General features: G+C 43.9%; 2 long non-coding RNA genes across 3 annotated transcripts; both read left to right on the forward strand.

The window, feature by feature from the left end:
• The first annotated feature begins 5,351 nt into the window (after positions 1-5,351).
• LOC128135317 (uncharacterized) lies at positions 5,352-32,261 on the forward strand. Of its 2 annotated transcripts, none has more exons than XR_008233048.1 (4): positions 5,352-5,540; positions 26,540-26,701; positions 27,478-30,444; positions 30,793-32,261. It is a non-coding gene; the product is annotated as an uncharacterized LOC128135317 (long non-coding RNA). The 2 variants fall into 2 exon arrangements; XR_008233049.1 differs by lacking the exon at positions 5,352-5,540 and adding an exon at positions 23,764-23,850.
• A 24,723-nt stretch (positions 32,262-56,984) lies between these two features.
• Positions 56,985-60,028, forward strand: LOC128135224 (uncharacterized). Its single transcript, XR_008233010.1, has 3 exons — positions 56,985-57,401; positions 57,660-57,716; positions 58,446-60,028. It is a non-coding gene; the product is annotated as an uncharacterized LOC128135224 (long non-coding RNA).
• The last annotated feature ends 12,061 nt before the right edge of the window (positions 60,029-72,089 follow it).

Consider the following 72,089-nt stretch of genomic DNA (forward strand, 5'->3'; position numbering starts at 1 on the left):
ATCTACAATAAAGGCCGGTCTCTTTTCATTGCAACTCATTGCTATGATGACTCATACAGATTCGCTCGCAGGACAGACCAGATGCGTACGACGGAGCGTACTTAAAGCAGAAATACAGAAACCTGCGCCGTGGTGAGCTTCGCTGCGTGCCGCTGCCTGGCCCGTGACTGCAGCGGGCTGGTTTCAGTGCTCAGTACCTACAGGAGGCAGGGACCGGCCAAAACTACACCTTGATCAAATGTCCTCTGTTGTTTTCCTGAAATATGAATCTCAAAAGCATCAAACAATGTTGCAAAATCATCTCTCTCGTTCTTCAGAAGCAATGGCTTTCATTTGACTAAGGCCTTTGGAAATGACACTGTCGAAGTAAATGAGCTGATACCCTAAATTGTGAATCATCATGTGAATACTGCTTCATCGTAACTCCACTTGCATTTATTGATTTGGTTGTGCAGAGTTACCATGACTTGAAGACCAGGATGAGAAGTCCAGCTGCATTCCTGGATAAAGACAGCTGTAATATACAGAGGAGGATGCTGAAGATATTATCCAAGTTTAAAATAACCTTAATAAATTCAGTACACAAACACTCCTGGAAGGATCATATTTGCAGCTAGTAACTGCCGTTGCCAAGTTTTAAAAAGTATTCCTCCTCCACGTAAAACATCTACAAAGGTGATGACCATGTTAGATACTTGGATTGATTTTATAAGAGGCAGTGCAGGTGAGTCAGACTGTTCCCATTACAGCTCAAACTTAAAATAGCTTGCTGTAAATAATCTTTTATGCTTAACAAAAGATCGTACAATTCCTGATAATTAATTCATCACCCACACTGACATTCAAAAGGCTGAGATCGTTTCTGGTGTTGTCTGGTTCACTGTGAGGACATGTCCAGAGAAAATACTGAAGACTGACATTTTTGAGATAACTGTTTATGTTCTTAGGGCCAAATTCATCACTTGTATAAACTGGCCTATTTCCTTCAAAGTCAGCTGAGAATTTCTGAGCACAAAAAGTTAATTAAAAGTGTTACAACAGGCCTGTGGGTTCCCTTTTGAAGAGGCAAAATCAGCTGGTCCATAAAGGTCATGTTCCACGTCCCAGCCCCGCGGGCACAGCGTGGGATGGTTCCCTCGCTCTCGGACCACGGCGCAGCTGATGAACCGGGCTGTGAAGTGTTAGGACAAGCCCAACGGCAGCTCCCAATGTAGCAGGGGAAACCACCCTGCTGTTGCCTCTTTCGTATTTTAAGTACAATTGTCTGTCATTAAAAGCTAATTCCATCAGCCATGGCCTTTCAGAAAAGAGCGGAGGATGTGATCCTTCAGCATCTCTGCGCTCCCAAACGCCCTGGCAGGAGCCTGCACCTCCTTTGCACTTTACAGATGTCAGGGAGACCAGCAAAGACATGGAAATTCCTGGAGATTTCTTGCTTTGGCAAGTATTAATGATTTGCACCACAGTGGTGACACAGGCTCTTCTCTGCTGAGCTTGCACGCCAAACAGATGAGACAGGCGTGAGGAGGGAAAGAGGATGAACGTAACCGAGGTTATTTGGCAGGACCGAAGTGACGGCAAGACCAGAGCGCAACGTTCATGTTTACCTTAAGTTTTCCCCAGGGAAATCTTAAAACCTGCCCTGTTGTATGCCTGCATTTTCTCTTGCAGGGGCAGGTACGTGGTGGAGGAGAAGGCAGCTGCAGCTCCTTCTGCAGCCTCCACCCTGCCCAGCCACCACTTCTGCTTACATACCAGGAGCGCGGTGGAGATGCCCCGTGCTGCCTTCTCCATCGCTCTGACTGTACCCGGCCCCAGCCTGCCACCAAAAGCAGGTAAACAGGCACAAATAAAGAGGCACCCCCAACCCCCCAAACTCAAGCCATGAACACTTCCTCTCCTTTCTGCAGATTTTAATTTTTTTTTATAACCTCATTGAGAAACGTGTTTAATTAGAAATGGAGATGCAGGTAAGCCACGAGCTGCAGCCAGCCAGCACAGCAGCTTTAGCCACTTTGTAGTTGTTTTCTCACCGGGGGAAAAACAGACATGAGTACTATAGTATCTGACTGCCAAATCTAAGGGAAAAGAACTCGTTTCTTCACAGCTATTGTGCCCTTCTGGGGGAGTGTGAAGCGTATTTACTTTGTAGGGAGAGTAAAAGCTGGGGAGGTGGCAGACACGAGAAAGTTATCTTCCTGAAGGTGTGAGGAAGACACTTTTTTCTTTGTAGAAAAAAAGTAAGAAATGCTATAGTGGGAAAGGCAGATACTAAGGCTGTGGCAGAAGAGGATCAGTCACACAGATGGACCACAAATGGGACGCGGGGGCGTGGAGGAGGAAGAAGAAGGACGTTTGCGCTCGTAGTGGCAGTGGATTAACAGGTACAGTAAATTTATGTCCTGCGGTCACCTTCGGGGGAGGAAATGAATTGCCAACAGCAGCAGCAACAACAACAAAGAGTCATGACAAACCCATCCGGAGGACCACAGCAGCGACCTCGCGTTTAGCTGCGGCTGTGTTTTCAACTGGTGGAGAGTGTTGGTGAAGCGAGGCAGCAGCACTGCCACAGCATCTACACCCAGCAAGTCCTTTCAAGGCTTCGGGATGGAGTTAATGCGCATGTTGTTGCTGTTGGATGAGAATTCGTCCCTCGGCTGCCTATGGGGACCCAGAAAATGCCCTTGTGAGAGCTGGGAGATGGGAAACCTGGCTGTGGCAAAAAGTCCTCCGGCTTCAGAAAACGGCAAGAAGGGCTTTTCCTAGAGCCTCAACCCATCGCAGCGGTGGGCAGCTGAGAGGCTTGTGACTGCCAGGATAGACAACGGGAGACATCTATTAAGTTCTTGTTTCACACGGAGGAGCTTCTGGTGACTCTCCCCTTGCCGTGGAACTGTGCTCTGCCTCCCTCGCTGTGGATTACGTGGGAATTGAGCAAAACCAATATAGTAACGTCTTACCGAATTTGCAGAAGGCATGAAGCCGCAGCTTTGGGGAGTGAACCATCTCATGCATCTCAATGGGATTATTACCCCTTGGGTTTAGAGCGAGCAATTGAAGTAGAACCATGATGAGCTATTTTACTTTTGATCACTTAGAAGATGCATCGATCTTATTTCATGGTATCCAACTGCCTCTTGTGTCTGCATGTGCTCTCAAGCCCAGCTGCACAAACTCACATCTTTTCACCAGACAATTTAGATGTAATTGTATCTCATCAAGGAGAAAATCAGTGGCACTCTGCAAACTTAGAATGTGGGCAGTATTAAAGATATCGCAGTTAATATCAGGATAAACAACATACAGGCTGCTGAAAAACTTTGATTTTCCCCAAGGGGTTCTCTCTCACTCCTCTGGTTTTTTCTTTAATCAGCATTTTCAGTGAATACAGCAGAGAAATTCTGTGTCATCTTTGCTAAATCTAGGCTTTTGCTGCAGGAGACATACAAGATTCTGTCAGATAAATTTGCAACAAGCTCATTCCTCCTTCTAAGGGAGGGGTAATGGAAGTTTCTTGACAGTAAGAAAGGGCCTAATGTGGGCATACAGTGCTATTTTAGGTGCCATAACCTATCTTCTCTCACTCCAAAAGAGCCCGGATCTTCTGTAGATTCCTTGTTGTATTTGCCATTCGATTGTCTCAGACCACAAACAGCATTTACAGTGTCACTGGCTGCTAATGTTTAAGTGTCTGAATTGCTTCCTAACTAGGAGGTGGCTAGGCAGAGTTGGGTGATGGTTAGTTGGCATGTGCTGTGGTCACGGGTGGCCCTTGGTACCTGGAGGCCAGCCCTTTCCTCGTCTGCACAGCAGCAATACTAGGAGCTGGTGCTTGGTCTCACGGCTAATGTTATCTAAGGGGAAAATAGTATTGGGGAAACGGAGCACTTTTTTCCACCTGTTTGTGTGAGGGCAGAACGGGATGCTGCTGGCCCAGATACCTGGTGGGGCAGGTGAGGGTATAGGCTGGGAATCTGTATGGACAGCTTCGGCGGTGACTCCCAAGTACGGATCTGTGAAAACGTCTGGAGTCAAAAAAGTGAATGTGCAAGTAAACAAATGTAGATGTGGTTATAGATTTCATGAGTGCTCTAGTCAAATGTGTCATTTTCTTTGAAGAATGTGGAAAACATCAAACAGAAAGGTGGTGACTGATTTCAGAAACTTGAGTCTCACCTGGATATTCTGCTTCTTCACATCCTTTTTCCTTCTGCTCACTACCATTGTCTTCAACTACAATTAAGGGACCTCTGGGGGCATCCTTTGATTTTTTTTTTTTTTTTTTTGCATGTCACAATAACAGCTCTTCCCTTTCCTCTGGAGTAGCCTCTGGCTTCTTACTCTGGAGTGGCCTTTCTGCCTTGCGTAGTGGTTCTTCATCAGCTGGGAGGGTCACACACAATTCCTGGATGCAATCGCATGTGCTGACCACTGCAATCTGCTTGCCTGGCTCTGCTCTCCGTCATACTCTAAGGGTCCTGAAATGATTCCTGAACACTTCACATGTGACTGTCCACAAATCAGACCTCTGTGGTTTTCTGAAATTGTTTTTCAACAGGTGAGTCACAATGGAAATAGTCGGTTTTCTCCCTTAACGTACCTTATTGCAGCACCTCTTTCCAGAACTGAAGTTCATCATGTCCCAGTGCACACATAGCAAATATGTGGATGTGAATGCATTGCACTGGTGGGCTGTGCTCCTGGGACGATATCTCAGGTCAGTGTACAGCCTGAGACGCACCAGGAACTCCAGCCAGACTGGTTTTCCAAGCCTGTAGGTGAGGATGAAATGAAAAAGATTGGAGTGTTCTTTAACTGTGTGTCTTAAATGGGGATGTAGGGGTTGATGTTATTTGAATAGGCCTGTTATTTTGCTACAATTAATTACTGACTGTGGATAGACTAGTGAAGCTAGCTCTTTGGGGTTGGGATTCTACACTTTCCCTCCACCACCTAGAAGACCAGCTCTGACCTTGACTCAGGTAACAGTGATGGAAACCCTTTATCGGAGAGGATATGCTAAGTGTTTCTCTCACACAAATGCTTTTTCAGTGGCTTCACAAGATCCTGCATGTGATTTACAAGGGACAGCAAAGAGCCTGACCTGCCCAAGACTGCCGTTTGGATGTCTGTCTTTAGTTAGGGGAAAAATCTTTAACCTGGAGCCTGTCCCAGCGAATCCCCGTCGCCCAGCCGTGGTACGTGCGCAGTGTCTTTGCCGGGCACGGACGTGTTCAGCAGTGCTGCCTGCGCGGCACCACTACTGATCCTTCCCCAGGACATTAATTCTGGATCTGTTCCCCAAAGTCCCGTGGTTTCCGTAAGGGCTCACAGTTCACTGAGATCACTGACAGCAATGTATTTTAGCGCGCGCTTGAAATTAAGGCTATTTTGAAAGGGTTTTCTGAATTAGGATTTAGGAACTCCGTCACTCCCACGTTCCTCATTAGAGATGCTGTGATTTTACCTCCAGTTGCCGACATATTGATTTACACTCAGAAGAGAAAAGGAAAATCGATGAGGAGTGGAACGTCCGCAGGGTGAGCTGCATGCGGGCGAGAGTCTGCGGGAGGGAGGCTGGAGGAAAGCTGCAGCCATTTTAAGACACTCAGAGTCTCTTTTCCCCTGAACTCAGTCTTGAAAAAAAATAAACATTCTTATTTTAATCAAGAGGTTTAGTGATCCTCCGTTATAAGCCTCACAGCCTACATCACATTTCTGAGAGCAGGATGGCAAAGATTGATGACTAGCCATTTCTGCAAAAGCAGCCTCTGCTGGGGTGCGCTGTGTTTTCATATTCCACTGGTGAGACACCTGTCATGTTATATATTGATTTTTCTTTTGTTTGTCAAAGGCACAGTTTATGTATGGGATCTAATCCTCTGATCCCTACAGGAAAAAGAACAAAGATCATTTGTTTCCAATGAGCTTTAAATGAAAATCCAGAGTGCCTAATTAGGTAACTTCTTAGCTCCCTAACGGCCGCAGCCCATGCAGCATTGTTTCTTGCCTTGCCTGAGTGCTGGACACTGTCTGTTTGTCTGTCTGCCTGTGACCCTTTCGCAGAAATAGGACGTTAGGGTGCATCTGCCTCCTGCCTGCTAACATCCCGGTTTCTCTTGCAAGAGCTTGTGATTTCTGCAGTGCTGGTGTACAAGCCACCCCCCTCAGACAGTGTGCTAGCCCAAGCAGATAGGCGCACCAACTCCGAAAAATTGCCAAGGCTCTGATCATCCTTTATGTAGTTAACACAGGAGATGTGGATATCTTGACAAAACCTGCACAGATTTCCTTGTTTCAGTTTCCTCAGTAGGCCAGGCCTTTTCTCACGGTGAGGGCAAAGCCCTATGCAGTGCCCTATTCCTCCCCCCTTTTGCGGCTCACTTCTCCTTTGTGCCTTGCTGACTCCTGCAAGACAAGTCCTTGCTGCTGGCTTTTTTTTCTTTTTTTTCAATTTCTTTTTTCCTCTCTCTCTTTCCAAAATGCTTAATTTCCCTTCTAATTTCGTCAGGTGAATTCCTAATCAGCCTCATTGAGCGAGCCTTCTGCCCAGCCAAGCGTTGCCTGGCTACAATCTGTCTGGCGCTTGGAGCTGAAAAACTGCCTTCCCCCAAGACCAAAACGTAGCTTTGTCCGAAGGTGTGCCACGTAAATGGATAGTCATCAAAGTTTAATGACCTCATTAGTATTCGTTTGCAGAGTGCAAAAGCAAGCACTTTCACTTTCTGTGAGATATAGATCAAATCAAAAGAAAAAGGGAAAGGAAAAGGCAAAGGAGACTCATTTTCAAGACAATTTGCAGCCCAATCTGAGCATAGGTGAACCGCCCTTAGCAGACAGCAGCAGATACTGCTAATCATAGTTTTCTGCATCACCATACCATTAGTCCTGTGAGTTCGTATACACATCCCTGTATATATGGGAGGTCAGTGAGAATACACAACCCAATGAAGAATATGTATTTCTCCAGTTTCAGACAACAGCAAAATGACTGCAGGTCTTCTGAAAACTCATGGATGTTTGACCTTTGTATTAGACTCATGGAGGAAGAGTCTACTCCAAGAATGACTCCCACATTGAGAAAACTGTCCTTAGGCTGGACCATGAAACATAAACATCAAACACATTGCTATCGTTATTAATACTAACTGTATATTTTTATGCTACTGTAACACCTATTCCACCGGTGTGGAACAGAGTGGACTAAATCCTTGAGGGCTAAGTGTGGAATAATTAAAAGTCATGTCTGGTGCAACGTGTGGTCTCAGGGAAAGCTCCTATAGGTCCTAGGGTTCACCGGTAAGGTTCATCTCACCTAACTTGAAGGACCTGAAATGTAGGTGCCTCTCATGCCTCAGTCACTAAGGTCTTCTTTTCAGTCAGAGAAGAGAAACAGGCAAAGGCTGAACGGGCACATCATCCATGTTCATCCAGGTCTCCATTTCACCATGATGACTGAGACTAGCTACCTAACTTAGAAACAGATAAAATTTAGTGTGGTGAATCTTATCCTCAGAGATTAGGTAACTTGCTTATAGAATGAACCCTTCTCATAATGTTTACATAGGGTTGTAGCCATGCTGCAAAAGTCATAACCAGCAAGAAGACTGGTTAGAGTAGAAGAAATGTGCTAGTTCAGGCACAGCATAGCAGTGGAAAGGCAGAGAAAGTCCTAGGGGAGAGGAAAATAAGCTGTGTTTTGCTTTCACTGTTAGTATTTCAGAAATGAATCTCTGAGAAAGTGGGAGGAGAAAACTGAGAGTTGCCACAGCTGTATTTAGTATAAGGAACTGTGGTTTAGCTAGAGGAAAGCCATGAGAGCGTTTTGAGAGGGGACTGTGGAGAGCTCAAAATGCTACACAGATGGAGGGGAGAGGGCAGCTGGCCCACCCGCCAGGTCAGCTGAGACCCTGAGCATTTAGGAGAAACCTACTGTAATGTTTAAGTGTAACTGGTAACTCCATTTCACTGGTATATATTTTTCCTGCTTTGTAGCTTTTGCCTCTTGTTTTTCAAATGTCCGTTGCTTTATTAGAGTAAGCTTCTTTTCTTAGGTTTCGCTGATGTTAGAAATGGTCTTTAAGAGGCATAAAGTGCTTTACTACTCCAGGACTGACTAATCAAAAAATAAAATGGTGTCTGCTGGTGAAACAGATGCAAATCTCTGAGCCTTAAAGAGCAGAGCACGCAGGTCAGCGTGGGGCCCAGTACTGCCAAGGCTCAGTATGCAAAATGAGGTTAAACAGCATCCTTCTGGCATGACACAGGCCACAGAAAGGCATCCGCTGCTGTTATCTCCTCCTCTGAGCATTTTTGAGACTTCAGAAATTTTCCTATCTCATACAAAGACAACGCAAGTCTTTCAAAGGCTGTCATGACACATGGGAGAGATCCTTTAGCTGGTATCACTGTATTGAGAGTACTGAGAGAGGATATTGAGTGGCGAAGCTCAAGGCTTGCTCAGGAAGAGCAAGGGCTTGACTCACCATCATCCTCCTCTCTGGTCGATGCCCCAAACTCCAGGTGCTGGCTCTCCTCGGGTGGGATCTGTCTCTCACCCAGCAGAGTCTGCAAAGACTTGCTAAAGAAAAATGATCCAAGATGCAAGTTCTTATGAAGATTTTGGGGTGTTTGTTGTTGTTGTTGGATTTGTACCTCTTGAAGGAAAAGTGCTGTATTGAAAAGTTAGTGACCTGACCAAGTAATGCTTTTGTTGTGATGGCCATGGACTGCTCCTCTGCATGACCTTGGGAGGTAACTCAAGAAAGCGAATTGGTTTCCAGTCACTCTGCATGGAACCACAGCTCCAAGGGAAAATCCTTAGCGATCCACACCATGAAAAATAGTTGACATTATTATGTTAGCTGCTATCCTAAAAGGAGAAAGGACAGTCCCTATCCCATAGAGTTTTCTCCAGTTGCCTCTGAATTAAGATTTTAGAGGAAAGGATCATCACATACATCTTTCTGTAAGGCAGGTATTATGGTCTCCACAATCTAGCAGGCTCAGTAATGCTCTTTAGTGTACAAAGGAAGAAGACTGCCTTCTGCAGAAAAAAACAAATGAAAACAAAACAGTGAATTTCTATAGGATGGGTTGTATGGGAACTCAGACTAAATGATCCTAGTGGTTTCTTGCAATCTGACTTGGTTATGTACTAAGTGAACCTCAAGTGATTTCTGAATGTGGCACTGGAGGGAGAAACCAGGATGGTCTCTCAGAAAGGACATTGAAATGTTTGAAGAAATCCAGCCTGCCAGCTGCACCTCGAAATCCTTTGAGGTTTATGCTTCAGCTATTACTTGCAGTATCAGTTACTAAGCATGTACGCACATGCCAAATAACTGGCTTAACAAGGTACACATGGGCACTCACTCTCCTTCACCCATATAACAGACAAAGGATGCTCCCTAAATCAGCCCGTGTGCCATTTCTTTTCTAAATATAGAATTTTTGCCAGCAGTGAGAAAGAAGCTAGACAACAGCTTCCCTCATAAGAAAACCTTAAACAGCTAAGCAGCTTGATTAATTACTTAGGGATTTCCCTTGGGCTGTTACTAAGGTAACAACAGGAGCAGAAGTGTTTAAAGATGGCTGTATATGCTGTATGCACTGGAGAATACGTGGTAGCTTTTCAGCAGCACCCTGCATTGTGAGTTTTATACAGTATTAATGTAGAAAATGAAAGGTGTGTGCATATGTGCATGTACCCATGAAAGTGCAGAGCCCACACAGCCCTATGAATCCTCAGCTGCATCTGCTGAACACAGAAGAAAAATCTGCTTTGGCTTTCAGGAGGACACAACAGGAAAAGAATATTGACACCCATTTAAAGGGTGCAGTGCACACATCTCTTCCCAGCTCTACAATGCCTTCATTTTGCTGGCTGATTTAAAATATTTTCTCCCTCTCCCTCAACACATCTGGGGAGAGAACAGTGGCCCAAGGCTCGCTGCTGCCTGGCCCCCGCTGCCGTACCCACCATGGCTTGCTCTGACCCGTGGTGTGGCACAGCGCAATGTCCCTGTGCCGAGTGATGGTGCTGCATAAGTTCTTGTGGTTTCATGCTCCATAGCAGTGATGCCTTCTCTAGTCAAAACTGGTGAGAGACAAAGCAAGAGGCGATTATGGTAAAGAATATGCCCCTTGCTAAGACAACATTGCTCTGTGGGTAATTTGGGAGCATTTGATTGCGTGGAAGAACAATTGTCTTAAGTGCTGTTCATGCCAGGATTTTATCGATGTTAATGTCCAAGTTAGTTAACACAGGACATGGAGGTAATTAGAAATTTTTGCCTCTTATCAGTCAGAGAAACTGCCTCCTCACTAACTGATCAACTTGCATCCTTAGGAGAGGAGAAGGAGAGTGCAAGACAAAACTAAGCAAACCTACAGCTCGCAAGACTCATGGGTTAAAACTTGTTCTGAGTTTAATGACTAACCTGTAGCGGTCTGAGTTCCTCCACTACCCACAGAGGTTATTTTTTCTCTTTATCTGACATCCCTCTTCTCCCCAGAGCTTTTGCACGTACCTCACAGCCTCCTCCCTGTCTCTCACTTCTGACAAATGGCTCTGCCCAGCTCCTCCAACCCTACTCAACTCTACAGCTGAGCCAACCCAAAGCCCTGAAAGGACCCGTGCTGACTTGGTAATTTTTTATTTCTAGACATTCGTTTGCCTTTTATCATGTTCCCAGCAGTAACCAGAAGGAGAACCTCTCAAGTTTCCCAAAGGAACCACTCAGAAACATGACACTTGCAGCGCTTTGTGCTATGAGATGCTGAATACCCATAGCTCTCACTTGGCACCTCACAGGATGCTTATGGCTCAAACTGTGCGAGAAATTTTAATTCTTCTGGTTTACTGACGCTGCCTAAAAAATAAATAAGAAACATTCTGGAGGAACTGAAATCAATTCTGTGAACATGTTTTGGACAAATTGGGAAAAACTTCAGGCTGAGCAAAACAATGTCTGAAACAAAAGGCTCCAGTGTGATTTGGAGAGTGTTCGGTATTTGTCAATACTCTTTGAAAATGTAGTAGTCACAACATTGCTTTGTGTTACTGCATCTGTATTGTCCTCCCAAAACTGTTTCATTTAAATTGTTGTTGAGTTCTGCGTATCATCTTGCAACGTATGTCTACTGTTGGTCTGCTAAGCCATTGAATACCTTTAAACTATCTTTTGGATAGCGCTGCTATCATATAGCTATTCACATAGCCCAGATAGCTCATTATGGTACAGCAGATAAAAAGTTCTTTGGCTCCCTGTTCTGTACCTTCATAAATTACCCACTTCAGGGATATTTAGGAGGTATGAGCCTTATTAACAAGACGTTATCGCTATTGTTTTGAAGCATCTGTCCACCCATGTGTGGTGGGCGATCAAGATGGAGAAGTGTAACTGTTCTACATCCTTTTTCCCAGAGCAGGCATTTCTCTTTTATAATCTTTAAAATTTGACAGGACAGAGCTCTGCAGGAAGGATAGAGCATTGACAGGGTTTCGTCCTCTCTTCCAGTTCCACTTCCCCTGGGTGCAATTTTTTTCCCATTGAGCAATCCTTGCTCTAGTGATCTTGTTTCTCTCTCCTGAGAATCGACAAAGGCGTTTCAACAAGTGAATCACAGGGAACAGGCATTGGATGATTTTTTAATCTCTTGGGAAAAGAAGGGAAGCGGGATGTTGCCTGCTGCAGTCTCTTCTACTGCAGCAGCGAATTTCAGCCTCTAATCCAGCAGGACCTCAGGCGCTGGTGCCAGTCCTGCCTCCCGCTGCATCCCAGTTGGGATGTGCAAGTGCTGCCAGGGGCAGCAGCGTCCTGGAGGGTGCTGCCATGCAGGAAGGGGTGAACTGGTCCCCCGCGCCGTGACGGCTGTCCTCGCTGGGGCTCTCTGCACACAGAGGCAGGACAGCCCTGCCCACTCATCTCACAGCCCGCAGCTTGGCAAGAGGCCACGTGGACATCTCCGGCCAGCTGAATTCCCGCATGGGGATTGTCATGAGAGCATGGTAAAAAACAACCCATGTTTGTGCGACCTTCCTGTATTTACTTTCTTGGAAGGCAACTACGCTGAGTTTTTGCCCTAAATTAACCAAGTCCGTGGTGAGAGGAGGCTGTAAAATACATACAGCGTCAGGCAGGGAGGCAGTTATATCGGTGTAAGACCAGGATGGCCAGGTTGGGACATGCTGTTGGGCAAGGTGAAACAGTCCCAACCCTCTGCTCTGGATCTTCCAGCTGTGCTACCAACATGAAGAATGATTTCCAGCAACTTTTTCCGGGGTGTTTTCCAGCATTATGGTTCCCAGTTTCCCAGCACACACCTGCAGAGCCAGTGGAGACCACCCAGCAGGTGCAGCAATTCACATTCAGGTGGATTAGTTTAACCTGCTGATGAAAGCAGACCAGACTGTGAAATGGAGTATCTGAGCTGCACTTGCAGCAAGGGTATGTGTCCAGTACTGTTGACTCTTCTGTGGAGATGTTGCCTTAACTCAATAGGCAATAATAAGAAGTGTGAAGCGTCAGACTTTTTAAGCGTCTCAACTGTTTACTCCATGAACTTGAGCCAGATAAAGAGAGAAACACCCCCTCGATGAACCCAAAATAGTCGTCAAAGGAGCTTTGAGTAAAACACTATGAGAAACTCCCTGCTTCAGCATCGTAATGAAACTGTGAGTGCATTTTTAAATGATAAAAACCAAGTTCATGAGGAACTGCAGTAACACAAGGATGAAAAGCAGCAGTGATTTCCCACTGTTTAAGAAACAGTTGCAGGAGCTGTTAGGCTCCATGTTTACAGCTCAGATTTGAGTTTTTTCAGAACAACCTGCACAGTTCTGGGTTCATATGGGACAGAGGACGAGAACTGATGATGGTTTTTGTGTCGGTGTAACAGAAACAGAAAATAAAAGCAAAATGACATGCCCCTTGGCATTTATTACTTTGTTTACTTTCATTTACTTAAGGCTTATTTTTGTATTCTGTGAGCTAATTTCCTTGGGAATTGATAAATAACAACTTCCTGGAATATTTTTACCCCTGTAAAATCTTGGCATGCTGTAACAATCTCTCAGTGAACACAAGGCATTCAGACAGACTTTCCCACCCTCCCTACCCCCACAGAAAACCAGAGGAGAATCATGATAAAAGAAAATCTAAGACATGTTATGAAGCTTTTCCTTGGACAGATATCTTTTCGTGAATCATGAATACAGAGTTGCCAAACACCATAGGTCACTCAGAAACATGGAAAAAAAAGGAACGCATTATTAACAGTTTTACTGCTACTGGACTGCTGGGGTAGGTCTAGGCGCATGCAGCTCCCTGGATACACTCTGATAGCCCATGGATGGAAAATAAATTAACAGAGGCAAGGAGCAGTGGAAAACCACCAGCAAGTTAAGCGAGAATCCATTTGTGATGCTGCTCCTCAGGGCTCCTCTGCTATAAATAATTCTTTCTTTTTTCCCCCCATGTTTTTAATTTTATTCTTTTTTAGTCAATATGATAACTAACATGTGTGAACTACCATGGTATAAAAGCACAGTGAAGACAATTATCACAACAAGATCAGCTCTATTCTCCTGCCTGAGGCCTACCTCGGCAAGTTTGCCTCATGCTAGAACTAAAATTGCCTTGACTTCACTGCATTTCTATCTCATGATAGCTGTGTTAGTTACCTTTTTAATGGTGAAGATAAACTTTTGCACTGTGGTTTTCAGCAATCTTTAAAGTGAAAATCAGATTTATAGCTTTGGAACTGAAATGGGAAGATCAGTTTTGCAAAATGAGTAACATATACTGATTGGTTGTGAATGGTCAGTGCAGAATTGATCCGTTACCAGTCACTTCTTTCTTGACTTATCTCATCTTCCCCTCTATGTCTACCTTTTATATCTTTATTTTGGCTACACTCAGCTGAATCAAAGTGGAAAAGAATGAAAATTAACTCGGTAGAAGACATTTTCTGTAGTCTTTCATCTCTGGAAATGCTTTTAATTACTAGAAGTTTACTGTTAATGTAGTGGATTTATTAAGCTCTAGACAATCTTTCAACATTTCATCTAAGGCAACACACTCGCTTTAAAGTGCTGGTGATAGATGTTTGCTGCTGCTGTTGTAAGCAGCTTAGACCCAGATGTAAGAACTGCTTTATGAAAACCGTTTTTCTTGCATCTGTCTCTCTAAAAACAGAAAGGATGCAGGTGCAGACCCCAGCCAGGATGTTCAACATGCCAAAGTAGCGTCACTGGGACACCATAAAGCCAGAAGAGAGATGGATTTTGACGAAATGTACAACAGCAGAACACAGGAGAAGGGGAGAGATGGGAGCACCCATCTCCATTAAGCCTTGATACCTTCTTCATCAACAAGATGTGGTCATGATGATAGGTTTTAGTTTAATTGAAGATAGCTGACATTCTTCTGATGACTTTTAGAATAATGTTACCTGCGGAAGGAGAGGAGAGGAGAGGAGAGGAGAGGAGAGGAGAGGAGAGGAGAGGAGAGGAGAGGAGAGGAGAGGAGAGGAGAGGAGAGGAGAGGAGAGGAGAGGAGAGGAGAGGAGAGGAGAGGAGAGGAGAGGAGAGGAGAGGAGGGTTAGACATTTTTTCCACACACGTGATGGCTGAGAGTCTAAGACAGGGCTTAAAGGCACAAAAAGACAGTTCTAGGCATGTGAGCATGCGTGATGAGGATTATTCTTTTAATGGTGCCATAAGACAGCTGGCCAAGGCTAGTGGGGAAAGAAATGAAACCTGTGGAGAGCTCCAAAAAAACCCAAGACATCCACTGACTACCGGAGGATGGGGGAGGGCGGCACATTTTATGTGTAAGGGGTAGCATAGATGACAATGAGGATAAAGACCATGCTTTTTGGGGTGTGTGTCAGATAACAAAAGCTGCAAAAATGGTGATCATGAATGCTAATGTGAATCTCTAAAGGCTGTTTGGGTGAACGGTAAAGATTCCCCTTTATCTCCAATGGCCAGTAATGACATACTTTACCCAGTCATGATGGGTAGCAGTTTCCATGCTACATTATCCTGTTTGAGAATTTGGAAAAGTCAGGTGCTATTGCAGGTGTGCTTGGGCATTTAGGGCTTCCTCAGGAAGACCTGGTGGATGTCGCCTCAGTCTATATGAGGGAAGCAGGGGGCAAGATCTATAGAGCTATATATCCATGCATGCATCACCTAATGTGGGAGCATAGCCCATGCTGCCAGGTGTTAGTGGCCTCCTATCCTCAGTGGGATGGCCACTGAGACCTTAGGCTTCTAGTTTGTTCCCCTTTGTGTCATTCAGTTAACAAACACTAATAATTATGCTTTAGAAGACTTACGGTTAAATATCAGTGGTATGTTTGGGCTGGAGAGGGATACAGCAGCTGGCAGTAAGCAAATTATAGCTGCTGTATCAGAAAAGCTAACTAATGAAACTCTGCATTACTGTGATTCTTTTAGATTATCCACCTCCTCCATCACATCCTGTTTATGTTTTAATCACTTTCTCTAGGCACATACTGACACTCCCTCTTGCTGGCTTACCACCAGATGGACTTTAACAAACTATTGTTATATCTGGAAGTACTTTCCTAGCTCTTCATAATTGCTTCTTGTAGTACTTACATGTGTGATGTAGAGATGTCAGCCTCCGCAGCCATACTTATTGCTATAATGGAGCAGTATATTGTTGCTTGCCTTTATTTTTTTCCTGAGGAATCTGAATTATCTGAGCTATTCCCTTGTTTCTTTCCAACTCACTCTTTTCTCCTTTCACCCTGCAATATGTAACAAGCCCCATGTTCTGGTCCTTACCATGGGTGTGCAACAAAGGGTAGGTGGGATGTTAATGTTAATCTGCATTCTCTGAGTTGGCAGATTGGTGGCATAAACCCAGCTTCTGCCTCCTCTCCTCTCCTCTCCAATATGGGGTGGACGGGGTCATGAATTTAAGTGTTAAGGAAGTTAACGGCTGATCTACAGTGGTGATGCTCAACTCTTGTCAAGCAGTTTGACTGTGCAAGCATATTGCATGTAATCCAGTGATTGTGACTGAGCAAAGTTCCCTTTGCACACAACTTCAGTGTGATATTTCTGTTTCCATCACTAGCATTTGGTGTAGTACACAAAAGGTATTCAGCAACTCCTTGGACACAGAAAACTGTGTTCTCTTTGTATGCGTAAAGCAGTACATTTCCGAGTAACTAGAAAATGGTTGAATTTCCCATTATATCCTATGAATTATTGTAAGGAAAATTATGCATGTTCTTGTATAGAAAGAAAGTCTATCCACATCCAGCTTAATCTAATTTATCCTCATTGGTCTCTGATTCTGATCTTTCCATTACTTGGGAGTCCTTTCATTGCCACATTTTAACATGGCAACAGGTCTCTCTTACAACAAACTTTAGATTCAGGCCTTGAATAAACCCTTCTGGCCACATATGCATGTGCTTACAACAAAGGAACAAGTGTTGAGGGCTCTTAATTTGTCAAATGAACAATGTCTCCCGTAACTCTCTTTATCCTCAAGAAAGGTCACCATTATTTCACTAACACACCTTAATCAAAGTTACATTTTGATGAAAAATGTGTATACAATTAAAAGAAAAGATATGGACTTAAGAGTGTCCCTCTGAGTCATCAGAAAGAGCCATTCAGGTAGACAACCCTTGCTTCTTAAAACTTCAACCCCAAGAGGCCTTCAGGTGAAAATAGTTGTAAGGATATAGGAGAACAGACTGCTTGAGAAAAGAGTGTACTATTATCTCCCTGTCTTAGACTTTTCTCCAGAAAGCATAGCCACACTATATGATCATTCCTCCTGGGTCCAGTTTGGTCCAATGCGATGGAAAGTGATTTGTGACTCAGAATAATTTTATGAGCTCTAGGCATAAATCATTGCTGGCAGAGATGATTTAGCAGTTTCAAGAAATGGAAAGAGGCATTCAGGGAAAGGAAGTGCTCCAACATTCCTCGAACACCAGTGACAGTCTCCAAAAAGGCCTGCTGGGCCCCTTTGGCACATAACTGCCATCAGGAACTGAAAGGGCATTTCTGAAGAGTAGAAATGAACCTTGGTTGCTGGTTGCTGAGAAAACAGCTTCTGTCCCTCCTGAGAGCCATGGCACCCTTACTATTGAAAAAACACAAATGTTCCCTCAGAGAGAGTTGAACAAATACAAGTGTTGGGATGATGTCATGCTTTTTTTGTGTGTTCACCAGCTTCACTATTCAACGTCCCGTTCAGGAACTTGAATAACATTTGGTTTGGGGAGTTTTTTGTAAAAATTAGCTCAAACTTGGAGAGTTTTCCAGCACTTGTGTTTCATTCTGACCTGAATGCTACTGGAGGGATGGTACAGGGAACAGAAGAATTCAGGATGGAGTTTTATATTTACTGTTACTATTGCCAGGCAAGATTTGGAAAACAATCCTGGGAGCTGAAAATCACCTTATAGACACTGTGTTTGTTTGCCTGGTTTTGTTTCAGGTAAGCTGGGAGTGAGGCTAGTATGTAGTATTCAATCATATGTTTTTCTCTTGTGAAATGCCAGTTTCAGACACTTCCAGCTTTTTGTCCCACCTTCACTCTAGGTCCCATCTCCACGTTACTGTTACTACACCTCTGTCGGTCCCACCAAGAGCAATACCAGCACAGCCAAGGGCAGCAAGCCATCTTAATAGTTAAGAGGCAGTAGGAAAGGAGGCAAGAATGTCTTAAACTGGCTTTACTTCTGGCAAAAATGCATCAGCGAGCTATATCCATGAGAATTCAGCAAAGAAACGTTGGTGAATGGGTCTGCTGCTGAAGGGAGAATAAGTTATTGTTCAGTCTCCAACAGCTGTGGTTTTTATGGGGTGTCACTAGTAGTAAAAAGTAGTGGCAAACCTTAATTTTTGTTATTTAGATCTGCAATGGTGGTCCTGAAATCACAGAGGGAGGTGGTTTGTTGAAGAGAATAGTAATTATAACAGCAGTAATTGAGCAGACTACTAGACAGGGTACTCCAGGGCATGGTTTAGGGGGCATGGTTAATGGTTGGACTCGATGATCTTGAAGGTCTTTTCCAACCGAAATGATTCTATGATTCTATGATTCTATGACATTTGAAAAACTGGTTGCATGGTTGGGCTCAGAGGGTGGTGGTTAATGGTTCACGCTCCACCTGGAGACTGGTTACAAATGGAGTTCCTCAGGGGTCTCTCCTGGGACCTATTGATGATTTTTAATACATTTATCAGTGACCTGGAGGACATGACGGAGTGCACCCTCGGTGAGTCTGTTGATGAAGCCAGACTGGTGAGACCAGTAAATATGCTTGAGGACAGGGCAGACCAGCACTAAGAATGGGCCAAGAGGACCCTTATGATGTTCAGCCAGGACGAATGCAAAGCCCAGCATTGGCGTGGACTCACCCCCTGCATTGGTATGGGCTAGGCCAGGGACCACCTCTTCTGGATAGGACCCGGGTGTTCTGGTGGCTTTTAGGCCAAGCACGATCCAGCAGGGAGCCCTGGGAGCGATGAAGGCGAAGAGCATCCTCAGCTGCATCGACAGAAGTGCATTCAATAGGCCAAGGAAGCGATTTGTTTCTTCTGCGCAACACTTGTAAGACCAGCCCTAGAGTATTGCATCCAGTTTGGGGCCCCCAGTGCAGGAAAGACACGGACAAACTGGAGGGAGCTCAGGGGAGAGCCCCCAAGGCAGCAGGGGCTGGAGCACTTGCCCCAGGAGGAGAGACTGGGGGAGCTGGGCTGGGTCAGCCTGGAGGAAGGATGGCTTTGGGGGCACCTGACGGCCACCTTACACACAGTCGTTTTATTACCAAATGTGTTCTTTAATAAGTGCGCGGCTAATTTTATTTTTATCTTCTCCCTGGTTTTTAATCCTCTACTTTAATTTCACCTTACAATTCAGCAGCTATTCCGTTATGCAGAACAATTTGATTTGCTTTGTAATTCCACTATCTATAGTATTTTGCATGGACAATGTTAATTACAAATATTATTCTCTCATGTATCTATGAGGTACTTATTTATCATAACAAGTATTACTCTGCCTCTTAAAACATAGTATTATAATGGTAACATAGAATAATTTTTTATAATGGTTACTTACCACATATCTATAGTGAGAATATTTGTAGTGGCCTGCTCCAAGAGCATAAAGCAACCATGAAAAGAAGTTTGTAACTGTACCAAATAACAAGCAAAACTGTATATTTGAACATACTACTTTGCATAATACTACTTGCTTTTTCCTTTTGCATGCAAACTTAAAGAATGTCTCTGCAATGCAATGGTTGAGTGCCAAAATATGGTTTCATTTTCCCTTATGCTTTTTTTTCCCAGCTGTTTCCAGGCTGCTATCTGCATGCAATTTCTTACATTCAGTTATGCTTGTTCCAGTCATGTTTCTTATAAGCACATAAATGCCCATTACTGGAAAGCTATACTCTGGTTCCTCTTTTTCGATGTCCACTGTATGCTGTGAGATTCCTACTCTGAATCCCGCAATGGGATTATGGGAGTCATCTAGAATCATTCAGTATTATTTATTTTCAGTGATAGCATAGTATATCAAGTTCAGGGAATTCACAACACATTTGTGGTATGTAAAAGTCTTCATGGTGAACAAGAGTTGAAGATATTTCTGGCAGGTAATTCACACTTGCAGTACTATACCTGACTCTATCTCCTTCTCCTTGGTTCTCCAGAGGTTACAAGCCCATGCTTAGCTGTATCTACACATTCCCTTCCTTTATATTTACTCATTTTTTGCAAAAGAAATTCTGAGCACAGTTGAAGCTGTGAAAAATGACTAGTGGCCCATAAAAACAGGCGGGTGGGGTTCTTTTTAATCTGTAAAGGCTTTGCTAATTCACACTAGCTGACAATTTGGGCTTTATAGGGAAATTAATTTGTTTTGCATCACCAGCAAAGTGATTCTTGCGTGAGGTCCAGAAAGAGCTGAAGTCTCAAAGCTGTTAATGGGAGAGTAGAACATATCCTATAGTACTTGCTCAAGAGAGGTTAGATGAAGAACTTTTTTACCTCTGACTACAGACAGAGTCTAGGGTGACTAATTCATATATCCACATGGCAGATGTCTAACCTGAGATAGGAGGACTCCCTCCCCAGATATCCTAAACTTCCTCTGAGTTTCAAATTGAAACAAAATCAGGAACATTTTGCTTTCTCTGCTTTTGCAGTGGCTTAAGAAAGAAAATGTATGAAGCGATTAGTTGCTCTTAAAAGATTTGTGCACTCTAGGAAACTGGCCACTGAAGCTGCTCTGAGCGCTGTCTTTGTAATGGGACCGAGCAAGGTGCAAGTTTCATGAAATCTGGAGAGTTTAATACAAACATATCACTTCCATTTAATTTTAAATTACTTTATTATTGGATGGAGCATTCTACTTTGTTCCAGGACTGCTTATGACATATGATTTTTCAACACCCTTCTGAGCTATTTATTTGTAATAACGTCTGCCCTGAAGTTCTAGCATACCATGAGGGGAAAAAAAAAATTCTGACAGTATTCTGGTCCTGTTGCCATTTTCAGCCAAAATTTGTAAATGGATAGTCCCCATGGGAGCATGAATAGACAATGCAATATTTAAGATAGGAACATAATTCAACCTTTGCAAAGGGCAAATGCTAATGCTGTTTTGTAATCTGCTGCTTGCCTAATCCAGCATCCATATCCTTTTATCTGATTCTACTTACACTCTAAATTCTTCAAAGCCTTAGGAACAAGTCCAGTGGAAAAAACTTCCACTGGTTTCTATAGGCTTCATCTAGGCTTAAATCTGCATATTTAGCTGCAAGGAGTCAGTATAAAAAGTTCTAACATTTGTAGGGCTGGACTATATCTGGTCAAATTCTGGACTTCTAGCTTTTAACTGTAGAGTCAGATCCATTTTCATATACCTGTCTCCAAACCAGCTCAAACTACCTTTTGAGTTATTCTGGGCTGACAAGAATTTCTCTAATTTGGAAAAATGTATCACATTTATAAAGGAACTAAAATGAGTAGTCTGCTACTAGACTGTACTGTGTTATTTTTAGTATACTAATTTTAAAAATAACATTTACAAAAACGATAATGCTGTCTTGCAGAGAAAGTATTGTTTTCATAGGTCTGAAACACTGAGAAGTCTTTGGGTGAGCTGTAAATTTTTCCTGCTCCTGACTGCACCTACTTGGAGGGCACTGAAAAACATTGGGAGCAAGCCAAGGAGTTCATAAGTGTCCTTAATCCAATTCTTTGGCACAAGTGATTGATACTACGCTGGTAGTAAGAGGCTAATGACTCTTTGCTTAATAATGAAAACTATCTAGATGAGATGAAAGACTAATGCAATTCATTCTGTTAACTGTCCTTATTTGGAAGAGTACTTAATTTTTTGTGAAGTGCCTGAGTAGAATAGCAGATGCCTCACTTTTTGATTGTGAATGATGTCTAAGCTGCTACGGTCTGTAAACCTCTGCAAAAGTTTTCTTGCCTTATCTGATAGGAACAACTTCTGTGGGGTATGAAGAGGGATGTCTATAAAGAGCTTGAAGGTGATTTAGTGAGTGAGGTCACGCAGCAGAAAGAACACCTGTATCCCTGTGATCAGAAAGTTCAGGTCTACGGAGGCCATCTTCATTTGGCTCTCTGAAAGAGAAACTGCATTTTTATGCAGTTCTCCAGCTTAACAGATTTCTTTTTCAGAATTCCTTTTTCTCCTCTCTCCCTAGCCCTGATGTCCGCACGCTAAGACACAGACGACTCGTGCATCACTACCTCACCAAGTCAGAGCTGTTCCCCCTATTTACTGGCAACTATCTCATTGCAACTGCCTCTTTTGACCTACAGGGTAACGGTGGCTCATTTTCTCAGGGGAAGATAGTGTTCCCTGACACTGGAGTTTCTAATGTTTTGACTAAAATTGCAGGTTAGATTCAGAGACCCAGTTAACTGGTGTGTACTTTTCTTAGGTGAGCTTGAACTCAGTGAATCTCGCTGTGAGATTCACAGTGAGATGAAAATACAGGAGTCTCTTCAGTCATGAATCTGTACAATCCAGATTTGAAGCAAAACAATCAACAACCAGTTTCAATCTGATGCTGACGAGTTCACACAGATTGACTTTTCCTTGACTGCCAGTTTCTAGTTCACTTGAATGCTGGTTATTTTCCTTCACTGAATGCATGGATACAACTTCATTTTCATGTTCACACCGTCTCTATCATCAACTCCGTCCTTGGCAGTAAGCTATTCCATTTTCTTTCTCTCCACACATGTTGCTTAGGTAATGAAATAAGAAATGCTTTAAAGTGCAATCAACCTAACTGCTGAGAGAACATTCTTTAGAAATCTAGAAACTTATATAAATTAACTGAGGTTAAGAGATAGTAACAAATCTATTTAAAACACTGTCTCTAGGGGACTGACCAAATGTAACTCTTTTGGGGCATGTTAAATGAAAAATCACTTTCAAGGAAAATAACTGTCAGTGAGGCCTAATATGTGATTCTGTTTTGTTCAAAATACATGTGTAGATAAATTATCTATCTGAAGAACTTTTTTAACAGATGCACCAAGTGAAAGAGCCATCCAGTCTGAATCGCTAACAGATTAATTCTAGGCATCATGTGAAATATGACTAAGAGTCACTGTTTCCCCAGCAACACTCTTGCAAAGGACAGCACTAAATCTTCATGGAGAGAAATGGACATTATTCTTATAGAAATTTCTGTGCATGCAAACAGTTTTGCCAAAGGCCTGGGCGTGCTTTGGGAAGTCTAAGATCATTATAAACAATAACAAGTTAAAGCAAAATTGTGTGCTAAAAATAGCACGTGTCACTGGAAGCATCTTTTAAAGTCGCTGGTGTTTTATTGTAACAAGATACTTATGTCCTCAAAATATCTAAACCCAAGAATGAGCTGATTGGAGCAGAACTTTAAATATCCCTTCCAGGCAATGGCATTCCCTGAGGTGCTCTGTAAGGGGTCTTAATTCTCCGGCCTGCTGCAGTTTTTTTAACCAGTGGTTGGCTGACATAAGCATGAAATGCCCCGGGCGCAGACGCCTCAGCCCTTTCTTGCCTCCCAGGAGGACTGCCGAGCCCAACGCCCTGGCCACATGGGCAGAATTCCTTTCGCAGAGGTGCCTGAAACCACTCTGAATACTATTTAGTCACAGGGTCCTTGATCATTTTCCAGCTGAATAGAAACATTATCTCAGGGAAATCCTCCCCTTCCATTCAGAAACTGTCTCCCTTCCAGTTGGCAATCACATCTCCTGTTCTCCCACCCTGCAGAACATCACCACGTCCTGGGGCAACGCAGCAAGCCCGTTTACATGGGAAAGCTATACTGGGAAAGCAAGATGTGTATTTTTAGGTATTACAAATGAGATTTAGCAGTAGGAGACAGAGGGAAGCGTCAAAACTATGTGACCCGTCAAGTCTCTGTGGACCAACTGTTTGGGAACCTTTGAGATGGCAAGATACACCATACTGTGAGCACATGTAACCCTATTTTTGTTTCCCTTTAAATCCCTAGACTATTAATTGCTTTTAAAAAATTAATTAAAAAAGGAAAACAAACCAACCCTTTCCAACAATAGTAATATTTATTTTGTTTTGGCAGAGGGGTATTTTTACCACTGATTTTTTTAAACAGTTTCTGGTTTTTTTCAAGGTGCCCTTGAGGTTACTATGCGGTTGGCAGGAATACTAAAATGTGCTAGCATCAGAAAGAAGGGAGCACTCTAGTAGCTGTTTCATGCCAGCACTTATCAGGCAAGTGTTTTCCCCATTTGCAGTTTTGGTGGAAATTTTGCAGGTGGGTGATTTAACTTATCTTTTAGTTTGTGTATGGCTTTAACATGGGTCATGCTGGCTGAATTTTGGAAACAACAAATATTTTGAGAACCTTAGCTGAAAAGAAAGGATTTTCTTTTTCTCCACTGAGCTGAAAATACAAACTTGGCAGGGAGTAAACTGTCATGCTTGGCCATATCACTCAGTCGCTATTGAAACAGAAATGCCCTTTTGCAAAGAGTTCATCCAACAGTGTCAGTGAGAAGGAGGGATCATCCTAGTGCAGACAATACAGAAAAGACAGGATGAAAATAACATTTCCTAGCCCTTCTAACATTTTGCTCATGTCTTTTTTGTGCATTCCAAAGATTAGTGGGAATGACTTGTTTCCTTCAAATACATAGCTGAAATGTTCGGAGTAAGATGCCTTATTTGGTAAGAATAGCGTTGATTCGAAACCAAAGTAAGCCTAGTAAAAGCAGCAGACTATCCATCTTCCATGACCATTATCTTAATTGCCCTTGAGTAATGTAAATATCTTACGTGGACACATTATATATTTAATTGAATTTAAATTTTGGACATTTTATGAATGTCTGTTTAATTCATGAGGCATTTTAAGAAGCTGCAAAAGATTCCACTTAGTATCTGAATCTCAGGCTGAATAGGAATGATGATATCCAAAATACAAAGCCAATCGCCAGTCCTACAGTCAGTTCCTCACAAGAAAAAACAGATAATTTTTCATGGACTCATTGAAGGGTACTCTCCCCGAATACAAGGATCTCTTCATGTAAATTTTAACTCAAGATCAGGGCCATGAGGAAAGTTAGTTACCTTATTTACATTATTAATAAAAACAATTGCAATTGAATTTACAGCATTATAATGGACAGGAGAATGAACTCTGCTGCTACTGCTGGAAATAAATCAAGCAAGTAAAATGTGAAGCACTCTTCCCATAACCTTTTGGGGTCTGCTGCTAGTATCCCCTGTTCCTACAAGGTCACCAGTCTGATGGAGAAATTAGACATCTGTGGTGGGAGTCACCATAACGTCAGCACTGAAAGAAAACTTTTGGTGCACAGGCAGACGAAAAATCTATACAGAAAGCAAAGGGGTCGATAGAATCTGATGGGAGCTTTCCCTGTTTGTGTGCCTTCAGTTATAAATTCATCACACTGGCACCACATTCACTTTGGCTTGCAAACAAATAATTTGTCTCCTCCCCGTTCCTACCAGTCCCCGTACAGTCCGGATGACACAAAGGGCATATTGTTGTGATCACCTCCCTTACCCGACACGGTAGCAAATAATACATAACACAGTTCACAAGAAACTCCTGTCACATTTTGTTGCCTAATGGAGCAGAAAAAGGCAAAGCCACAGTTTCTCTCCTCATTTTCAGCTTCTGCTTAGTATCCTCTACTCTCCCACTCCATGTCATCTTTTTTAGAGAAATACGTTCAAAATAATGGCATGCACTTAATCTGGACGTAATTTACAGTGAGGTGTGGCAGAAGCATGTTGTGTTGAGTAAGTGGAATAGGAAAACTAGTTCCTTTGATTTAAAACTTTCAATATCTCAAGTTTAATTGGTAAAAAGGTTATTTCTTACAAGTGATACCATTGGAGCCAACCCTATTTGGTGTACCATTGGCTTCTGAAGGAACTGCATATTAAGTTTTTCAGGACTGGCTGTTTTACTCATAGGTGGAGGTGGAGTCACCGTGCAATTATTGGATTTGAGTTAATCCTCAGGGTCTGCCTGCGGTCACCCATTTCAGTAGGACTCGTTAGACATGGACAAGCTAGGGTGCTGTAAAATATGGCATCACACAATGACATCAGTGTATCCAAATTCAGGTCATTGTACTACAAATCTACAGCTATATTCAAGCATATACATAATATTGGATGATATTTCAAAAGATGTGAAAGCATATATGTATTTTGCACAAAACTCCCTATTTTGCTGGACCTGCCAGGCCAACCGGTCCTCCCCAGAGCAATCCTGTGCCCACACAGCAAGGATGGGCTGAGATGCTGAGTTGACACAGACTGGTCCTCCAGCCTGGTCCCTGGTCCAGCCCACAGCCGGCTCCTTAGCTGACCCACAGCCTGGGCTCTGCGATACAGGGGTGAGAGGGTGGACGGGGCCAGGAGACCGAAGAAGGCGCACTTCTGCTTCAGGTTCCTCACTTTGGGATCTCAGCTTTGAAAATGCCGAGCTATGTCCTTAGAACTTATCAGCATGATTTTTTTATGATAATTTTTAATAACATAGCTGAATCTTTCCTGAAGAGGAACTGATACCATGCTTCATATAAGAAGTGTTATATTTTTGTCTGTTTTGAAGGGCTTTGATTGTGTCATTAATATGCTGCTTTATTACCAACACCAGGACATTCATATATGTGATCAAAACTAAGTCTTGTGCCCCACCTCTTACTATTTACATTTTACTTTTAGCCTCTTAAATCGTTCTGCCACATTTGTAAATTTAATTTATATCCTTGATGGTTTTCTACATATGAATTCTTTTTGCTTTGTGGTGTTGAAGAACTTTGCTTCCATAAAGGCCATGCGGTTTATCGAAAGGAAGCAAAGCGGAGTCCATCTTTTCTTGAGAGATTGTGCCGTATATCAAATGCAATTGTTTTGCCAGTACAAAAAATCTACTACACAAAACTTTGTAACATATTTTGCAGATACGTCGCTGCTATATACCTTCAATGCCTGTGACTCAGCACATGACACCAGCAGAAACAGGCGGATGAAAACAACCCAGCCGCACCTGGAGTGCTTTTGAGAAGGTTGAGGGGACACTGACCATGAGGAACAACGGGACTACAAGCAGAAGAACGGCGGCTGTACGTGGAATAATGCCCAGGCACACTTAGTCTGTGCTAACAGCCGTACCCCTGCCACAGCACCACATTCAGTACCCTATCCAGTTAAACTCAGCCTAAGTCAGAGAACGGGTGCCTCCCAGCTGCTCTCTTGAATCCTAGGACTCATTAGGAAACAAGAATTATTCCAGGGTCATTCAAGCAGAACTTAATCCACCCTTTCAAATGTGCATGGGGCAGCAGCAGTTTTAGGTTCAGCTTCCCCATCATGTAAATTATTAGGGTTTTTTCGCAAATAATTGCCAGGTCAGATCTTTACCTGTTAATAAATTACTTCATTTTCTTGTGGTTATGTCAGTTTAGGCCACTGCAAATCCAGTCTGATGACATAATTGGAAATCTGGGATAAAATGCTAATCTCCAAGAGCATCATAGTCTCTTCACACAGATGTTTCCATAGCAACATAACCATCGTGATACAACCATGCTGAATGCAGGTTTTATGTGATTTATTTCCTCTTCTGTGATTTTGTAAAATGAAAGAATACAGATGGGGACAGTATAGAAATAATACTAATTGATCCACAAGTACAGGGAAGGATTTGGCAGAGAAAACATGGTTATGTGTCTAAGGGGGATATATGGACAAGTTATGAATGCGAAATGGGAATATGATCTCCCTCTAGTATACATGTATTTTAGTTTTAAAAACCTTGGCAGTATTTATGCAGATGTATAAAAGTCTCCACCAAAACCACGATACATTCTTTACAAGTATTAATTTTCTTACTTGCCAGAATAGTATATTAAAGTGCTACGTCAACTGCCTCTGCCTCATCTGTCACAAGCAGAGCCAGTCTCCTGACATAATCAACCCAAGTCAGTGAACATCCCTGTGTAAGCCTGTTCCCCGGTGTCCCTTTCCCAAATGCCCAAGTCCTTGAGCAGCAGAACTAATGATGCCTGGTTTCCTAAAGCTTTGTGTCTCAGCTATCCAATGCAGTGCAATTTCTAACCGCAGCATTTTTGACATTTATGACAGTCATGATAGCTCTCCTGTATGAATTCTCTGCCATTTAATACAAGTTGGGCTCATTCATCTCCCAGTACAAGAACTGACCGGGTCCATCTTCCATGCCTTTTTTTGAAACTTTCAGAAAATCAACATATTTAGGAGCATTATCCTACCAAATTCCATCCCATCAAACATGGCTGAAATCGATGGGCTAAAAAGTTACGAAGTGGGTGTGGGCAGGCATGTACATTTTCTGTGAAGACATATCTTTCTTCCCTGTGAAAAAAAGATGAATGAACTTCACAATATATCTGAAAAATAAGAATCTGAAACTTTTGTAGACTAACTGTCTGACCTGTAAGGTCCTTCACCAGTCCTGTGCTGCCCCATCCAAGATCCGACGTGCACTGCAGGAGTGCAGGGATGGTGGGATGACGGCCACCGGCTTGGAAACCGCTGCGAGCTGGAAGTGCTGTGCAGGGGAGGAGAAACTGCCGCTGAAGGGGGAAACCGATGGCCAGGGGCAGGACCCACCTAACCAGCTATTCAGGTTTGCCGGAAGAAATTATTTATCGGCCTGCGGGAAAAAATTGGTACCTGGTTTGGATCTTTTCCAGGGTAGAAGTGATTTTAGGGACTTTCCCCAACCACACACGATTTATGAGGCGCATACAGTAACAGCTATGCCAATAAAAAATAATGTGAATAAATCAGGCATTATCAACAGCCACGTGTTGCTACAGATAAGACCGGGATACGTAAGTTTTCTAAACTTGGATGGGTTTCATGCAGACTCGGGTAGTCTCTTCAGTTTTACCTACTGCTGGAACTTCAGCTGGGTGTTTTACTGAAGCCTTGACCGCACCTTTCAAATTAGCTACCCGTAAACCCCCGGAAGAAAACCCAGGAGCAACTGCTACTCTTGGGAACCGTGCCTGCTCTTCTCCTGCCACAAGGCTCTGCTTTGCTGAGCAGAGGAGCCGTGCCTTGTCGGCAGCTCCCAGGCTGACCCTCGGGGTGCTCCGGGGGGCTCATGGACCCCAAACCATACCCAGCGGTGCGCAGCGGGGCACGAACCAAACCCACCAGCACGGGGATCATCACGGTCCTGCATCCTGAGGTCCTCCCGGCTACCAGGGTGAGCGGGGAAGCTGCAAAGCCCCAGGCACGGGGAGATGCAGTCTCCTCACAGCTGGGGCTTTCAGGCTTTCAAAAATGACCCAGTTCCTGGGTTGGATGCAAGTAAACAACAGCCTCTCTGCTAGGCTATCGTCACTGGGACGGTTTGGTTTTTTTTTTTTCCTGAGCTCGTGGGTTGTTTTTTAACTCGAAGAGCACCAGAAGCAGGGAAATAAATGAGCGTGGTGCTGGACAGTGCGCTGACGACTGCTCGGACATGTGCTCTCAGCATCGCAGCCGGACCCGACATTAGAAGGTGGCTCAGTGTGCCCTTCACGTCTCTGTGAAGCTGAAAGCTCGTGCAGGCTTGCCGTCAAAACCTGAATTCTGCTCGTTTTTGTGATAACTTTACATTTAGCCCACATTTGCAAAAAAATCCACATTTGGGACCAAACTGAAAATTGGATGTGCGGGTTGCAACACCCCATTAACCTGCAGGGACGTGGGGTTTGAACAGAGAGATGCCGAACCTCCCACGGGTGACCCTGCAGGGACAGCAGCAGCCCTCCGATAAGCATCATCCCCTCCAATGGCAAAATTTGCCCATGTGGACAGATGGGGAGGGTCTTCCAGATCTGCTCTGGAGCAACCCGAAATTGGGCAGGGGGTGGCGTCGCAAGCTAGCATCAAAATCAGGACTGTAAATCCAGGATGTCTCTCTTGCCCGTGGCAGAGATTAAGTGCCAGGTGCAGAATCTGAAGCCCTGCTAAAACTTTCCTGTTTAGTCTAACTATCCTACATAACAGTTTTGGTTGAGCCCTTCAAAGTAACCTTCAAAGCACAAAGTGCTTTCTTCAAAAGTGCAAAAAGAAAATAATTTAAAATTATACTACAAGTACAAAATGAAAGCAAGGTTAATATTTAAGGGTGTCTGCATGACTGAAGAATTGTTTTTAAAACTGAAATTTAGGAGACCATAAATCCAGTAATAAGGTGTACTGTCTTAGGCATATTGGGGGAGAAATCACAGTATTTATTTAGAAATGCCATTCATTGACCATGTTAATTGTTTTGGGATTTCTCTGAGTATAACCTCACAACAAATTTTAGCATGTGTATTTTTAGTGTTTATGGCTGGCAGCTGGGTGACAGAATAGACAATATTATTACGGATTATAAGATCAATAATCCACACGCTAAGAAGGATTTCTGTAAGAGACTGTAACCTCTTAAGCTTCAATAAATAACATGTAACAGAGGACAGAAATAACAGACATTGTCTAAATAAAAACAACAACATTTTTCTATACCAGAAAGGAAAATAATACATGTAATATTAAAATCAAAATGCATTTTTTAAAAAGGTAAATAGAATGTATACAGTTGCTTTTCTAAGAGGTTTAAGTACATATTTGCATGAATTGAAATATGTTTTGAGGCCTGAAAGATCAGAACAAAAGGAGCTTTTCTTGTCTCTGTCCATTTTATCAGCTTCCATGATAAAAAAGAATATTTTTTTTTTCCCTGTTTGAAGCTCAAATCACAATCCCTGAGGGAATTCATGAGGCAGCGGAGGAGGTGAAAATAACCTCTACATTTGAATACTATGAAAGCCGAAACATCAGAAAGGTATATTGGAGCTGATATTTCATTCAGGGTTTTTTTTGCCCCATATTCCTTTTTATGTCCAGTAGTGCATTTCCCCTTTTGCAGGGGGAGCATCAGTCTAAACACTGAACATCCTGGCTTTCATGGTTTATAAAAAGAAGTAAATGTGATCAAAACTTTTTTTTTTTTTTTTTTTTTTTTTTTGCCTTGGAGATATAGCAGTAGCTTTGATTTCCTTAATTACACCCATCACTCTGGAAAGGTCATAGTCTAATTCTGGTTACTATTCTGGGAGCAGAAGGAATAATTCTGAGGTTTTTTCACCTGCTTTCACAATCCAGCGAGGCTTTCTTCTTCTTTCTTTTACAGGAACAGCTACAGCCTCCAGAGATTCGACCGGCATGTGACGAGTCAGTCAACAGGAAATTATTTACAGTTTGATTTTTAATTACTTGTGATAACACAAATGACTGAAAAATTGTAATCCAAGGACAAACCTCCCCCTCACTGAGAAATATTCGGATCATTTAACACTGTGTTGCCACATACTTCTTATTTACAAACCAACCAGTCAAACCAGGTTAAACTTCTCTGGTTTTCTTTTGTTTGCTTTCCCATTCTGTGCGTACAGGAAACCCTGAGCTCCGAACAAAACCACAGCAGATGACATTTTCTGCAGGACCTCCCCACATCTCAGGCACCACCAGGGAGTGACCCGCGGGCTGAGAACCTGCCGTCCGCACCGAATATCGCAATGCTGTCCTTGGGATGCAAAGAGCTGCAGGCTGCACGGTGCTAACGCTTTTGGCCTTAATCCAGCAACACATTTAAGCTTGTGTTTACCATTCAACACCTGAGTTGGCCCGTGGGCTTCGGCTGGATTACCCGTGTCAGAGTGCTCTGCTGGATGACAGCCAGAGCGCTCGGCACCGTGCTCCGGTTTCAAGGAGGAAGAGCACGGAGAAAGTTCATCTGCTTGGTGGTGATTAACAAATGCCAAAGATGCTCCAGCTCTTTTTCTTAATTGCTGGCCTGATTTATTGCCTCCTGCAGTCAATGGAAGGATCCCTTTGGTCTTAATGTGATTACACAAGGCTCCACATGATTAGCTAGCTAAACCTGTGACTCTTCTGGCTTTTCCGGTGAAATGTCATTGCTAGCTGATGTAAATCTGGATTGTTCCATCATTTCACTAGTTTGCTCCATCCCCTACTTTCCAATGGATAATGGATGGTGCCAATAGATGCCCTCTTTATAGGCTTAACAAAGGCATCGTTATAGTAAAACCCACTTGTCAACATAATTTCTTTTCTTGTTTTGGTTTCTTCAGTTCCTCTGAAACAACATGTCCGGCTTTGAACAGGAGTGTGTTTGTAAATACTCTTGCAGAGTGCTGTTATAAGTAGTTTATAGTTCAGTAGGATACTTCTTGCATCCAGTTCTTCTTCTCAGGATACGACCACTAATGCGATTCACCCCCCGTTGATTATGTCATTGTTTCAGCCAGCGGGTAATTAGGGTTGGAAACCCTGGTGATTCTTCCCGTTCGGACAGCTCTGAGTTGGCTGATAATTTTGGTGATGGGAATATCTTCAGGAGTTCTTCTGGCGTGGATGCATATTGCCTTCCACTCATCTTTTGCCTGGAGGATTGAATTATCACCTTTCTTCTTTCACACCAAAGGGTAAGGGGTCAGTCGCCTCTCTGTAGTTTCAAAGCAAAGGTGGGGATTTCTCCCCAGATGCTCATATCCGCAGTCTACGCCTGCAGGCCCCCAGAAGACACTTGCTGGCTCCCAGCTGGGTCGGCAGCCCATCTGGCAGCCTTCGTCCGTCCATAAAAATAAGTTTTGTTCCCTTGGCCTCTCCCCTCCGAAATGCCTATGCCTGGTGTTTGCTATGCAGCCTCCCCTCGCTCGGGAAATCCCTGCGGTCCTTTGGCCGGGAAGATAGCTCTACTTCAACAAGTGCCACGCTGCCGGGTTTCTTGCTCCCCGGCCAGCCCTGCTCCCGCCTGCTGGCACCCGGAGAGGTGCAGCCCCGCTGTCCCAGCCTCCTCCTGCCCTGTGTCCCCGTGCCCATGGCTGATGGAGCTCCACTGGTGGAGCGCCCACGGCAGCTCCTGCGGGTTGTGCTGGGACGGACTCCCAGCGACAGCACTTTCGGCGTCGGGCATCGTTCCCATAAAAGACATCCCAGAAAGGTGGGGCAAGGTTGGACGCTTAAGCACATGGCTGTAATTCCCAGCACAAAAAGGGAGCTCGCAAATACAAATACAAAGGAGCTGTGCAAATACTCTTTTTCCCCAGAGTAGCCACTGGGCTTCACACTTGTTTGAGCTCTTACTATAGCTTCCCTCTTTCCTTTTAGCAGCCTGAAAAAGAAAGATCTCAAGGCTGTCCCCCAAACTGTGTTCAACCTAACAGAATGCTTGTTTTGTTACAATTAATTTTAAGAAGGGCAGGATTTTAGCTCACGCTGATGTTCCTGGAAAAAAAAAAAAAAAATCATTCAAGTTGACACGAGTGGTTCTGGTACTTCACTGTTCTTCTCTTCATGTATTTTCTTTGGTAACAACACTATTTTCTGAATTCGGGCTAAATCACTCACAGCAATTTTAGTCCCCTGAAAGGTATTTTTGGCAAGCGTAATAGTTTCTCAAATGTCTTTGCCTGCCTCTGCTCACTTCAAAAGACAATGCCCCTAATTTGTTATACGAATGCAAAAGAACTGCAAGACCGGGTCAGAACAATAGTGCAGGTGACCCCGTGCTCCGTCTCCAGTACTTTGGCCGGGTACGAGGAGTTCCCTAATGTTCCCAGAAACACTTGGGAAAGGCAGTAGGAAATGCGGGTCATTCTGGGGTGATCCTTCCCCTGTCCTGGGGCAGCATCTGGCTGCCTGTGCCTGGCAGACTTGCTGAGCTGAGGCAGGCTGCGAGGTTTAATAGCCATCTCTGGTGCAGCCCTCGTAGAACCCTTCTGGGACCCAGTTGGGCTTTGGCCTTGGCAGCATCCTGTAACAATGAGTTCCAGTTTAATTTCCACCGTGTGAAGGAGGACTTCCTCTGTTTGTTTTAAGCTTGCTGCCTGCTAATTTCAAAGGGTGCCCTTAGTTCTGTGCTGAGGCAGGAGGGGGCGGCTATTCCCCACCCACCTTCTCCAGAGCTTTTTAGGTTTTATACACCTCAGCCATCCCCCCCTTGACTCCTTTCCAGCCTCAGCAATCCCAGCCTGTTTAGTCTTTTCTAGTACCGTTGCCTTCCCCTACACCTAATCGCACATCTCGCTCTCTGCACCTTTTCTAGTTCTCCTGTGCTCAGCCATGTCCTGCTGCGAGGGAAGGAAACATCTAGTTTTGCTTTTTGCAATATCCTTCCACCCTGTCCCCATCTGGCAGGCAGTAATCGGCGGGACAGGCACCTCGGAGGTTTCCCAGGGACAGCGCACGGCTGTCGGATGGACCAAGGGGTCTCTCAGGGGAACCGAGCCTTGCTCCTTAAATAGCGCAGTCTGCAAAAGCCTCTCCAAATAAAACTCGTGGGAGGTTTTATCCCTTCCTATCCCAATGGCTTCTCAGCGGGAGGCTCTCAGTCCTCAAAGCTTCCTCCCACCAGAAAGTATCCCAGCCAAGGAGGACATGTGAGGGATGCCAGGAGCTGCTCAGCACACATGGCAGATCCCTGATAACCCAGCACCTGGGCTGGGAATTATTTTTATTAAAAGCAGAGAAGTGGTGTGTGACCTCAAGCAATTTCCCTCGTGAGCTGGGTCTTGCCAGGCAGACTACGGCCCACAAAAATCCTGTCTGTCGGCCACGGGGGTACACAGCCGTCTCAGACGTGCGGAGGAATTTGAAGCTGAGGCACCACATGCAGCAGCCCCAAACGCCAAGCCTGGAGTTGTTGTCCTGGTTTCGGCGGGGATAGAGTTAATTGTCTTCCTAGCAGCTGGTACAGTGCTGTGTTTTTCAGTTCGGTATGAGAAGAATGTTGATAACGCTGATGTTTTCAGTTGTTGCTAAGTAGTGTTTAGTCTAAAGTCAAGGATCTTTCAGCTTCTCATGCCCAGCCAGCAAGAAGGCTGGAGGGGCACAAGAAGTTGGGAGGGGACACAGCCAGGACAGCTGACCCAAACTGGCCAAAGGGGTATTCCATACCAGGTGACGTCATGTCCAGTATATAAACTGGGGGGAGTGGGGCTGGGAGGGATCGCCGCTTGGGGACTAACTGGGTGTTGGTCAGCAGGTGGTGAGCAACTGCATTGTGCATCACTTGTATATTCCAGTCCTTTTATTATTACTATTACCGTTTTATTAGTGTTATCGTTATTAGTTTCTTCTTTTCTGTTCTATTAAACTGTTCGTATCTCAACCCACAAGTTTTACTTTTTTTCCCGATTTTGTCCCCCATCCCACTGGGGGGGGGGGGAGAAGTGAGTGAACGGCTGCGTGGTGCTTAGTTGCTGGCTGGGGTTAAACCCCGACAGTTGTTTTAACTCATTTGATAACACCAAGCCTCCTTCCCCTCGCACTTGCACCGGGTTTACTCCATGGATCTGAGTCGAGCCAAACCTTCCTGGGGCTGGCAGAGGCGATGAGGGATGGAGCAGGCTCTTTGTGTGCGGTGGGCTGGCAGCCAGCTATTGAGGGGAGCTGAGGACCTGATCAAAGGACAGCAGTGACATTTACCATGGTGGAAAAACTGGCTGCTGGCAGTCCTGCTTCCTTTGCTGAAGGGACAGGATGGCTGGGCAGGCAGCTTTTGCGGGGGAGACATGGCAGGAGGAGAACAAATCACTTGTTTCTCCTCAACTTTCCATTTTCCTCATCTGAATAATGATCTTCCGCATTTTCCCAGAAGGGGTACTGCTTCCTTCGAGATGTTATTGCCAAATATCGATCTTAAATGTCACACACACACACAGAGTAGAGTGCATATAAAGAGAGCACTAGACATGAAGGGGTGCTGAGGACCAGAAGCTGATAACGAAATGACCCTCCCAGGGTGTTGCGCAAGCACTTGTGTTGAGTGGAGCCATCTTCTTGTGCTGAGCTATCTGGATGAGCATCTGTTGTTGCTGACTAAATAACAGTATAGATTGAATTAATCCCTGTGACAGGCGAGCTTTCTGCCAGAAACAATAGCATCAGCTGGGAGAGTTAATTCCTGGGTTTGTGTTATTAGTCACCCCAATCAACAACGCACATTCAAGGCAAGCAGCACGACAGGACGCTCTGCGGTATCTAGTTCCTCAACCGCTCCATTCGTCTTGCTGTCCCCTGCTTTAATTAGGTGCCATTAATCCATCACTGGTTAATGAGGAACCCATATCAAAATGTTCGGCAGTATAATACAGCCGGAGTAAGATCCATTTTTGCCACTTGAGCCTTGTGTGCCAGCCCATATGGAGCTGCATTGCAATTGCAACTGTTGATTAGGCAGTGTGAGCCCATCCAAGCCCTATTCCCTTAAATAAGTGGCATTTCTTTCTCTCCCTCTTCTGCTTCCACCACAACAATGAATGACTGTGAGCAGAGGACTGAGGTCTCATTCTGCTTTTTGCTGTACAAATGGGAATAGGCATAGCTGAAACTTTCAGAGATATTTTTAAGCCCAAAGTCAAGATGGAAGCCAACTGGGATTTTCTAAGGCTTTTGGATACCAAGTTCCCTGGAAGTTGGAGGGTGTGGAAGAGGAAAGACAGAGTTGTTAAGATATTTCCACAGGTTATTCCCATGGAGGTTAGGCAGCTAAGCTGCTTTACAGATGGGATTCAGTTGTGGGTTTTTTAAAATGTAAATGGATATCTATTTTTATAATTTAAAATTTTCTCCATCTTTCTTACCTGAAAGTAAGGTTAACCTTCCAAGTTTGCACTGAGACATGCTTGGGCAGATCGTTGACTGTGGTTGGTTTTCTAAGTCAGAAATATTTTAATCAGAGTGCGTTAATCAATGGGTGCTCAGGAAGGCACAAAGGTCTCCATGCATAGACCTCAGTGAAGGACCAGAGCCTCAGCAGTAAGCAAGAGACAGCCACTGGGAGAGAGAAGAACACGTGAATATGGAAAGCTAATTGTTCTAAAATTGTATTTATTTAAAATACACAAAAAATTATGATAAATTATCCACTTCTTCCAATTATTCGTTAGTCGACTTTTCCAAGTGCATCTATCTTATCCACGAAGTATCTACTAATTAAAAAAGCACAGTGTCAATGAAGGATCATTAAAGAAAGTGGGGTGCTCTGCCATGTGATCTTGCTATTCCTGGCTAGTGTTTACTCAATGTTTGCAGCAATCACTATAGCACAAGGACTTCAGAGAGAGAGAGAGTATCTTTTTTGTTCCAGTTATTCACTTTCTGTTGTATGTGTTTGCTGTACAGTATCAATTCTAACTTAGGATATAGATTTTTGTCACTTGGAATTATTCCACAGCCTTTTGTAAAACAAACTGAAAAACTGATAGAAATTCTCAGAAGATCATAGAAATTTTTGTACTTGATTGCCTCACCTCTGATTTCCTCCATGTCCTCATCCATATGCAATTGATAGCAACTGCATTATGAAACAAGATATGAGAGTGTTGGCTTTGAAAATAAACCCGGGTTTTCTACCACAATCACTTATTATAGTTATTGTTCTTTGTTTTCTGCAAATTGTCTTCATGAAAACGGTCTTTGACTTGCAGTCATTTTCCAGGCTTTCTAGCTACAGTGCACACTCCCCAGGAGACAAAGTGGCAATGGTCCTGGAGGAGGAGGGGAAAATGAAAATGTCATTGAGTAGCTGTGGAGCCTTAGGTAGTATTTTTCATTTTTGAACTCTCTTTAGTTAGTATTTCTGTAACAGTTTCCTGCCAACTAACTCTGACATGCTGGGTATTGCTTTGAATAGTAACCCACCGTATTTTTGGATGCCTAGCATCCCTGGCATCCCACATCTCATGCACAATGAGACCAATATATCCCAGTCATATGAGACTCGCTGTGTAAGAGACATTAAGCCTGTCTGCGTTCACCATGCCCAGTGCACCTGGAACACGTTGTGATCGTTGCACATACCAGAGCAGGCACACTGAGCCCATTGCACTTTGCTGGCACCCGTCACCACTGATCTGATGCAGAACTCATCTGCGCACAAACAGAAAACCTGGGGTAGCTGGACCCCATGTACCTGGGCTGATCTTCTCACATAGACAGTAGGACTCCTGGACTCTGTTGGACTTCTATCACCTAGACAAATACTCATTTTCATCCCCTTTCCCTCTTGTCTTGTATGCTCCACTTCTTGAGACAATTGTCTTAATCTGATAATCCTGCCCTTCAAGACAATTCACCAGTAGGCTCCCAGGATACCATCGAGCATGGTCTCTGTTCACCGGGAAGTGAAACATTTTGGAATTTCCCAATTCCAAACCAGGTGTTGAAGAAAGATAGGGAGATTTTTCCATAGTGAACCTATTTTTCACTAGAACATGTCTCTGATTATCTTTTTGGTATAACGCTGTTCTCTTTGAAGCAGGGTAACAGCCTTACTAGTTTGACATTGAAATGTTCTTTAAGCCAGCCATGATGGCAGCATAAGTAGTTTGACTCTTTACTGTAACGGATCACTTTTAGACTGAAGCCCAATTACAGATTGGTCCAGCCAGAGGGCCCAAGGTCAGAGAGACTGACAGCAGTCTGGAGAAGATCTCAGAGCTGGCGTATGTAATGGCATCTGCCTACTGATCTAGTTTTGCCCCAAGTACAGCCAAAGAAAGAAAAAATCTTTCAAATATTTGTTTGAATTTGTAAAGGTATTTTCGACAGCTAGGCTTGCATATTTTACAGGCAGAGTAAATATGGTAAGATTCAAATTTGCCTTCATAAATATTCACAGATGCTGGATTTGAAGTTTACCCATGTGGATATTTGCTCTGTAAGAGTTAGTACTTTCACCGAGTCAGTGCAGAGGAATTGTATTACTAGACTTCTGTGACCAATTACAAGTAAATAGTTACATAGACATTAACCAAGCACATCTGAAAAAACAAATTTTTTGAGGATGCAAGTTTTCTGTAAACACTGTGTTGAAAGCAAACAAGTTAAATGTGTTTTAAAGTTTTCTTTTTGTTCTTAATTATTCCCAAAGCACTAATCACAGCAATATTTTAAATGTCCTTAAAGAGGGCTCTTTAACATGGCTCCTTGCTCTGTGTTGACTTTCTGAACCTTAGAGGCTAAAGTAGATGCAGAAGTGGAGATGAAGGATAACCTCATTAACTGATTACATTTATCACTTTAAGCATTTGTAAAACTGTTTAAAAAGCATTTCGTTATATATACGAGCTAGACTATACTAGCTATGCTCTATAGTAGGTAGACTTCGTTGTGAAACAATAATGAGCATTGCAGTAAACAAGCATTTCCTTATATGAATAATTTGGTCTCTGAATATGGTTGAGCAAAGACTACTGACATGTATCTGAATGCTTTGACAGTCAGTGCTTATCTGATGCTTAAGACCTGTTTATGACATTCATTTCTACAAGTAGCACAGAGCTTCTAGGATGCCAATGAAATGCATTTTTGTGTGACACGGGTAATCTTTCATCTCTCTGTGGACTATAGAATTCCCACATAATACCGTAGTAAAAACATCTGCATCTCAGTGCAAAGAAAATGATCACAGTTTTTAGAACCTATGCATTTAGAGTTGCTGCCTCTTTCTTTTTAAGATTAAATTCCTTCATATGCCCACAAATAAGAAGTAATGCATATTTGGTTCAAAGTTATGTTTTTCTGAATGCAGCGCTGTGTTCATTTCTCTTTTTTTCTCTTTCTGTTTCTGAAAAGAGAAAACAAGGACCTGAAAATCCACCAGGGTTTCAGGCTGCTGTGGTTCTGGTGGTTTAGATCTGCCTTCACTAATGAAAAAAATAATCCCCTTCTACATGCCCCACTTTTAAAACCATCCTTTATTTTAAGCTTTTCAAGATGCTCATGTTCCTGTCAGTATCAGATGGAATTCCTACAACCATAAGTAAAATTCTGTGGACTGAATTTGAAGCAGAACAAAGGAAAACAACAAAAATTTTGTTACTAAGAAAGCACATCTTTCTGAAGAACAACACCTTTATTTTCATTTGTTTCAGAAAAAGACAATGCTTCGATAGCAATGACCCTAGTGGAGGTGGTTTATTATTTTTTATAACACTAGTCGAGGTGGTTTATTATTTTTTATAACACTCAGAATTGAGTTATCACTGGCTCCTGCATTGTAGAGACAGCCAGACAGCCTCTGAATACTGCAAACACACTTGCGCTAAAAATTACGTGTACAGTATTCCTTATTGATGTTTATGGTCAGTGTTGCCATGACCTCCATGGTGAGCTACTTCAGGGCATGCACGTGGTATTTCTTTCAGTCTGAGTATCCACCAACTCCAGGCATTGCAGCATCTGATGTCTCCGTTATTTTTCTTCTAAGACTATTTAACTACTAGAGCTAATGTTTGGGGGGATGGGAGGGAAAGTCCTTTTTGACAGATCTTGGGCCTTTGATTCACCTGAACCGATCACCTACCTGCATGCATTTTAGGTTTATCATCTCACAGATTGGTGTTGGGGTTATAATAGAATAAATACTCAGTCTCAGAGTCACCAGTGTGAATGGCTTCTTTTAGCCTGTTGTTCACAACTCTGGCTGCCATCATTATAAAATCATATCCAGGCAGGTCAGCCCTGGAAGATAAATCATGTCAGCACAAAGCTGGTTTGTGAGCTCTGATTTATTGGCTTTGTTAGGCCTGCAGGGCTTGTGAATCTCCACACATTGTAGTCTGCACTTTGAGACCAGCCTGCTCTGAAGGCTTGGATTTTTTTCCCTAATTAGAGCAAAAGTAAGCTGTTACAAAACATTTGTGACAACATGAGATGAGTAATAAAAGGCAAGAGGTCTGTCTCCCTGGAACTTGCTACAACGAAGCTGCAATGTCATTATATGAGTTGATTTGAGCTCAGGTAACAGAAGTCTCTATTGAGGTCAGATGGGATGCACCTCTTGGGTTGCTGGGGTACCTTTGCTGCTGGGGCTTTGTAAATTTATTGCACTTCTGGTTTCAGAGCCCTGGAAATTCATTTTAGTTTCTCCAGGTGCCAATATCACAGCCTGTTTTACTGATGAAGCAAAGACAGTCTAAAGAAGCATTATCTTTTTGCACGTATTAGGATGTTTATATTAGTTCTTTCACCTCATGTGCAATGAGGACAGTATAATCCAAAAGCTGGAAGTGTCTGTGTGTGGATACAAAACCTACTCATCAAGTTCTACTAAAAGTTCCCCATAACAGTGTAGTGGCCACCTTTCAGGATCCCAATAAACCCTCTCGAAAACATCTTATGCTTTCCTTTCAAAACCAAACATCTTCCCAAACTGTGACTCCAACCTGCCAGCTATGCCCACCCTTCCCTCAAGCCAGCCCGTCGCTATTCCATGAGACCAACTCCATCCCACCTGACAAACCAACCTCATACTCTGGCTCCCAAACCCGCTCTGCTCCTGCCCCCCCCCAAACACACTGCGCACCTCCTGGCAGCCCGCACCGTACAGCTGCCCGACTTCCAGCGCTGTGGCTCCTTGCGCTGCACATCTACACTGTGCAAATGCCAAAAATTTGGGGGACGGGTCCTGCCGAGGCACTGCTCAAGACTTACCGCATCTCAGATATTTGCGGCACTGCCACCTCATTCTTATTTCACGCTCCCATGCAGCTGGGTGACGTGACCCTGCTCCTCAGCAGTTCCAGTCCTGTGAGACCTGAGGTGGCAAAGGAGTGAAGAAGTGCTACAACCAGGAGCAAGCCGCTGCTCAGCTACCTGCGGGTGCCAGCACGTTGAAAGGCCTATGAGAAGATGCAAAACTGAAGTCCTTCACCTGCCATGTAGCACATACTCCTTCCCTGCCAAGTGACCCGATTTAATCCCTCTCCCAGAGGTCCGTCAGATAGAGATGCTGGGAGAGGGCTGGACCGGTCAGTGAGCTGCGCTGTTTAGGGGCAGCAGTTTGGAGACACGCTGCTGCAGAGAGGAGCTCACCTCGACCAGAGGGACGACAAAAGGTCTCTGCTTGCACGACGGCATTTCGCTGTGGCAGGGGACCGATGGCTCGCTCTCCCCGCAGAGCCCCAAAGTGGAAGGGAGGTATGCCAGTGACTACCCTGGCTGCAAGAGTCTCCCTTTGGCTCTGGGCTCACATACACCATTCGCCAGATATTCTTCTCTGTACACTGTAGGATGGCGTCCAAGTCTTACTGCAGTTGATTGAACTCCCTCCATTGTCCAGAGGGATGACTGAAGCCAGGCCATAGCAGACACCGAATGTGTTTTGAGAGCAGGAGTAATAAAAGGTCACACAAGCGAGGAAAAAGTTAGTTCACTAGATTCCGATAGATATATCAATACAAACACAAAAATGCACTGGGTATAATAGTGCAGCACTGTGAATTATGAAACTGTGTCTATTCCTCTGAATTCAAGCAGGAAGGAAAGGATTCTTACGGTCCCAGTGCCGGGCCAGCAGATTTGCCTTTCCCTAGCTCCCAGCTTTTGGAAACGAGAACTGACTTCTGCCGGCCGTGCTCCCCACCTCAGCGTCTTAAATGGTCTGTGGAGTACAGCGGCCGCGGGCTCTTGTGGGTTCCCCGAGTAAATGGAGCGTGGATTTTTCCAAAGAAATACTTAAGAAACTTTGGAGCCTGGATAGGCGATCATTCAAGGTCATTTACTGGGCTGCAAAGTCTCTTCTATTTTTAACTCCTCATTAGAAACTGAGAGTTTATTCTTGCATTTTTAAAAATGTCTAGGCCTTGTAGTAGCCCTTTGCAGAAGGGTACGTTTTGATTTCTGATAATTGCTGGAAAGTGACATTCCCATTAATCCTTACTAGTACCATTCAAGGATTTAGAAACTGCTTTTAGATACAAGCACAGCTCTGCAAATCTTGTAAGACGGAGCCATGGGTAATGGGAATATAGAGGTCACTTGAGTCAGGAATTGCAAACTCTGCATCCTGTCAGATGGTATAATGGATGGAGGAGAAAGGAAAATAATGTTTTTTTCATCCTTTGAAAAAAACACTGCGGGAGTGGGGAGACTATACTGTTCCCTGCAAGAAGTAAGAGGTTTCTCAGTATGGCCAGACGACCATGTTAAACTGGCAGCTGTGTCATGACAGGGTGTCCTGAGAAATCCAAGCCCAGATCATTTGGGACTAAACTGAGTTAATTCCTGAATGCAAAATCCCTGTTGTTTAGCAAGAAAAAATGGTAACAGTGTTGTGAGAGCCGTCAGCAGGCTATGCCTGACTTCTAGCTGCTCTGTTTTTCACACAAGGGTTTTGAGTCCTTAGAGTAGATCATCTAGTAGCAAAAATGTTGGTGCTCTCTCTGTGTAGCAATCCCCATTACTCACACTAGTAGATGTGCTTAAGGTGGGGCACAACCCTCCAAATTGTGCTGAAAAAGGCTGGTGTGGACAAAGATGCCATCAGGTCACTGAAGCTGAATGATACCGCTTTGAGGGAAAGAGGAGGGCCAATTTTTTCTCCGAGCAAAACTCCTGACAGAGTTTATTGCTTCCTGATGAGATCAGGTGAGTAACGGCATGGTGCGGTGTCACCAAACGGGGTAAAACTTCGGTGTGGTGACATCTCGGAGGGTGGTGGGGCTCTGCTGGGACAAGGGGCTGAAAGGCAGCTATGGGAGGTGACCAGGTCGGCCAGAGAAGAGGGAAAAAAAGCAAGAGCAACAGCCAAAATGCGATACGACTAGCAGTGGCTCTGCCTCAGAAGTACGGCTGGCCCAGCTCACTACGGCAAGGGCACCGATCCACATTTCTTTGTCCCCGGGCAGCGGCAGCCGTGCGTGCCCCGCACGAGCCTCCCACCCCAGCCCCAGCAGCCGGGTGGTGAGGGGAGACGGCGAGGGCTGCGCCAAGGAACGGCACACGTATGTGGGTTTTGTTTGTTTGTCTGATTTTCCCTGTGGGAAGGCCTCCGTTATTGCTACCCGCTCTCAGCTGGAGCAGCTTGAAGCCCGCAATGGGGGAAACCACGAGGGGTGACCACGAAGGAGGGGTGGCTGCCCTGCATGTGGAACCTCTCGAAGAACAAGTCCCACTGAAATACTCCAGGAAAGCAGCCCTCTGTTACATACACAGGTGTGCCCCTGTAATTCTTTATGTCAAACCATCACGAACGATAGTACCAAGCTCTCTTTTGAGCTTTTTCATCCTTACGTCTCACAGGGAAGGATGATATCTCAGTTTTACAGAGAGGGAACCTGCAGCAAAGAGAAGAGCATCCAAGAGGCACCATCAAGCCAATGGTGCAGCCAAGAACAGATTCAAACATATTTCAGTGCATGCATCATATAAATATCAGCTCATCCTGCTGTTTGTGCTGTACAGACTGAACAAAAAGTGCAACATGCAGGTCACTGTGCAAGCAAACTTTGTGGTCTCCAACGTAGTCATGGGCTCTAACTATTGTTTCTGTGGAAATAAAAAATGAAAATGGGTGGATTTTAATTTTTTTCCCGTTACATCTCTGTGAACACTTTGGGTCTTGTGTATAATGCCTAGGATTTTTCTGAGTTCTTTATTAAAATTTTCTCTCTTCAGTAAGCTGTAAAAGGGTTAAGTTTTGCTTCCTGCAAAACCAGTAAAGTCTGCTTTGTCCAGCTAGACAATTAACACTTCAAAGTTTCTACTGGTCGGAGCTAACTGATAACAACCTGAATATGCTGGTGCTTCTGTAGTTTATTATTCAAATTAGATATTTCAAAGGAATTCAGATTGGGACATCATGCCTTTGAAGCTATGGAAAGACCCCAGCTTGGGGTTACCATTAAAAGAGATTTTTACGACAACTTTAGATGCAGCTATGTCAGTGGTGGCCAGAGAATTGATTTGCAAACTGGCTAGACTGATTAAGTGAGGACTGGCTTAGCTGAAACAACACATCAGGTGTTCTGCAAAGACTATTAAGGCACTGTAAGACACCCTTGGAAAGGTGTTGTTAACTGGAAGGATGAGGCAGAATATCACTGAATTTTCAGGTGGTGCATTTGCTCTGGTTATTTTGAAGCAGGTCGGAGACCAGCTCAGAAAGAGAGATGCGTCAGGAAAACTAACAAAGATGAAAACCTCAGGAAAAGCAGAACTGGTTACTTCTGTCTGAGTGTGATTAGAACTCACAGTTAGGTGTAGGTCTCCTCTTGAACCCCCTCAGTCACATTGTGAACCTCAGCCTGATCACTGCAAAGCAGGACTGCTAACCCTAAGCATTCAGTTTCCATAAATCAGACATCAAGTATGAGATACTAATTTTAAGACCTCAAGATTTGAAAATATTACTGCACTGGATTTTAGTCTTTATTTATTTACAAACTTGAACCTTTAAGGTTTACATTTTAAAACTTTCCTCATATAGGCTAGCATTTTTTTCAGTTGTATCATAGCAGCAGCAATCATAGGCTAGGGTCCCTTTTTGATGGGTGCTGTATTAACACAAAGCAAAATCAAGGTCTCATTTCCAAAGGCTCTTAAAGCCACAAATCATAAAAACATTGCATGACCTAAGTGATTTTGACAACTGAGTCCCATTTTCATCATTTCTTAGACATTTCATCTCCTATGTCCCATTGAAAGCTACTTAGTCTTACAAAGCTAAATGGAAAACAGTCTAAATAGCCTTAAAAATCTGAGCCTTGCCATCTGAGGTCACCTGGTATTAAAACTGACATCTTAAGAAAAAAAACCACTGAATAAGGCAAGGGTAGTAAATAAATTAAAAAGAATAAAATCAAGAAACTATCTTTAAGGAGACCCCAACAACTTCTTTCACTACCTGCCAACACTGTCCAAGTGAACCTATTAGGAGAATTTAAGACAAATAGCACAAAACAATAAATGTAACTTGTGTCCCAGGATCTATCCCTTTGCTCCATAAGCCCTTTGACTCTATTTGTTCAGTTCAGTTGTTCCATTCTTAGGGTGAAAGAAATAAGCTTTTAAGGATATATTTTCCAACAATGCTATTCCTACTCTTTTCTGCCAGAAAGATGAAATGAACTTGCCTTCCCTTGTGAGGCTACTGTAGGCTTGTGTTTAAATATTTTATCACTGCATTTTAACATATCGTCAAATAATATGTGAGACTGATCTTTAGCCTACTGAGTTGAATTTTGTCAAATCATTTGATCATTTTATGTAAGATAGACTGCATTATTACAGTTGCAGGCTTGGTCAGTTATTTGTCCAACTCCAGACATGGGGGGGCTGAACTGGTGTAGGTGAGGTGTAATTCCCACGAGTCAGGTCCTATTGGATGAAAGCCCCACAGGAATGCCTTAGGCACATAAGGGATTTGGCCATAATGTTATAAAATGCAGACTTACTCTCCTCATCAGGTCATGAGGGTGCAGATCAAAGAAGGAAATGGATGTTTTTTCTAGCTTGATGTTGTGGCACGCTTCAGTCAAAGATCAAAGGAGAAGAATAGGAGGCTAATGTAAGGTGGAGGTTGCAGCAGGCACCCTCTTACAAATGCTGGTGAAATTATACTGACATGTGGCTTCATCAGTCAGAATGAAAATCCAAACGTAGAGAAAAATGAAAGGTCAGCAGGTAACCTCCCTAACACTAATTGAACCCTCTGGGCAATGACTGACAGAGGCACAACCAACGTAATGCTTTCTGGGTACGCTACTTGTAATGAAATAAAATCATTTGCTGGATGCAGCTCGTTTCCTGCTCACTACGCAGAGCTGCCCGTGATGCAGATCTCAGTTCAAATGTATTTCAGAAGAGGGGCACTGCCTTCCGAGGAAGGTGAACCAGTGTAAACCGAGCAGGCGGCTTCTAAAGATGTGAACAGCTGCAAAAGGCCACATCAATCAACCCTTATTTGACTTAATGCAGAGTTTTGTGGTTTAGTTTGGTTGAGGTGTTTTTTTGTTTAATTTTAAATAGAACAATAGAAAATAATAGAAAATAAGCATTCTTAGACTGGGGTCTAAGCCTCTTCTTATGGATTAGTACAAATAGAAAGCCAACACAAGTACAACCCATCACCTACATGAACTTTTAGGCCTGGTTGCTACATGGCTATAAACCAGCATAAATGTAGTTCTGGGGGAATGTTGGCTTTTAGGAGAGGACTCAGCTTACAGTGATACAACCCTGAACACAGCCGCACAACGCACCGGCTGCTATCGCACACTGGAAGCAGCTTCAGCGATGACCCCAGGACTTGGTAGTTGGCCTACAAATTGTCTCTAGTAGGCAGCAGCCCTTGGCCTGGTCCAGCCTGACCACCAGTCCCAGCTGCTTCAAAGGCAGAAGAGCCCAGAGGGGCCGTAGCTATCTATTCTGCCTGCTGCCATCATTGCAAAGCCAGCCAGGCTAATGGGAGGCTCTACAAAAAGTTAAGATCTGCCAGTGCTGCAGATGGGTAAATGCACTTCCAGGGATGCTCTGAACCCCAGGGATACAGTAATTTTTCACTGGAAATACCAGGGCTTGCGTGGTACTGGTCTGGAGAGTGCTACTACAGACAGGCAATGCGGTATTTGTTGAGTTTGGTTGACTTTGAGGCTGTGCAGGAAACAAAATCCAATCACAGATCAGTTTTAAGATGCCTAACCTGTATAAATTAACGCACTTTTTTACAGGTGAATTAACTATACCAGTATAACCAGATAACTCTATCCCCAGTATGGGGGTTGCACCATATAAAACCTAGTAAAATTAAGGCAGCACACACTTTTGTCTACTGTCAAAACCCAAGAAGTCCTTTCACAGGTCATAGCAGTTGGAACTGGTTAGATTTCTGAATTGTTTTAAGCAAGGAAATTTCAATCAGTGGTTATTTCGCATAAACTGTTCACTGTGACTAATCGTTCTAACACTTGCTGTTTGTTATTCATGGTAGGGGAGTGTCAGGCTCTCTACTCCAGGGACTTATTTTTCCCAAAGAGTTCATCTACATTGGCTTCCCTGGAAGTTAAAGCCAATGTAACAGCAGGGGAAATCTGTTCTCAGATTGTATGACTAGAATTTCTATAAATAGGAGTGACTGATGTAGAGCTATGAAAATAATTGATTTTTCAGTGTGGCAGCTGAACCAAAAAATTGTGGGGAAAAAATAATTTAGTCCATCTCAGCTCAATTTGTTGGGCTTTTTTTTTTTTTCTTCTTCTTTTTTTTGGTCTGTGGGCTGAGCAAAATATCTTGTTCAACTTCAGACAAAGCCGTTAATTTCCCAGCCAGGTTGTTTCTGATGGAAAGCTGGTTGTTGGAACAGACAGGCCAGATTTAATCATCATCTACAGAGCGGATGAGGAAATGCAAACACACCTCCTACGAAAGGGCCTGCCAGGTAGGGCACTCTTCTGGGAGACCAGGTTGCAGAGCCCTCCTCTGCCCACTGGGACCCATCTTTGCAGCGGCAGGTTCCTCTCCCACCCCACGCTGACGAAGCAAGGGATGGCTCCTCCAGAGAGGATACACAGGCTTTTACATCTTCCCCGACTCGTCTTCAGACCTAACTGGAGACAGAGCCATGGAAGGGATTAACCCAGCTGCTTTGCCTGGTGGGGAGCACTTTTTTCCAGGGTGGCAGACAGCTCCTCTTTCAGGGACCGGCTCTGGAGTTAAACCTAGGCTTCCCGGGAACACGCCTTGGCATTTGATTTCAGCACAAATTATTCCCTAAATTTGACAAGAACAACTTTGAGAAAGACAAAATGGCATTTTTCACAAAGAGACCATCAGCTCCATAAAAGGTCACTTCCTAGCTGATTCTTGTACATGAATACATTTATGACAGCCCTTTGCTAGGACAGATACTTTTCCATGGACATTAATGTGAACGACCTTGTATACATTTCTGTAGATAAATCAATGAGAAGGGACAGAGAGAGCATCAGACCAGTGCTTATAAACAATTTCTCACAGGTTCTGAGTGTTTGTTTGTTTTTCTCCTGATAAAGTTGAGAACTGTCTTGGTTATCTCTGTTTAATTAGATTGAGAACTGTCTTGGTTCTCTCTACTTAATTAGATTGAGAACTGAGGCTGCCATGACATATGTAGCTGAGCCGATTTAAGAGCTGATTGTTACCGAAGGGGGTAAGTCTCACTTCCCCTCCTTCACACCCCCATCTTCTTCATCCACACAACCTAGCCATCTCTTGGGCTGATCGAGATACGTGAGCTGACAGGTGAGCTTACGTGAGCTAGGTTAACTCACTCACCCGCAGAAAAATGGCCACCTTTTCTGCTGCAATGATTTTGAGCTGGGTTAAGGAGTGAAACAGCTCCTGGAGTGGTCCGGACAAGCACCTCTCCCTGTGCCTGGTTGGCAGGAGAAGGGCTGGGGCTGCTCCATGCTGGTCCTGCTGTGGCAGGACTCCCATTTGCTTTCCAGACTTAGTCACTGGTTGCATGTTGCTATGTTATATTAGTGCTTATCTTCTTGGTAACTGATTCCGGCTCTTAAACCATTACTAAAGTTGGTGAGGTTCTTTCCAGGCACTTCTGTGGAGCTAGATAAGCCTCCAAAAGGGCAGTTTTCCATATTGCTCTGCCTGTGAGTCATGCTGTGCTTAATGTGCAGTCATACTCATTTTGACAAAACAGGAGAAACACTGCTAGAGAGGTCTTCAGAATGAATGTGAGTAGTCTTGTGATACTCTATATTATATATGATTATAGACATGGCTGTACTTGTTCAGGAAAGGAATTTGTCCTGAAAGAGACAGATGCAAAGGAAAATGTCTTTCTATTTTCCTGCCCTACATTTTGTTTAATAATAAGGGATGAATAGAGTTTAATAGAGGGAATGGAAGCAGCTGTGTTGCAATTAGAAGGCATAATTAGTATTTGCCCAGAAGTTTGAACATACGACTGTACTGGGTTCAGGGATGGCTCAAATGATCAAAAATGACTGGCTGTATGGTTGGTGCTTCAGAAATCTGGTTCCTCCTGTGCAGCTAATGTTAAGCTAGTACAGTACACTGAAAATATAATCCCTTGCAAATCACTTTCTGGATCTGAAAGTAATCAATTATCTGTGACTGATTACAGTCTTAGGGCCAGAAAAGTACCAGACACCTGCTATTTCCATTCAAGCCACTGAGAATAGTTGGTGCCCTTCTTACTGTTAGATCATTCATGCTCTCAGCATATTCAAATTTGGTATTGTAGTGTATTGTCAGTTAAAATGAGGACAAGCACTGACTTCCCAGCAACAACTGTCCCTGACGATGTCCTTATTCTAGGTTTGAGATAAGAGCAGTTCAAATACCCTTCTGTTTGACTGCCAGTTTTACACAATTTCCTAATTTAGCGTGAGACCAAGGGCAGTGCAGTTTTATTTAGTATTGTGCTTTCAAATTATATCTCCAAAAGCTTTACTGATTTAATTAGTATTTTTGAGAACATGCAAAGAAAGGATGAGAAGATTAAAATGGTAACTGGCTAGTTGCAACGCAAAGAGGTTTTCGGATCAGATTTGAAAAGAGATGGAGAAATTCGACAGGGCTGTTGCTGATGCAAGAAACCTCAGAGGAGAGCAGTCAATAGGGGAGAGACTCTGCCCTGGGACTGCTAACAAAGCCGTGCTCTCGCTCTTTGCAGAAATGTGTTTGCTTCCTGCTCCTGATAATCTCATGTGACTTCTGTTACTAAGCAGGGAGAGTGTCAACATGCTAACTATCAGCTGGAAAAATTAAGTAACCCTCTTTGTAATCTGGTTAATAAGGAAATACTTTAAGAATAGGCTAATCAGACGGTAAGGTAGAATGATTAAATAAAAGCATCACTATTGGTTTCTGGATATATTAAATAATTGCCATAGCTATTAACAGTGCAGTAACTGGAGAGTTTCAGAATAGGGAAAAATCTCGTCCACAGACTGATTTTCTTCAAGGCTCTGCCAAGCCTGAAAAAGCTGGCAGGATGGATGTGGATGCAGACATGAATTCATTTCACTTAAGGACATGAGGACATGGCATGTCTGAACAGGAGTCAAAACATGGGAAGGACAGGCTGGTTAACGTACCGATATGGAAAAGGATTGAAGGACTCTGACGTTCAAAGTTGCGTAGGTGCTCTTTGCCGCAAAAACTCAACGCATCTGTCTTATGACAACAACGTGCAATAAAAGAGCCTAACCTTAATTTCAAAATAAAATGGTGGAGTTTTTGCTTTTTGTAGCTCTGACACTGGTGTGAAGGTGGGTGAATATCTGTGTGAAGTCTCTATGGAAAGACTAAGTGTGAGACAAACCTGTAGTGAAGGTAAGGTCCCTGCTGTAAATCCAGGCAATGCCACTACAGCATCCCTCACTTGTCCAGAACTCCTCCTAGACCTTAAACAGTTCCCCAAACCCAGCTTCATATAAGCTATTTGCCACCATTTAAAAAAAAAAAATGGTTTTCTATACCATAACTGTTTCATAGGGTATCAATAAGTGTGTTCATATGCATGACCTTTCCTTTTGGATGTTTCTCTCATTTGTACTTTTTGTTGAGCTAGTTTTTTCCTTTCTAAGTGAGAGAAATGTCTTCTTTTGCCGAAACTTTAGTAAGATTAGGTCTCTTAGACCATTCAGCAAACTACTCAGATGAGACACTCCTCAGAACAGTTCAACTGGAAAATCTTAACCATGCTTCTGTTTCATGTGTCTTCATGTCCTTGTCAAGTTTTCCCATTGCCTTCGACCTCCAAGGGACGAGAACAGATATTTTCTTCTTCCCTTTCACAAAATACTCTTGCTGCAGCAGAATAATGACCAAAAGGCTCCATCAACACAAGGCAGATACCATCATTTCCTTGGAGATCTGTTCTGATGTTCATGCCCAAGTGGTCAGGCAAGAGCTTTGAACCCTTTCCCTCCCTCCAGCTGCCAAGCGCAGAATACGCTTTGTTCCCCTGACTATTATCTCATCCACGGTAGGTATGAGCAGGCATCTGCCTTCCCTCGGATATCAACTACTGTAACTGCACTGAAGTTTCCAACCAGCTGGACCTAAGAAGATGATTAGGAGGGTGGGAAATATTCCTCTAAGTCTCTTTGCCCTCTGTACCAAGAATGGTTCTGGCGCTGCCCTCAAGAACAGACTGCCCTGAATGTAGGTAGCAAAACGAAAACCTGGCCCCTGGAATGACCAGGGCGTGCTGCCTGGGGCACGGAGGCTTTACGCAGACTAACACAGCCCAGGCAGACCTCCACAGGCTGTCCACAAAGTGCTTCCACAGAGAAGCGATGCAGCTGAGAGCTGGCACTGCTGGGGTCTCAGCACAGGGATCCCTGCACCTCCCGCACCCTCCCCACGGGGTACGTACACAGCCACAGCACCCGGCTGAACGGAGAAGGAACACTGATTAAAAGATCCACACCTGCAGGTGTGGCTGTTTACAAAACGCTCTCTCAGCCTAGTAACTGAAGAACCACAACCTGTTTAATCAATATTTTAGGAGTCAGATGATGGATGCCCATTAGGCCCCTTACAGCAACAGTAGATATTTGCAGTAGAGCAGCTACGTTGCTGCTGCAGTTTATGTGCTGGTGTGACAGTGGTGGAAGATGTAAAGAGCATGCTGTACCTCTTCAAAAAGAGTTATAAATTGGATGCTGCCTTTTGAACTGGGAAGAGGCGATTAGAAAGTAAGTGTGGAGTCAGGATGAACGCTCCCAATTTCATCACTGACATACTTAGCAACCTCACTTCTCAGCTCTAAAATGAATGAATATAACATCTGTCCCCAGTGGTATATTAGGTACTTTGTTCTTTTAGTTCAGGGGAGAAAAAACCCTATGTTTCTCTGGCACAGGGCAGTGCTGTGCACGAGTTACCCAGGCTAGTAAAGCTGCATTTGTTCTGTAGTAAGAACAAATGTACACATGCAGTGATATTGACAGGATTTTTTTTAAAAAAGGGTATGATCTCTCACTGCTTCAGTTTTACTGTATTTCATCTAGAGTTTTTAAAGTTTCATGAAATTCAGACATTGGGGAATTGCATATTCTTAAAATCAGGACCTTTTAAAAATGGAAACACCAGAAATTACTAGACACTTGAAAGTCTTCATAAGCTCTTACCACCACCTTCCTGCTGTCTTGAATTAGATGTCTCTTTCCACACCAATGGTCAGTTCAGGAATTTCTGGTGATAGTGGCATTTCAAACCTGGCATTTGACACTTTTTCCTGCGATCCCCCTTAATTAAAAAAAGATGCACAATGACTCTGCCGATAAAGCAATAGTATTGATGGAGCTTTGATGCCCTCAAGACTTAGAAGCAAGCCCTGTGAGGAAAGTTTAAAGCTTTTTTTCAGGCCAGCTGATATAGCTGGGGCAGGGGAAGCATAAAAGTTTTGTGCACACAGGTCAGAAATAGATGTAGCTATTCAGCCTGACTTCTTTTCCCTTCAAGTTGCACAGTGTCCCTCCTAAATGCAATAGTGCTGCCATGTGTCTGGGTGGGCTGAGGACCCCACCAGAGCACGGTGGGGTGGCTGCACTGTCTGCACCTCGTCCGCTCCCCAGCTCGGAAGCAGCGGGGTGTGCACCCCCCAACATGGGGGCAGACAGCCTTATAAGATCCATGTCACGCTGCATAACCTTTAATTTGCTGGAGGCCACGTTTCTTACACAGCGATTGGCAAGATTCTTCTTGGGCATGGTTTTTATTAGTTCAGTGCTAGCATCTGTTTTTAACTGCACATCTAGTGTCTATGTCTAACTGCGCTAGAGGTCATACTGCATATACTTTCAGCATCGGATTAATATAGACATACACTGCACTAATTTACTTGTTGCCTCCCCATGGCTAACTGAGTTCCTGGATAACCAGATTTTTTTAAGGTTGCAAGGACAATGATGACATCAGGATACTCTCACAACCATTTCTGGTGAATCAGCATGTAGGAGGCAGGACAATTTAATAAAATAAATGTTGAATGCTATTTCCTTTTCCTGTCTTCTTCATCCAAGTATAATCTGCTTCTCAGATATCCAGTCTACTCTACCCAGTCTCCTCTACCCAGTCTCCTTATTTGTTGATGCACAAAACAGTGGGTATGTAGAGTGAGAATAAGACCATGAACCCCACTGTGGCCGTTGTTCTGCAATACTCTTGCTGCTGACAGCATTTCTGAGTGCAACTGAGTTTATCAAGGCACAGAACTTTTCTCTCTCCCTTCATAGTGATCAGACAAATGCATACTACAAAAAAATAAATAACAATAAAGAATCCAGTGATAAAAAGCTGAGCCATCACATAGGGAGACATTTTACTCCATCAGGAAACATGTGGCAACCTCTGCTAACAGCGGCTTTGTTGTAATCTCCATAGAGGTGAAGAAATATAGATGCTGAAACTTATACAGGGTATTCTAAATAAGCTGAAATAAAGCAGTATTTATGGAGACAGGACTGCATCTTGCTTTGTCTTTAATTCCTAGGAGGAAGAAAACTGCCTAGGATGATGTTATTTACAAGCAACATTTATTCTCAATGGCTACTGATTACATCTTCTATTCTCGTAGAGCTCCTCTACAAGAGGATTTCCATTAAAACACAAAACCAAATCTAGTTGTATTGAACCGGCGTTTTTCAGGAAAGAAAAAAAAGCCCAACATGTTGACTCCTTTGACTCTTTTAAACACCAGCAGATAAAAATATCTTGCATCAAACTCATTTAGAGATTAAAGTTGGAAAGATGTATAGTGAAATCAAGGGAGAAGTTTGGTCAGAAAGAAGCACTTCAAAATCAGAAGAGTTAGAATAAAATTGCTGGTAGAATGGAAACAAATAATCAAGCAAGATCAAACACATCAAAACCCAACAAGATGTGTGCTGAAAAAAAGCTGTCAGGAAATACCAGATATTTTCCAATGCAGCTTATTGCAAGATGGCTGAAAAGTCTTGCTCTTTGAAGAGAAATCCTTGCAGGGGTGCCTGAGGAGTGTGGTCTCGTTAGCGGCTGTGGCCACTCTTTCATAATGGGCTGCGTTGTTCTTGCAGCACTCCCATTCCTCAAGCCCTAAGGAGGCTTTACAGCAATGAGCAAGGACCAGCTTGCAGACGGGACAGAAGAGGGTGTCTGAAGCTGGGACACAGTACTCGTAAAGGAGCTGCTGTGGAAGGATGAATCAGAGCTTTCTCTTGCCCACATTACCCTGCCTTGCAATATTAGTACAGCTCTCCCAGGGCAGGAGTTGCTATATTCCTGTGTGCCTTGCACGTGACGGAGCGTTACTGATCTACCCTGATGGCCTCTCTCAATGTTGCTGCGAATAAACACAATCAGAAATGCTCCCCAAAGAAGGAGCAGTGGGCGCTGGTGGTGCTGGGCTTGGCAATGCCTTGCACAGTGCAGTAACTGGACCAAAGGATGCTCCAAGCAGAATTTTTCCAGCTTCATGGTCTGGAGTTTATGGAAATGTGTATTTCTCTCAACAGTCAAAGCTTCTCCACATGTCAATACCCTCACGTCCTCTGTCCCAGCCTTTGCTACTACTTTTTTCTTCCTCTAAGTGTTTTTTTCTTCTCTCTTTTGAGAAAAAGATCCTGCACTGGGCGTGTGGTCACATCCAAAAGATATAGTGTCATTACAGCTGCAATGGCCTAAGGGTACGTGCAGTGAGAGGTATGTGAGGAATGGCAATGTTTTCTTGAGCCAACCAATGTAAGTGGCAGAAATGAGAAGTCTTTAGGTGCAGAGTGCCTTTCCCTGAGGGTTTATTTACAGGGACAGTCATTAGTTACACAGGGGACATCTCTCCTTTGCTACCAGCTGTGCTGTGTTACCCCACACATCAGTAATCACCGTGCTAGCTTTGCACTTTCTTGTCACCTTTTGTTCTTGGTTCCCAGGAACATTCGTGTGCCACCAGAGCATCACAACAAGTCTGTCTAGGTAAGGGTCAGAGATTTCACCCTATCGATAAATGCAGCCTTCTCTGTAGGGGGGCACAAAAATGGCAGTATGGAAGTAGTATTCAGACCAGGCTGAATAGACGCAACAAATTATGGGAGCATAACAAAATACAAAAAGGTGACACCTCGGCAACATTAGGGTAAGTAAGAGATATCTGAGGTCCACTGTATCTGAGGCCTGCTTCCCCAGCAGAGGTTCATTTCAGATGGCCTTAGACGTCTGTAAAGCAGCTGAGCTAATCGCCCTGGGCTCCCTCTGCAACCGGGGAGAGAAGTACGTCTCAGGGGTGTGATTAATCTCACCTATAATAGGTCAGTGTAATAGTAGGTCAGATGAATCCTTCCCTGGAAACATTTGCTCCTCTCTGCTATAAAGAGGAGTCAGAATGACTAATGCAGATACCAGTGCCCGCTTTGTAACCGTCTGCAGTCAGATAGAGGAATCCTGCCCTCCCTGCCCAGCTTGGCCCGTAGCCAAAACACACTTAAATTGCTGCCTAAACTTAAAAGTATATTTGAGGTTACTCCTGAACTTGTATTGCGGGTAAAGTGTTTTCACTGACGCTGGGAGGCAGAAAAGGGGAAAGAGATGTGGGTTTGTTTTTTTCCCCATTCACAGGCAGAGTAAATGCTTGAGAAACAGAGAAACAAAACCCAAGCACCAGCATTGCCTGGACCAGGACTGATGGTATGGGCTTGGAAAAGTAAAACTGGGAGCACTTGTTATGGCTGAGGGCTGGTTGAAGGAGATTTGAAACTATATTCTTTGTAAATAGGTGTGATTGCATCAGAGGACATCTGACTTGTCCAGCAATCCTTCTTCCCCACAGAAGTGACCTGGCAGGGACCACCCGGACCGGTCGGCGTGAGCAGCTGGCACACATCTGTCTGCAGTGCACAACTTCAGCCCACAGAACTTCCTACAGTCCCTCCCATTTATCCCCAACTGGGCCAGGACTCACCAGTTTTAATTACACCAGTGGGTTTTGTTTCAGTGACTCTCCAGATTAAAAATCTCTCCAAGTTACAGTTTGCTTTCTCCTCCATGCCAAAAAAAAAAAAAAGTCTGGTTTTGCCATGCGGTAGCTGCCCCTGGCTATCCTGCTGTCAAAGCCCAGCAGTGCCAGGGCACTGTAATAAGACCGCAAAGTAAGGAAGGCAAAAGGAGCCACAGGCAGAGCTGATGGTTCTGATTAACGTTACGAACCTGGTGTGAGGCGGGCACCGGTACCCCTCGGGACCTCTGAACTTGTGCTTGGTTTCCTTACACAAGCGAAACCACCTTAGCTACCAAGAATGAATCTTGGCGTAATGACACGCTGGGCTGCGGACGGATGATCCCAACTGCATTCGGGAGCAGGCTATTTCCCCTGGGTGATCAACCCCGTGCTGCTGATACTCACCAACACCTCGGGGCTGCCCGGAGGGACTGCTCCTCTGGGGAGCTGCGAAGATCGGGTGCCGGGCACGACTGTTTTGGGGTCCACAGGGAGGGGACGTTGGCCGTGATGAGTGGGCTGGGCAGGCTCTATAGGGAGGGAGATGGCTCTGCCACGTAGCGGGAGTTTTTTTCAGCGGCAGCGGAGCCCTCGGTTTGGCTGTGTGCTGCACAGCTGTAATTCTCCTTTTGGACGTGACTTTTGGAAAGAAAACCTCCTTCATTCTTCTGTTTCTGCCAATCTACTTCTGTGAGGCACTGCCACCCTCCCTTAGAGGATTAAAGAAGAGAACAGTGTGCACCCTTGGAACATGAGATAAACTGGTAAAAGCCACCCGTCCTTGCTGAACATGCTTGTTCTGCGTCAAAACTGTGGGTGATTTGACAGAGGGAAAAAAATGAACGAATGATGAAGTTGTGGCAATTCTGCTGCCAACATGCTTTTAAAGATGAACCGCAGATAAAGTACTGCCCCTCCCATCACGATGTCACTTTGGTAGAGATTACAAGAGCTGTACTCAGTTCACCTTGTTTTGAGCAAATTTTCAGGTTTGGTTTCAGCCTTATCTGTTGGTAAGGGCAGTTTCATTCGTGGACCAGTCCCAACCGTCTCAGAGGGGCGGGTGTGTTTTGCCACCTGGGAACAGATTGCTGTTCTTCAGGTTCAGTTTCTCACATGAGCAAATCTGTCTTTCAAATACCGCTTTTGTACTTTTGTAACGAAGAGTTTGGGGGGGGGGGGGGAAGCCCAAGGAAACACACAGATCAGCTGAGCACTGTGATTTCTTTTCTGTAATTTACCCACAGGGTTAAAAGAATGCTATCCAAAAGCATCCGTGTGAGGACAGATGCCAGGATTAAGAGGTACAGTGTGTATTAACACCACATAAATCTATATATTGTTTGAGTCTGAGTCAGAATATCATAAAAAAGCTGAAATGTGGCTTCACAAGAAGGATGTAAAGGTATTTTACCCTACTCTACTCATGAGGAAAGTAGGAAAAGTCACCCTCCCATTTATTTGAGGTGTTAAGGATGATTTGCTCAGTAAAAACATCCATCCACTTTGTTTATATGTGGAGCAAATGGAAAGGCAGAGAGATGGCGTCTAACCAGAAACTGAAGATGAACTGCCTGATAGTCTGCTGTCTCCAACACCCAGAGTTTTAGAACGAAGGCTGGCAAATAGTTGGTTTTAGGAAAAGGACAAGGCATTGTCTGTTCTCCTCCAGCATTGTACTCCAGCACTGGGAGAGAAAGAGAAAGGTGCAGAATAATCTGTTCCCTCCCGAAACAGAGTAGCAAGTTATTTTCACAAAAGAGCAGTGCAATTAGACTGAACTCCATGATATCTGCATAGAAATATTTTTACACGTTGAATCAAACTCTGGTGGGCCTCCTTTCAGCAGGAGAGATGGATGCATCTTTCTTCTGGGATCTGTGCCTATTACATGCTACATTCAGTACTCCGGCAGCTTTATTGATGTAATATATAAGGTACTGGAAAGAATAAATGCTTTAAGAAAAATTATCAGCCTGGGGACAAATGGTATTATCACTAATTGCACTTTACTAATTCTGTCTACTCAAAAGGAAAGGAGGTAATCTGGAACAAAGTATGTGGTTACTGCAGGATGAAGAAATTCTGCTTGGAATTGCAGCTCGCAGCGAGTGACTCATATTGCACAAACAGCCGAGGTGTGGGTAGCATTAGCAGACAATTGCCTGTAATGACTACCGCGTGCAACGTAATGAATGAAGCACCGAATAGAGAGCTCTCTGCAAGTTGCAGCTATGTGAATGGCAAGCCTTTCATTTTAAGCTAGAGCCCTGTATCACAAATATTAGGTTTGATAAACACGTTTTCAAGATGTTTAAGTATATCCGTGAATGGGGTACAGAACTGAGACAGCAGATATTGCACCTGATTTCTAGAATTTCAGTCTGGCTGTGGCATTTTGAGACTCAAAATGTACTTCTATAAAGGCAAACAATCATTTCTGAAAGGTACATTCCATTTTGGGTTTGCTGTCATGCACGGAAAGGATGTGGCTATTATTTTTATTCTGGTCCAAGCTCATATTTTCAGATATTCCATGTATATCCTGCTGTTCGTAAATGTTCTTCCACTAGCCACCTGCAGTAGCACTGCACAGATTGTGAGCAAGAAGGGCTATGTTCCTCTGGCACAAGTCAAATACGCTGTGATGGGGCACTAAGGACACTTGTGGCTGACATCAGACGAGCATCTGCGGTTCTCAAACCGTGTCTGGCCTGTCCACTGTCTGGGGCTGCCTGGCTAGCAGCTAGTGTGCAGTCAGTGGAAAGGAATAGGTGAGCGCTTCATTCTCGTGTCAATATAGCCCTTAGCAGTCGTGATGATGTTTGACAACTGAGCTGACAGTCTGCCAGGTGTTATTTCAGGTGCAAGGGCCATGCTTCGCAAAGGCTGGGCTCTGAAATAGACCAAGGAATACTGTGAATTATTCCTAGTCTCCTGTTTGAAGAAGTATTTTAAATACAGTAATGATTGTATCTTAATAATCAGATATATTTGTAAAGGCTTATCATGGAACCTGCACTTCTAAGGACAATAACAGGCTATATAATAAATGAAGCACTGAATTAGTAGACTTCTCTGCAAGACATCTTTTATGTGAATGGGAAGCCTGTGATTTGAAACTAAAGCTTTACCTTTGATCTTGATCCAAAAGTGTCCTGAGCGCTGTGTTGCAAGATGTTTCTTGCAGTGCAGCCCATCCCTTTGTGTCACCACCTTGGCTTAGCAGCTAACACAGGTCAGATACTGAAACTGCATTTACCGACATCAGGGTGAGTCCTATTATCAAAGCAGCCCCCTGTGAGGCCAAACCAACAACAAAACCAGAATTATTAGCTTACAGGAACAGTGTATTACCCAGCACCAGTTTTATTTAGCCGATTTCAATCTATTTTCCAGATTTTGAATATGACCGCCTTTAGTTTCCACACCGATTTTGATCATGCTGAGTTTTAGCCAAATCTGAGTTGTTGCTCTTCTGCTATGCCCCGATCTCAGTGTCTGATCTCTGTGTCTATGCTACCTCGTACGTCCTGGGCACAGGTGTCCTGTCCAAACACCAGCTAATGAACATAGTCAGTCACCTTCTTCCCACTTACTTCGTTGAGGTACAAAACTCACAATCCTATGGAAAAGAGCCAAGTCATAGATACTGCCACTTTTGCTATATACTCAAAGCAAAATCACTTTAGGCTCCCTGATGCGTTCTTTTTGTTCTGCAAGTCTTAATAAAAAGAGACTAGTTTGGCGGAAACTTTTATTGAGTCAGATGGCCCTCGCATAAAACAGTACTACTTCCATTATAGATGCTGTTGCTGTTTCTGTGCTGTTGCTGCTGATTTCTAACAGCCTTGTTTAAAGAAGCTGGGTTTTTTAGAATGAAAGCTTATGCTTTCTTGCCTTACTTGATAGCTTTTCTTCTCTTAAGAGGCCTTCTGACAGGATCCATCATTATTCACTGACCTCTTAATTTATTTTTCCTGTATGCACAGTCTTGCTGATTTAACAACATCTTCATTATATAATAAAGATTGTACTATAGACAAGGAGAAGAATCCATTCCTGATACAGTTCTAATCAGGGAATCAAAAATGGGAGAACTTGAACAAATCTAGGACACATTTGCAGCGCAGGGTTAACTTAAGATCAGTTCTGAGAAGCGTGTAGTCTGTGGACCTTGGGGAAACAATAGTCAATGCAGAAGTTTATATTATTTATAAAAAGGAAGGTGATCTCATGTGCTACAGACCCACGGAAGTGAGAAATGGAAAAAATGTACTCGATCATCTTGACCTCAGCTTAGGCTTGCTCTGTGCAATATATTTTCCGGTGCTATCTCCAGATTTCTTTTAAAGGTGACTAGGGATTTATTGTTTGTTGCAATCTTTGTTCATTTCTAGAGAATGGTTTTCACTCAGAGCTGAGAGGGGAACCTGAATTTCCTTTGTCTTAATGTCAGGTCATTTCTCCCATTTTTCCCAGATAAAGACTGCTTGGCTCCTGGTGTTAATTGCATTGGAAGGATGGACAGTTTAACCCTGAGCAGGGACAGTACTACTTAATACAGACAGCACCACTATCAAGAAATAAAAATGCACAGGCATGTTTCTTGAATTAAAAACCTGAGAGTCAAACACTGATGGTTACAGCCTGGTCCTTGATGGGACAACTTGCACAGAAGAATCGGGAGTGGATTATGGGCTGGGCTGGTGCTTAGCCATGACTGTTCTCACAGCTTGATTAAAACGGGACAGAATGGGAAAGAAAAGCAAGCCTGTTGAAAACGTCTAAATTAGAAACATTAAGGGTCTAAAGGTAAAAAACTGAATGGCTAAAGGAATGGATGCTTTCACTTATTTTTGTGTCCAATTTGAAACACCTTGGAGAGCTTCACAGAGGTTTACTTGCACAGCTACTAGACTTCCTCCAGATCACACTCCTTCTGTGACACTGAAGTCTGCTCTCTCCACGCCAGGCCATTTGCCTCTCAAGAGACTGAAAGCACTCAAGCTTCAGGCATCTAATAGGGTATACATCTAGATCTCCCCTGTCTTTCAGATTCAAATTTTTTTTTTCTTTTTTTCCTTAGTTTTGAAGACAGTTCGCTTGACATAGGATTTAATTTGAACAAGTGCAGTACCAACGACAGAAGAATAAAATGAAAGAGAGATAGAAATATTTTTAGTGAAAAGCTAGCTCTATACTTCACTGAAAAATGTCATGACTCAGAGAACGTCAAATGGATTGAGTTCTCCACGGCTCCTCGGTGACCCCCCCAGATGCTTCCTGCCTTGAATTCGGTGTGTTCGCAGCCTTTTGTAGGCTACTTGCATCCCACGCAGACATCCCTTTACCAGCACCCTGTGAACCTCTAGCTGTGTTTCCTTGTGAGTGCTTCCTACAGCAGAAGGACGGGTTTCTGCTTCGCCCTAGCCAAGCGCGCAGGGAGCTCGGCTCGCCTGTACGATGATGCAAACTCTGCTAAATGAACGGTGCCTGTCTGACCAAGGCAAATACGTCTCCTGTAAATACGGTAACACTCCTGTTTGATTTTTAGTGTTGACTCAGACTTTGTGTTTAAGTAGAGAGAGTGAAGGCAAGTGGCTCAGGACTGTAAAACCACAGCAAGTCTCGGTCTCCACTGGCACCATTCCACACACAGTTTACGCAGACTTATTCCAGCCTTTATCCTGCGAGCGCACGACTTGTCCCTAATAACAGTATTAATAGTGATTCCCTGCTCGAGCGCGTGATCGGCCACCAGCCACCTGTTTTTGGAACAGCTCGATCCCAAGCCAAATAAAAGCTTTCTAGCTAGTAATGACACGCTAGTACACCTGGTGCACTTCCTTGCAAATAGCTCCCTGTAAATGAATGATATGAATCTTAACATATACTTTATAGGAAGTTTTTAGCCAAATGTAAAATTGAGCCTGAATTCCCCTCTCTCCTCTCCTCCCCAAATATTCTTTAACTCCTCTGCTGGGAACAATCCTTGGCCTTTAAATCATAATGTGCAGCTATTGAGTTAGAAATAGGCTTGGCACAAAGGGTTAGCTAAAGCTTATACAAACCAGTTTTTCCAGGTTGTGTGTGAGGAGTGTGGTTTAAAAGAGTGGAAAGTTACCAGAAGCAGCACAATGCCAGGTGTTAATGGATAATCAGAAGGAAGGATCGCAGAAACAACTGGGAAGCCTTAGCCAGGAGGACGGGAAAGACAAGCTTGCATTTTGAGGGGGGAGTTATAACAGGGCCCCTGAACTCAGAGAATGCAAAACACGAGTTGTAAAGGCAAATCTGAGGTCACTGTAAGTCACTTTGCCCTGCGTGAGTATAGTGAAGAAACTGAGGCAGAGAACACGCACAGCATATATTATTTGTATCAAGAGCTATTTACTTTTCATGGCACCACGTAAGCCTTGGGTCTTGGTTTTCTGTGCGGGGCATGTGTATATATATACGTGCAATTGCATTGCGTGTGCACGTACATGGTCTCATGCACGTCATCTGCCACTGAAGAGTTAAGTGGTGACAAGGAAGGCTTTGCTTTCTGCGGTGGTAAGGGAGGAGCAGAGCAGGAGGACAGTACTGACTCTTGTGGGTAGGGAGGCAGACCACCATCTCTCAGACAGCCTGCTAGGTAAGGAATTTGCACCGCAACAGTCTAGATAAAATTCATGAAGAGGTCACCCACTCTAATTTGGGTAATGTACGGTGTCCCTGACTTCATACTTACGCAAGACTCTTTCAGCCACTGCCTTTCTTTACCTTTGTACCATCACAGCACCCCAGGAGCAGAGGCAGAGGCAGGGAACGCATGCAGTGCCTGGTGGCTTCCAGAAACACAGCGGTCTCCTGAGCAGCCAAAGAGGGAGTTTGACCAAACCTGTCATTCTGAAATAAGCCGTTCCCCTTGCTTTCTACTCCAGGGCAGTCCCGGGGAAGCAGCGGGCAAAGCCTTTACCTGCAGGCACCTTATCTTCCTCTGACCTTACCCAGCAGGACTGCACCAGAGCCGCTGTGAGCAGGGCTGCCTGCGGCTGTAGAGGATGTTCAGCAGATGTAACACCATGAGGATTTCTTTCCAGTGCCTTGTGAGATGTCAGGGGATGAGGTGAATCCCATTGTGGAGCTGGTAGGCAGTGCTCCGCTGATTGTATTAACTGGTTTTCTGCTGGCTGCGACCTAGCTCAGGCTTAGACATCTGCACTGCAGTTGGCCACGTTCGGTGAGGTGATGCCCTTCCTTTGGGAGCTATTTTGTGATCTTTGCATGGAGGAGGCTAGAGAAGTCCAAGGTGTTATTAGATGCAGTGATGTATTTCTATAGAAAAAAATGATCTGATGAGGAAGTTGCTGAGCTAGGAGGCAGGACTCAGTCACAAGACTGAGGACATCCCAACTGGTTTTGAGATTCCTTACACAGAGGAGAGTGTCATCTCCCACCTTCTTCCTGATGTCTCTTATCAGTTTGGATCGTAAAGGCTCTGAGACAAGGTTACTGTGCACACCTGCAATGGCAAAGGCAGTGAAACTGATTTTGTTCTGGCCAATAATATGAATTACAAGATGGGCAGATATTCTGTACAGATAGGACTCTGCCAGCCCTCCTCCTTCAAAGCAGCCTCTTGCTCTCAGCAAGGCCCTTTCGTCAGGGTGCCATTGTATGACATTTGCTTTTGTATGTCATATCATGGATTAGATTCGTACAGTGTTCTCCTCTTCAAGAGGCATTGCATCCTACTCCATGGCTAGTTTAATGGGCCAATTTGTGGAGTGAGCCGTTACTTAATGTGAGAAAAGGATCAGAATTTAGTCCATCAATGAATTGGCATTATTAACCTTAATTCTTGCTGGACTTTGTTGCATCTTCTCCTTCCTGGTTGCTTCCCATCACGCATTTTAGCCACGATGTCCGGTTCAGAATACCGAAACAAAGATGTAATTGCTTTGAATCTCTGATGAGATTCAAAGCTGAGACTTTTCTGGAAAATGAAGATGGGAGGTCAAGAAAAATTTGGAATTTTCCTCCTGCCAAACCCCACGTTGTCTGCGACACCGCACACCAGCCAACCTCTTAAGAAGAGACCACGCAGCGCCTGGCTGGAGGCGCAGGCTGTTTCTGCACCGCTTCTCCGCAGCCAGACGCCTCGAACCGGAGCAGGCGACGTCCCCCGGGGAGGGATGCCCTGCACTGAAACGGATTGCGCTCAGAGGAGCCCAAAACGCCGGTGATGAACGCAGCTGTGGGTGCTGCCCGTACCGGGGGCCACCATCTCTGCCGTCAGCCGGGCACCGCAGTCCCTGTCCCGAGGAGGCAGCCACCCTTTGCCACCCGGTCCCCGGGATGCTGCGGGGTAGACGGAGGGCATCTGGCAGGGTGCAGGCAGCCGCGTTGGAAGGGGAGGGCAGGCCATGGGAGAAGGGGAACAAAAGGAAATTCATTAATGGAAAGCAGAGGAGGGTTATGGTTTTGTTTTTATTTTTAACAACGGGCAGCTGTGGATTTTTATGCAGGATTATTTTAGGTCTCGGGCCAGGCTGTTTCATGCTTCGTCGGTGCCTGAGTTTCCCCCTCTGGCTATCTGAATCCAAGTGATATTATTTGCAATTTCTTCAAGAAAGCAGAAGCTCGGAGGGAGTGTCCTTGGTGAACGGCTGTAATTTCTGTGCTGTGGCTGCCCAAAAGCTATTACGGCTCTGCTATCTCTGGCTGCCTGCCAGCGGGAAGGATTCCTTCCAGAATTAATTGCATTTCCCGCCTTATAGGTATTCCAGGGAGCAGGCTTGCAACGGGCGTATTGCCTCACAAGTAAATAGCGACATGTCTTCTCATGTGTGCTGTAGAAGGGCAGCGCAAGCATGAAGACGGATGTGCCACTGATTTTCAGGTCTTTGCCCATAGCCGAAAATTAGTAAAGAGAGGTGGGAAAGAGAAAATAACTCTAGTGTTTGGCTCATTCTTGTTTCTGGTATGGAGGAAGTGGGGGCTGCTTCTACAGAGTGTTATTCACAGTGACGTGCAGAAGCTGTTGCCTCTTTTCTCTGATGCGCGAAAGGAGGATATGTAAGAAAACTGCAAGCTCAGGGTCTTTGGCTTTGCTTTATTTAAATGTTATTTATATAGAGCTACCTCGACTGCATCTATATTGTATGGTGAGAAAGTGCACAGATTTGAACTTGCCCCTCATCTACATGACATAGCCACATTTGGGTGCAGCCTTTGAGCAAGGTGTGAGGTGTGCTGGCTGATCTCGGGCTGTCTTTAGCCCAGGCTCCTTGCTTGCAGCACAGGGCAGGAGAATCATGCTATTCCCTACCAAAAGGCACTGCCTGGATTTGGCAGATCTGTGAGGTCTGTTTATGAAAAGCAGCTTGTAAAGCTCAATGGCACGATGGCTGCCCCATCCCTTAGCACGCTGGCGAGGCAGGGAGCGGTGCCAGCCCCCCCCGGTATGGGCTGCATCCATGGGGCTGTGCCAGGTCCTTCCCCTTCCCCCTTGGCAGGAAGGGAAGAAGGCATCACCTCCCTCCCTCTCTTGCCATATAATGAGTTTACAGGGTGGATTGCAATCTAGCCCTATACATTTCTGCTTGGTAACTTTGGTAGTTTTACGAGAGGGCATGTTGAGACATTATGTGTTAGTAACATTTTCGTTAGATGCATTCAACAGACCTGAAGTGGTGGTGAGATAGCAAGAACCAGGTAAAGGGGAAGAAAATGTAAAGAGAAAAGGAAAGGAGAAAAAAAAAAAAACCTGCAACAAAATCCCTTCTCTTTTTCTCTCTCTTTTAACACCAAAGTGCCAGAGCCCAGTGCTGAGACCTTTTGTAAAGTGCCATGAAAACGTTAATGTTAAAAAAGACACCAATTTATTAAAGCAGTGGGGTCATTTTATCTGCTGTCTTTTGATCTCTTCCTCTACAAGGGAACAAAGAAAATTAGGAAATAAACTAACTGTTTGTGTAACCTAAATGGAAGCAGAAAATGCTGCTACTGCGCAGTTCTACATAGCCAGCTGCTGTCCTTCTCTGGTTCAGCTCATTTTTGTTCTATTACACCAAGAATGATGTAGTATAATATTATTGATACTATTGTATTATTTGCCATTGTATATGACAGGTTAGATAAATGCGATTAGTGATATTTGAGAAGGGGCCACATTCCTCTTTCCTCACCTGTCAAGCAAAACCTAATTCATTCAACACCCCTAATAGGCTTGGGTGGCCACTCGTGGTACAGGGCCGGTGCTGAAAACATACACGGGAGTCAGCATCTGAGCAGTGCTATGAGTCATGGGCCACATCCCCAGGGGGATTCAGATGTCTGATGGATGTCTTACATCCCCGCGTTGCTGCTCAGCTGCACATAACCATGGAAGCAAGCCAGTTCTCTCAGGGTCCGTGTTTCCATCCGTGAAATCATTGAGGTATCTATGCTGCTCCCTCTACACGTGCATATACTCATCCTTGCCAACAGCTCGTGCTTGAGCACAAGTGGGAATATCAAAACTTGGCTGCTTCGCCTCTGGGACCCAGTGCAGAAACTTACAGGAGGATAAAAGGAATGCGATGCCACCTTAAACCCAGCAGCGGTGGGGAAGCCCACACATGCAGTGTGACAACTCTTCCCATACTTTCCGCACACAAAAGCAGGGATGGGACTGTATAGACTTTCCACCCCGAGCGGCGCACGGGAACTCGTGAGTTGTAGAGTGCTGGTAGACAGGCACGCTATTGCAGTCTCTCCTAGCTAAACTGTTCTGCTTGGCATAAATAATTAAATGCTATTGGGTCACACAAGAAGATTAGCTTGGGAAGGCACTCACTTGGGAGGCAGAATAGTTAGACTGAAATCCCTGTTTGGGCATTTAATTATTTATACCAAGCGGAACATTTTTGCCAGAAGAGATTAAGAGACACCCACCTAATTTAGCAGTCTGCTTATCATTAAGTTTACCAGCGGTCAGGCAGAACATTAAGATGACTACTAGCATATATCTGCTTAAACAGAACCTGGTCTTTTGTTTACCATTCTTAAGTTGACAAGAAATGCACAATACTTGCTTTGTGCACAGCTCCAACACCAGTAATGCAATCAGCATTGTTTTAACAGAGCATTAGTATTTCTCTAGTAAGAAATCATCCGACTTTCCAGTCATAACCACTGACTTAGTAAAAATCATACAGATACATAGAAATGATTGAGTGCTGTTGCAGAAAGGTGATATTTTAAATTGATGTTGTCTCATGTGGGATGCAGTGAAACAGGCAGCTTACAATGTGAGATAGGTCATCCATACCAGAAAAGAAATCACAGATTTGATGATTTGTTAGAGATGCTTTAAATGTGAACTGCATAAACAAAAGGATCCCATTCATGTGATAGAAAATGTTTATTTAGAATTCAGAATTTGCTTCCTTTAGCTACTGTCAACAAAATGACCTTGGTGTTAAAATATTAGAGGAAAATTTGATTTAGCTGGTGAGTGCTGCAAGTGGAAATAACTATTGTTGGCTGTTTGCATGAAAATGGAGAGCTGATGTGACAGCTGATTTGGCTGAACATGACATAGCTGTATTAACCCGCAGTAGCCAAGTGTGGTGAAGTCTGGGCTGTGGTCACTGGAAAAGCATTGAGAAGACGGAGATCCTGGGATCCCGTACATGGTCAGACAGCTTAGGCTGCTCACTAAACCAAGAGGTATGCCTCAGTAATTTTTTGAGAATATTTCTGGAGTGGTACAGCTCACTCAAACTGATGTTTTGCAATAGGCTTGCAGTATAAGATTCACAACTATTTATCACTGTCCACACTCCTGATGAGGTTATTGGGCATCCAAGGGGCATGGCTGGCCAGGGAGCATCCCGAGACAGGAGGGCACAGCCGTGTCCTTCACATCTGCCCTGCTCTGATTCCCACATCTGCCCTGCTCTGATTCCCTATGGTTGTGTAGCCCCACTGCACCCCACAGCTGATCTCATACACCAGCCGTCTGAAGCCAGCACATTGCCATTGCCATCGCCGTCGTGACCATGCAGACTCCAGGCTCTCAAGACCTTAATTTCCCTCCAGGGTCAAGAGAACTGCTTTCATTTTCAGGTGTGACTAGAGCTTCAGAGGGACCGCGATGCAGAACTGCACATAGTGACTGCTCTTTTATGTTATGAACTGCACTGGTATGTTGCTAAAATACAAAGGAGTAGCATTGGTGGTGTTAAGCAGAAGGTACACTGCTGATGTCAAGAAAGCCATTTATGTCAAGGTTTTCGAACGCCCAGATAATCTGGAAACTGCTTAAACCAGACATTTATTCTGCTCATGTAATTTATTTTGCCTATGAGGCTCTCTCTGATTTCACTCCGTCAGTGCTATTAGCACTTCTCATCAACTATTTCCTTGTTAGAGCATCAGTTGGAGAGCTTTTATGTGCTTGTTATTGCTAAGAAAACTTCTTTGCATATCCATCACATATGATTTCCCTTATCTGTGTTTTTCAGACTACATCTTGGCAGGAATATACCACAGGGCAGTATTAGTGTTCCCAGTTTCTGATTAAGTCACTAGCCACATCAGTGTGCAAACCTACAATAACACCACACCATATTTTGTGCTCACATTAGAAAAACAAGCCATTCCCAAAGGAGAAATGGCAAAGCTGGGGACGAGGGTCACTGTCCCAGTTTGGACCCCATTCACCACATAAAAGGGTTAGAAGGTTGTAAAGGCATCCTAGTACTCACTGATTTTAACAGTAGAAAGCAGAAACATGAAAACCTTCTGAGCACTATTCTTGTGAACAAGACTCAAAGTGAGCAAAAATGGCTCTAGGCGCCAAAAACTTTAAGGCCTCCCTTCAAATTCTGGTCTGCATCTCCTAAAGGTGGGATGCAGGATCCCATGCAGAGTATTTAGGTTTCCTTACATCTGCCACTGCTCTTTAGAGCTACTTATGCCTTCTTGCAGCTGCAAACTGGGGTTGAAGAAAGGTGGAAACAAAGTTCAAAGCAGAAGAAAATCTTCCTACTAGGAGCTTCCATGCTCTGCTGTAATTGCATCTTCTGCTCCCTCCTCAACATGCAGGTTATACAAAGTTCTCTCAGCTTCATGCAGTCTAAAAAAGGGATTTTGCTTTTTAGAGTGAAAATGGGGCTGATGCGATGCTCAGAAATCAGAGGACAATTGCAGTGTAAAATTGGCTTGTATGTGCGTGACAGACTGGGTGGTGATGTGAAAGGAAGATTGTAAGGGCTGATTTGATTAAAAGGCTGTGAAAGGAGTGTCTGAATGGGTATGACTGGAATGAAAGGGCATCTGGGGGGACCATTTTCCTGCAGGGTGGGGCTTTTGGTGTTTGGCTTTGCAGATGCTAGCAGATGCTACAGAAATGCTAGGATTTAAGAGAATACACTTGGCTTTAAGTCTGGGACAGGCCATATTTTCAAGGGTGCACGTGGACACATCAATAATTTCAAAGATTTTAATTTTATTTTCTGAAGGCAAAGGAAATTTTGTTTTTCTTTTCAGAGGTAGAGTGATATTTTAGGAGTTCTGTACAAGACCTTTTCAGTATCATGTAGCATATGCCTACAACAGGCCCTCTTTTCTCTAGCTTATTATCATCTAATAAAAGTTTCTCTATATAATAAAGACTGTCCAGAACAGGGAAAACTCATGAAGCTTACAGGGTCATGTGAATGTGTTTCATATTTGGACATCACAGTGGGTTCCAACCCAAAAATGGGAGTCTCAGATGTGGTCACAGTACAAACTATTATGCTTATTATTAATGACAAAAGGAGCTTCAGATTGACAGCTAGACAACAAACAAGAAAATTTTGCTCTTCTGTAAAAGCTACATAGTGATACTACCTCTGCCAGTCACACATAGCAAACTATTTAAATATATAAAGTATGCTCCAAAACCCTGCAGAAACAATCTGCTGACAGCAGCACTGTGCATAGGCAGGTGCCTATGGTTTAAGACATGACCCAAATTTTACACGTTGCGAGAGATATTTAAAGAAGGGAAACTAAAGTGCATGTTGATTCATAAAATGTACCGGCCTTTCCTTTTTCTTTTCTTAGTAATCTCTACTCAAGTTGAAATTGTCTTTCTAATGAGTTATTTGCTACCACAAACCCCAATGCTTTATTCATGAACATTATTGAGGTGCCTGGGCAAAACCAGTCATAAATCATTACTCACATAGCTGAAATTTTTGTCAACATCCTTCATTTCCAATTTGTATCAGGACAGGGCTTGCACTCACTTGAGTGCACAGAGTGACAGGTTGAAACCCAAGCGGGGCTTAAAGTGATTTCCACGCACAAGAGAGCTCCTCTCCTTTGGTGGGAAGTACATGGGGAGATTCTTACTGTGTGTGATACTCAGCAAGAATTCACAATATTTATTGAGCATAAAGTTGCCTCCATTAGATGAATTTGTGTCAGCGAAGTTATTATTCATATGTGAGAGACATAAATAATAGAGCCAGAAGACCCCAGCATGCTGCAGTCTCAAAGCCACATGATATATAGGGATTTGAGTGGGCAGCATTAGTATTATGCAAGTGATTTGTTAATGAAAACATGTAATTTAAGGAACACTCATTTCTAAGGATGGAGAAAAGGGCCTTTAAATAGGAATCTTCTATCAAGTGGAAGTGGTGTAGACTGACTTTAAGGGTCTCTGATTTATATTTAATAAGAAAGCAGGACCGCAAAGACAAGCCTTTCAAAAGCTAGAAAAAGCAAGCCTGTCCCTCACCCAAGCCTCAGGAAACAGGGTCAGGCTCCAGGGGAAAGAAAAGGAATTTATGTAAATACACAAACTCCAGCCGGAGGTTTAGCTGAAATATTTGGTCCTTTAAAATCTGAAACAAAAACCTTCCGCAGAACTGGCCGCCTAGGTTCTGGGGTTTGGTAGAGTAATACGTTCCCTTGTGTTTTTATTCATGTCACCATAATGAAAGCTGACTTGCTTTTTGAATAATATATTCTTTATCTACATAGTGAGAGGAACTGGAATGAACATCATTTACTCCAGGTTTATTTAAAGGGCGCCTCATACTAAACACAGTGCCCATTATAGCTGTAAGTGTTTTTCAACACAAGGAATGGAAAAACTACTAGAAAGTACATTTTCATTGTAAGCAAAATACTTTTGAAAAGCTCGTGTCTCCTGCCTTGTAAACGGACAAAGAAGACATTGCACTGGCAATGTGCTAGCTTTGGGATGTCACATGGCCAAAGACCAGGACCTGGAAACCTGGAGCCTTTTTATGACAAAACATATCTGTGAATACAGAGCAAACCAGACTTTGCTTTGGCATTTCCCTCAGCAATGTCTGGCTGTAAAAGGAACAAGACTTGAGGCTTGCCTTGTCACAGCACCCCTCCATACAGGTGCTGCAGGAGCTGTTAGCCCATCCGATGCCTCTTTCAGCAGCTTGTGCAAGGGACAGCTATCATTTGCTGCTGGCATGCAGCAGTCAGCTTACCTCCATAACAAAAGACTGGAGACGGCAGCTGGATCTGGTGAATAACTGGGGAGCAATACAGGAGTGGAGGGAGTCAAACTGTAAAAATGTCCCTGGTAAAATGTTGCTTGTCATATAGACTTTCGGGGATGGCTTTTCCTCCATCATCTTGTTCTAAGACTGGTTCAAATGATT

This window comes from Harpia harpyja, chromosome 22 (genome assembly GCF_026419915.1).
Source record: "Harpia harpyja isolate bHarHar1 chromosome 22, bHarHar1 primary haplotype, whole genome shotgun sequence".
NCBI classification, from domain to species: Eukaryota; Metazoa; Chordata; class Aves; order Accipitriformes; family Accipitridae; genus Harpia; species Harpia harpyja.